This window comes from Poecilia mexicana, unplaced genomic scaffold (genome assembly GCF_051168715.1).
Source record: "Poecilia mexicana isolate PSO_F unplaced genomic scaffold, ASM5116871v1 scaffold_14, whole genome shotgun sequence".
NCBI lineage: Eukaryota > Metazoa > Chordata > Actinopteri > Cyprinodontiformes > Poeciliidae > Poecilia > Poecilia mexicana.
In genome coordinates this window covers 5,335,042-5,407,130 of record NW_028263383.1, presented here as the reverse complement: position 1 = coordinate 5,407,130, position 72,089 = coordinate 5,335,042, and the positions used below count along the sequence as shown (strand labels likewise).

General features: G+C 38.4%; 2 protein-coding genes and 1 non-coding gene across 3 annotated transcripts; all 3 read right to left on the bottom strand.

Moving 5' to 3' along the window:
- Window positions 1-27,815: 27,815 nt before the first annotated feature.
- trnav-uac (transfer RNA valine (anticodon UAC)) lies at window positions 27,816-27,888 on the bottom strand. Its single transcript has one exon. It is a non-coding gene; the product is annotated as a tRNA-Val (tRNA).
- A 4,260-nt stretch (window positions 27,889-32,148) lies between these two features.
- On the bottom strand, window positions 32,149-48,211 carry ltn1 (listerin E3 ubiquitin protein ligase 1). Its single transcript, XM_014970386.2, has 32 exons — window positions 48,043-48,211; window positions 47,646-47,852; window positions 47,372-47,470; window positions 46,759-46,989; window positions 46,071-46,123; window positions 45,771-45,951; window positions 45,465-45,638; window positions 43,963-44,153; window positions 43,716-43,863; window positions 43,366-43,623; window positions 42,965-43,276; window positions 42,550-42,759; window positions 42,415-42,456; window positions 42,138-42,327; window positions 41,807-42,046; window positions 41,515-41,668; window positions 41,271-41,421; window positions 40,342-40,552; window positions 40,099-40,255; window positions 39,894-40,007; window positions 39,653-39,780; window positions 39,435-39,570; window positions 39,093-39,237; window positions 38,120-38,333; window positions 37,792-38,029; window positions 36,167-36,244; window positions 35,863-36,049; window positions 35,603-35,768; window positions 34,956-35,176; window positions 33,218-33,412; window positions 32,928-33,095; window positions 32,149-32,840 (listed from the first exon to the last, which is right to left on the bottom strand). The coding sequence occupies exons 1-32, from the start codon at window positions 48,082-48,084 to the stop codon at window positions 32,778-32,780; spliced, it is 5,304 nt and encodes a 1,767-aa protein (XP_014825872.2). The 5' UTR covers window positions 48,085-48,211; the 3' UTR covers window positions 32,149-32,777.
- A 695-nt stretch (window positions 48,212-48,906) lies between these two features.
- tmem135 (transmembrane protein 135) lies at window positions 48,907-58,187 on the bottom strand. The gene is made up of 15 exons (XM_014970387.2): window positions 57,922-58,187; window positions 56,161-56,288; window positions 55,351-55,443; window positions 55,180-55,213; window positions 55,030-55,095; window positions 54,228-54,274; window positions 53,814-53,855; window positions 53,559-53,720; window positions 53,398-53,467; window positions 53,125-53,292; window positions 52,935-52,998; window positions 52,772-52,848; window positions 51,927-52,025; window positions 51,753-51,820; window positions 48,907-51,425 (listed from the first exon to the last, which is right to left on the bottom strand). Exons 1-15 carry the CDS (start codon window positions 58,057-58,059, stop codon window positions 51,275-51,277), a joined length of 1,407 nt encoding a protein of 468 aa, XP_014825873.2. The 5' UTR covers window positions 58,060-58,187; the 3' UTR covers window positions 48,907-51,274.
- Between the last annotated feature and the right edge of the window lie 13,902 nt (window positions 58,188-72,089).

Genomic DNA, 72,089 nt, shown 5'->3' with positions numbered 1-72,089 from the left:
TGATTAGAATATAAGAAAAAAAATGTAAATAGTTGCAGGGTGCTTGTCAATAATATGACCTTTTAACTCAAAGTTGTAAGTGTGGGTTGTTATGCAAGCAAATCTGGGTAGAATATTTAATCAATCAATCATATTTTTAACTGGAGCCAGTGGATTATAGTTCTTCATGGCAGCAGAACATATTTACAGAAATTAATATTAATTTTCAAAAGAGATTTAGCAAACATTCATCAGCGACTTTTAAAAACACCAGTGATTAGGTACGCATGTTGTCATAGCTGAATTACATCAATTACCAATTACTTTCAAAGAAAACATTTAAAGCAGGGCTTTTCATACATGTTCGCCCTGTGGGTGCCTTAGCTTTTCAAGGGAGGCACGACATAGGGAAATAAATAAAAAAAAACTGTTAAAAATCTGCAAACATTTAGTGAACTTCACCAAGCCCATGCCAAAGACTAAATAGCTACGGTGAGTGAGGAGACAGAGTCTGGGCCAAGCAACATAAATAATAAAAAAAAAGAATAAAAACTGGGATTTTCAGGGAGTTCATCTGTAGATGCTCCACTGCCACAGGGTTGCCTACAAAGCCCTTTTCTTTTTATTCTTTTCTTTACAGGAGGGTAAATCAATTTTAATCGCAGCAGAGATTAGTTCATACTTTTAGCACTGTGAACGAACACATGGCGTTACTCAGCTAAAGCAGGTAAACCTTACAACATCAGTGAAACATCAAACTGTAGCAACAGAAAAAAAATTACAGAAAAAAAACAGCAATGCAGCAGGGATGGGGGTGCAAGTGTTTGCTTTCTGAGGAAATTGTTATAATTAGTAGAAAATAAAGCTTTTAAACAGTCTCTGTGTAATTGATCTATAAAATGTGTTTCAGTTTGTGAATTGAGTTTTTGAAATGGATCAACTATTCAAAAATATTCTAATATGTATTGAGTCGAGTCTGTATTAAACCACACATCTAGTTTGTTGTGTTTTTCACCAACACAACTGTGTGCACGTCTGGTTCTCCTGCATAAACTGGCATAGTTATTTTTGCCAGCTGTTGATGAGTGACTGTGAGTGTTTTTTACAAAGTGTCTGAATACTTCACTCATTATCTGTGTCTAGCATGTATGTCTCTCCTTATGAGGCCACAGCTTGATGCTAAATAGACAAAATCGTCAACTTGAGTTCTCCCATCCCACTTCCTAAGTTTTTCCACATCAGTGTTTTCACTGTTCCAAATACGTAGCTCACACTTAGAGGCGTTACGTTCACTTTTAGACTTGAAGATTTTATGTTTTACAGAATCTAAGGTTCTCACACACCACACCTATGACTAATAACTAATAATATGTTCCTCATACAGCTTAACAAAGATCAAATTACCTTTTTTCCTTTGACAACTACAATCATTTACATCTGGCTTAAGAACTCTTTTTGATTTAGAAAGGAAACAGGAAATGAGAAGATTATTTATGTCATGGAGTTGTATGATTAAATAAGTTCAACGTCTTCATGCCCCTTTTGAACCTAGTGTACGCGCTGCTAAATGTGCTAATGACATAAACAACTTACTGTTCCAGGAAAACTGTTTTTCTGCCATCATCATCAGTGGCCATGCTAGCTATCCATGGCACCCTCTGCCCTTGGAAAGAAACTGTAGTGTTGCAGAGAGCTATGGGAAGGTTGTGAACAGCGCTTACACGAGGATGATTGACACCTCCAAGACTCCTCCTCCTGATTCTGATTGGTTGTTTCTGACAAGCTGTGTAATTCTGCAGTTAGCACTGGGAGCACTGGAAGAAGGCAGATGAGCTAAATTTCACAGATTATCTGTCTCATACTATACAGTTATAAATATGTAAAAAGCATATTGTTTATATAAAAGTTCCATACCCCAACTTTAAGGAGTATTTTTGTATCCAAGGGCTGTCAACATTAGCAGGTTAAAAAAATGTAATGTTTTAATTATATGATAATTCAGATTAATAGCAGCATCCAAAACACCTTGAAGCCCCTCTCCCACAGAGGGTCACCTAGTTCAAAGCAGCACCGTACACAGGCACAGTCTGTACTGCAGTCATCAATGCAGAGTTGCAAACACGAATGAAAAGATGAACAAGGAGTGCATCATTGAATGTGAAGGGTCTTTGCAAAAGCAAACATCCAAAAACCATGTGACTTCTCAGGCTTAGGGGTCAGACCTACAGTAAGCATAGTAATTAATTAGCCATGATTAATCAGAGTGCAAGAGTGTGATTAATATTATTACGACTTTTTAATCGATTGACAGCGCTAATAACAACCCTAACCCTACGTCTATTTTTTTTTTTAAAGGTTTTGTTGGCTCTAGTGGCCTATATTTGAAAGTAGTTTGACAGGAAACAGGGTAATCAGAGAGAGGGGAAGACATGCGGCAAATGTCACCAGGCCAGGAATCGAACCTGCGACCACCGCCACGAGGACTAAGGCCTCAATACACGGGTCGTGCTTTGCCCCTGCACCGCCTCAGCACCCCACTAAAGTCTATCTTATATAGATTTATAATCTTGAACTCATGAACACCTGCCAGTGGAATGGGGGATTTCAAAGGCTACAGTTTCAAAACACCAAGAACGTTTCATTTTATGCCTTTTGCTGTGCACTGCAAGTCAGGAAACTGAAAGGCGGCTGCTTACACATTTACGTTGCTTCAAGAAACAAAATAAGTGCAGCTATTAGAAAATAATTACAATCACCATGGAAACAGGTTGCTATAGCAATAAAACTAAGAAAGCTCCTAACCATGAATTAAAGCAACTAAAAGCTATAGTTAGTGAGCCTTCACACAGCATCTCAACTGCAAACTGGCTGCGTGAACAGAAAGCCAGACTGATTCATATCAGTTTGGTTTCCTTGTGTTACTCTGAAAATAGCAATAAGCACTTTTAAACTTTTTAACAAAATTTGGTGAGCGGTCCCAATAAAAACATTATTGTAACAGTAGCAACCAAAATAATATTTTTATCAACAGGTGCGCAGTCATTGTTGTTTTTTCTGTTTTAGATAACGGCAGTTTAGAGTATGTTATATATTTGTGTTGACACAAATTTGCATACACTTTCTTGTAACAAAAGGGTGCTGGGTTCATATCCAGTTTGCATGTTCTCTTGACGCATGTGGTGGCTTCTCTCTGGGTGCTTTGGCTTCCTCTCAGAGGCTGAAAATTTGCCTGTTATGTTAATTGACCTTTTTAATTTGTCCTTGGATGTGACTGTGTGTGTGTGCCGTTTGTTGTTCGTCCAATCCACCTCTGCGTTTCAAGGTGATGAACTGGCAACCTGTGCAGGGTGTTGCCAGCGTCTCGCTCAATGGCTGCCAGGGATAGGAACCAGTGCTGGACTGTTCATTTTAAGAGCCCAACTAGCAGAAACAGACTAATAGGCAGAAATGACAGTGAAATAAAATTTTGAATTTAGGTTAGACGATTACAATTTGGTTATTTACCCAAGTACACACAAAGGCACACACGAGTAAGTAGCATGAGGCCATTCAAAACATGTCAAGTTTCCTCTCATTGGTTGTTGATAATCCTCCTCCTTGCTTGTCACTCAGGACTTAGACTGATTCCTTCTTAGCCCATAAGCCAAATGTAGTCATTGCAAGAATGTATCAAACAGTGATGTTATCTCAGAGCAACCCCGTCTTCACATTATCTGATTTCCCTTCTGTCTCTTTTCTATTCTCTACCTTTGTGGGTTTTTTGCTGCAACCAATATGCTCCTGATTCTGCTGAAACTTTTCATGCATTCTACCCTCAGCCTTTCATCTGCTGCTCTATTGCTGGGAAACCTTCCCAAAATAATTAAGTGTGAGAAGAACCTGACTTTGCATATAGATCATACGCACATCTGACAAGAAAAATGTCCACATCTCTCCCTTATGAAGGCCTACCGTAATGTGATGGATGACTTGCATTTAACTTCCCCAAACTTCAGAGACGTTTCTCTGATATGATTTGATTAATGGCAAGGCAGAGATGTCCACTACATGAGAGAAACTATCAATGAGGGAAATACCCCTCAGAAGATCTCTGATAAAGTACTTAAGTGCTGGTTCTGTCTGTCAGCTTCTCACACAGATTACTAAGAGCTTTTACCTGTGATCCTCCACATTGAACACATTTCTTGGAGGAAATCAAAAGATGTCTTTGAGTAAAAGATGAATATATCTTTAGAGATAAGCAGCATACCATGAGCTGTAAATAAACATGAACTGGTTTGATACCTATGCATTTATACCACTCTGGTAAAGGGTACTAGAAATAAAGAAAATAAAAAAAAATAAGAAAAATGGCACTACTATAGGGAAAGCCCTGAGGGAATCAGGAGACTCTTCCCTTAAACAAGCATGCATCACCTGTCAGTACTAAACTGCAGGCGGAATATTAAAATCCTCAATTATGAAAATTAGGTGTTATTTAAGCCCGCATGTTGTGGAGCAAAGGGCTTAATTAATCAGTCTCTGATGGTCCAATGTCTTCTTTGCATCGGGGGAGATCATATCCCCAGGGATTTGTGACCTCGGAGCAAATCTTCTAATATGAAGCAGATGTTGAACATAATCAGAGCTGCATCTTAATTTTAATGAACCCTGCAGGGTCATAATAAGTGCTATTCAACACCACGCATCACCATAAAGTCTCTGAAACCAAAGCTGCTTCAAGCGGTGCGACATTATGGACTGAAGTCAAGGGAAATAAGAACATTAGAAGAATGTTAGGGGATATTTTCTATTAACCCATGCTGTTTCATGTTTTTTAGTTCATACCAATTTCTGTAGGTTACTCGAACATTTACCAGGAACGATAAAATCTGTGTTTTGTTGCTGTAAATCTGAAAGATGTTCTGTGTGTAAATGTATTCAATCCCCTTTTAATCGGATGCACCAGAATAAAAGCCAGTGGAACAGACTGCATTCAGAAGTCACTCAATTCAGTATTTCCAGTGTTACAGGTATTTTTACCTTAACCCTTCAGTTGAGGAAATACAAGATGCACATTAAATTAATCTATTTCTGTAAAATTAAATGCTTAACAGGAACATCATCTCTACATTCACTAGTTTTACCTCACATTTTTTAAATCAGTAATTCAACTTACTTTTAGTCCAATTACGGTAAGTGCAGGAACAACACTTGCACAGTGACTTCAAAATAAAGGGAACAGAACAGCACTTTCCCCTTTAATCGGAGCAGAGTGTTCTGAGTCTTGGCTGCTGATGGAAGGTAGACGCACGGGTAAAACTCTGAATCATTAAAGGTACACACCGCTCCGCTCTGCACACTTAGTGTCTAGCAGAAGGTGCGGTTTGACATCGGGTTTGCTGTGTTAGTGCAGTTGTGATCTTATATTTGGCAAAGCTGCTGCGTCAACATTTCCCCTGTTTGCAGATGATGGGGGATCCCTCATTGAGTTGCCAACAGTGTTTAGCAGACACCGTACCCAAAAGCACATTAAAGGCATAAATACTCTTAAAAACACTGAATATATTTGCATATTTTTTCACCACAGCAGACAAGTGTTAGTGGTCAGAAAGTAACGTATGCATATTTATCTATTTAGAAGCTTGACTTATGTAGGAATATGCCTTTTGGTTTAGCTTCTAAAAATCTTCAAATATCGAATTTTACCCTGAAAGCTGTCAAAATTAAAAACCTAATGGTCAAAAGCTCACTGGTTGATTATATCATCTGCTGTTAAATTTATGTTGCTTTCTTTTGCTGTATTATTATACCTTATTTATTCAACACAAGTTATTTACTTGTATATTTAATCTGTATTACTTGTTTGTATGACAAACATTCTTTCCCCATCTTAGGATGTAAACATAAATAGCTGCTACAACAACAGAAAATAGACTAGACAAAGTATTTAGAAAATATAAGGCAAGGCGATACAGATTAATGGTTAGTCTACATGTCTCCTTATCATATGCTGTTTATATTGTTATATAACATTTAGCAAAAATATTCAGAGGTAAATATATCTTCTGTAGCAAAGGAACATGGGCTATTTTCTCATTTAGAAGCTAAAGTTCTGTTGTATATCCTGCTACTGGAAAATATAGCATGTCTCCCGTTAAACTGTGGATTTCTGCAGATCCTCAAGAGTTACAATGGGCCACATCACTGCATCACTGATGAAAGCTTTTCTTGTCCAGTCTGTCCATTAAAGCAGACAGTCGTGTCTTTACAGGTTCACAGTTGTGCCATAATCCTTCCTTTTGCAGATGATGGATGTTGTGCTAGGAGACATGTTCAAAGCTTGGGCTATTGTTTCATAACCCAACGCTGCTTTAAAATTCACAACTTTCGTAGTCTGATGTCTATCTTAGACTTAATTCTCTGTGTTAATCTTCTCCAACAAATCCCCTAGGCCTTCCAACTCAGTTGGCTTTTTACTGAGATGATAATTATGCAAAGACTTAATTCACCTATTCGTTGACTTTGGAAAGCAATTAATTGCCCTGGGCATTGCATTGACATTTGTGGTTGTAAAAACATGTTTTAAGGTGTATGAGTACTTTTGCTGGACACTGTCTGTCCATCCATCTGTACATAAACACACACACACACACACACACACAGGCATTAACTCACACATACATACATCGTGAGTCTGTACTCCTCTGGATATTTTCCCTTACCTTCAGTAAGATGTGACTATCCTTGAATTACCCTTAACACTGTTGCATGTTGGTTGCTTAGCACTACCGACACGTAGACTTTGAAAGACATGTCTGTCAAACTTGTCCTTGTAAAAGTCATCTGTTGGTCTGCCATCACCAAACAAATGGCTGCCTTACCTCCATTCTATCACCTCATTTCCTAACTCTACACAGATCCCTATCTCCTTGGGAACAAAATCCACCTTAGCATGTCATGTTTTTTAATATCCCCTAGTGCCCTCTATAAATATTTATTAAAGATGTGCCTTCACTGTGGGACAGAGCAGGGCCTTCTGCTAAACTCTAAGCAAACATCTAATGTTTAACTTCTGTTGCACATTTCCGATGCTGTAAGCAAAGCAGACATGCTCCAGCATCATGTGAGGACATTTGTAGCCCCACAGCTACAAGCCTCCTCATGGCTGTGAGCAATTTAGCATTTCAAAACTCCACAGCTGGGGAAAATGTGAAGCAAACTTAGACTTAGCATTAGGAGATACAATTACAGCCGAAATCAGGGATTTACATACACAGTATAAACAACTGCAGCTTTTTTTCCTCCTCAGTGAATCAGGGAACACTATTCTTATTTTATATCAGTCTATTTTTCAAAAGTCAGAAAACAGACTTTAAATAAGCAGAATAAGCAGAAATATATTTTTACATGTTTACTTTCCACAAATTCAGAAGTTTACACACATTACATTTAACAAGCTTTTAAACAATTAGGGAAGCCTACATAAATATGTAATTGCTTTGTAATTTCACAACATTTGAGTAAACTGGAGACACCTTAGAACTTGTTTTAACAATAAATGTAACATATCACGTTAAACATCATGTTAAACATATATATACATATGCAGATATGTGTATGTTTGCATATTTCTATGTATTTTTCTGTCATTTAGCAAATGAGAAAAATTTAGGAGAAGAAAAAGATGCCTTCTTATGCAGTGTACATAAATATATGATTTCAGTTGTATATATTTTTATTCATATGGAAATCAATGTCATCAATACAAAATGTTTGCACTTCAAAATGCATTCAGCAGTTATGCATTATCAACAAATTTTAGATGCAAAAATTAGAAGGTCATGACCTCATGCTAGACGGTTCTCTTTATATTTGGCTATCTGTGTAGTCACTGTAATTGTCCAAATTGGTTTCTAGAGTGCGACATCTGCTAAAAGAAACTTCTAATGTGGGTTTGTTTTTTTCGCTAAAGGGGCTCCATAAAGTTCATCTTCTTTTTCCACCCTGTGAGGTCTCTTTTTTCCATCACTCTCCTTTTTCTATTACACACAACTACCACTGACATCAGCCCTGAGGTCCCTCCACATTTACGAGCTGCTGTCGCACCATCTTTCCTGCTTCACTCCACCTCCAAGGCCTTGCCTGGCCCAGATCTAAGCAGCTGCCAATGGGGTAAGCCTTCCTTTTGTGTTTGTGCGCATGTAGATTGCCTGTGTCCATTATGCAGTTATCAGCTATGGTGTTCAGTTCTGCCCTGATTGGTTTGCACAGGCTTCTGCAGACTTTAATTTCCTCCTCAGAGAACGTGAGTTGAAACAGAAAAGCAGCGGCACCGATACTAACACCAAGGTTTCTATTTTTATTTTTTTTGTGAAAAGTTCAGACATGCAATTAGAATGTCAAAGTATCTGATGATTCTCGTGAAATCATCATATCATTATATTTGATCACTCAGACAGCAGGGGAGGTTCAAAACCTCCCTCAAACTTTACTCAAAAATTAAAATGTGCATTAGTTAGGATGCATGGAGATAAGGAAGGCACAGCTTTAGATTTCATGCCAAGCAGACCTGCAGCACATCCTGTCTCTGCCACAGCTTGAGCTCATCTTACAGCGGGAATGTGATGTTTGAGTTTTGAACTGCCATATGGTAAAATAAGCATGAAATTTGGCAATTGCCTTCTTCCGCAAAGCTGGCATTGCAAAAGAGAAAATGGCTAAAATTCGACAGAAAGAGCTTGATTTACTGTGTAATTTCGTAATTACCTAATCAACACATCATTCTGTCTGATTTGCAAAAAAAAAAAACACATCATATTTAGAAGAGAGAATCAACTCAGTTTGTATATTAAATCCAATTTACACAAATAGTCAGTGAGAGGGAAATAAAAATATTTCATTTAGTCCTTTTTTTTCTTTTACTATCAGTAGACAAGCTAGAGAAAATGAGACTCTAAATACAGTTTCTTAGAAAAGTATTCATACGCTCTGAAGGTTTCCACTTTTCATCACATTAGAAGCAACTTCACTGAGGAGACTTTTTCAACGAATTAGAACATAGCTGAAAAGTTAATATATTTAGTAACTCAGTTCCAAAATGTTCAACACATTCTGTTGAATATTACACACAGACTGATGTTTTCGACAGTTTACCCCAAACCATGGGGATACAGCGACATGCCAAAGAAAGTTAATAAAGTATTTGGTCTACCTGGAAAACACTATGTGCCATGTGTGGAAAAACAGCTCTGCATATCATCGTGGAAAGGCCGTTCCCCCATAAAACATGTGGCAGACTTATGCTCAGGGGATGTTTGTCTTCAGCCAGGGCAGGAAAGCTAGTCGAAGTTGATAGAAAGATGGATGAACGCCGGGTAATCACATACAGCTGATGATCTAATGGATTGGTTTAGATCAAAGTGTATTTTTAAATGAATGGTTTAGTCAAAGTATTGACCAAATTTAACCTGATAATCTCAAGCAAGACTTAAAATTGACGTCCATGTCCAGGTGCACCTCAATAAACAAGAATATTATTGAAAAGTTCATTTATTTCAGTAACTCAGTTCAAGTGAAACACATTAGATTACTACACACTGATGTTTTCAAGCCTTTATTTCTGTTAATTACGAAGATTTTCAAAACATCATATTTAGAAGAGAGCATCAACTCAGTTTGTATATTAAATCCAATTTAATATACAAGCCTTTATTTCAAGCCTTTATTTCTGTTAATTACGAGGATTTTCCACTTACAGTTAACATGAACACAAAATCTAAGATATTTCTAATACAGAAATATGACCTTGACCTGGTTGAAGGTCAAGTTCAAGACGTATTTTTAATCTGACAAGCAAGGCTTATTTGAGATCATATCCCAATTTATTAAGTTGCACCTCTTATGCAAGTAAATAAGAGAGAAAATGCTTAGTTTCACCTGAAAACTTAACAGTTGTGTACCGTAAAACAAGGTGCAATTGTTTTTTCTTGCTCTTAAGTTTAGAATCTGCTGATATGTCCAAAAGTAATTTGTTCAAAGAACATAGTCATGACTTTAAAGAAGCAGGTTTTTTTCCTGAATGCATGATAAAAATTAAAAACAAGCAACATTTCTCACTAACAAGTGAAGATTTTATTAATACAAAAACTCATGTTTGTCTGAAAGAACAGTAGTTAATATCCATTTCAGGCGGCATCTTGAAAACAATATTATTAAAGGCATTGCTAAATATATGAAACATGAGCCATAAGGGTAAAAATTATGTATTTTGTTGTAAGTGATGCTGCAGTTAGAGCATCAACTATTTAGGATCAAATTCACTGCTTCTTTCCCAAAAACATTCATGACCTGATACCATGTACGTGTGCAGCAGCTGGAAATGTTCATAGCTGCCCTCTAAATCAAAAGGTGTTCCAAAGTACCTTCCTCCAGGCGCAAAATAAAAGAAAAGTCGAGGGGTAATTTTATTGTCCAGAACAAACTCCTTTCAATCTTTCAGCGAGATGAATACTAATGACAAGACCGCAGGCAAGCCTTAGATGTGTTTTATTACCCTCCCGATGCCTGCAAAAATAGTTTGAGCGGAGAAAAATGATCACCAGATTTTCTTTCGGTCGGAGGGACATGCAAATTGGAGAGGTCAGAGGAGAATTTAAAGAATGTGGTCAAAGTATTCTGCAAGTGAAGGAAACTGTGCAAAATTCATACTTGTGTAAACCTCTAAAGACATTTGTTTAAATCAGGATTTAAATTTAACAAGAGCCTCCTTTAACATGTTTAATATAAAATATATCATTTTTAAGGTTATACTCTAATCATTTTTTACTTCTCATCAGTCCATTTTAAATGCTGCACTGTTTGACCTTCTAGGCAATTTGAAAGATGGTGTTAAAATGCACATTTAATGGCTGATTTTACAGCACAATGTGCATTTGACATTAGAAACAAGAAAAGTGCATATTAATGAGCTTATTTCTCATTTCCCCCATGTTTCGACTGTATACTCCAGTAAATGATGGCAGGAAATCAGTCATTTAGATTTTCATTTTTAAAATCAGCTATTCAAGAGTGGATGTTTACGGTCTGCTAGTGGTGGTCAGAGGTCAAGGGGAAACAATCCTTCCAATATATTGTAATATTAATTTCCATGTCACAGATGGTAAAATACCTATAATGAATCAACCTCTTGTTTGGAGGATATTAATCAAGCAAAGATTTTTTTTTCTAGATGTAGGAATTCAAACAGCACTTGGAGCAGCATCCATCCTGTCTCGTGGCACCAAAACAGCAGGATGACTTGACAATAAAATCACTGAGGTTCCTTGGTCACTAGACTGCGTTCGTTCTCTATGCCAGTAACCAACTCTGAGTGCTGGTCGATGGATGGTAGTTTCCACCACCTTCATGACTGATTCCAGTTCTAAGTTTGCTATTCATCCGAGCTTCAGCATACAGATCTCACTGGAGACCTGAGAAATGCAGCTGAATTCAGAAGTGTTTGTTTTGGAGACGGTGTGAAACAAAAGCCCAGCAGTGTTTTACTTCGAGATGTGCATGCTGCATGTCTTTTCGCAGCTGTGAAAAATCCATCCTGTTATCCAGGGCAGGCAAAACCAGAGGTATGGTTAGCTAATGGTTCTGCTGCCCAGGCTATTTATCCAACATTACATTCTGTGCACTTTCACTTAACTCTGTTAGGAATTTTACAATTTGGTCAGGCAGCTACTGGTTCATAACAAGTTGTCTGCTACTTTTCTTATATTTTAGTATTTAAAGCAAACTTTGTTACTGTAGAACTTCTGAGGTGTCAATACACTTTCATATTGATTTGAACAACTTTATTGTTTAATTGGTTTAATGCGTTCAGCTATCTGCTGGTTTCATAAGGACACCAGCATTAGTAAATACTACTAATGCTGGTGTCCAGCATTAGTAGTATTATGGTACTTATTCCATAAATATATGGAATCAAATATTTATGGTATTTGATTCCATAAATCAAATACTTGATTTATGGAATCAAGTATTTGATTCCATAAAATACTTATAAAATCAAATGTTTTATGAACATCTTGTTTGTACAAAACTGGAACTAAGAATAAAACAAAAGCTCAGATCATTTTTAAAAAAATGTTTCCTATATTTTAATTGTAGAACAGACAATCTGCTTACATCCATATTTTACCACATTTTTCAAAGGTCAAAAAAAATTCTTAGAGGTTTACTTTAAATCAAAACATACCAGCTCTGCAGCTCATTAGTACCCACCAAGGCAATCCACCAGCAGCAGAATATTTCTTTTTTTTTTACAGTTTGTAGTACTGTTTTACAATATATATATTTAAGCCACCGAGAGAGTGAAATCTCATAAATTATTCAGTGTCAGACGGATTATACCAACATGCCAAAACTAAAAAAAAAAAAAAAAAAATCATGGGTAAGTGCACTCCTTATTTAATGAATAGAAAAAATACTTTTGACATTTTTTCTGTCTTTTCTTTTTACTTTAGATTTGAATGTCCTTAACCAAAACAATTAAATTGGAATTTAGAATTAACACTCAACAGGAGTTAAATCAAACTGTGCTAAAGTGTCACTGAGTAGCATTGTCTTTTTGAGCACTGACCTTTAAAATCCTCCAGTGACCACAAGTGACCTTTCAGGAACAAAGAAAGCCAGAAAGTAGCTGCAAATGACACACTTACTCTTTCCTTCCAGTGATTAGAGAGCTCTCAGGCTTAGCATGCAACATTGTTAAATGAAATAAAAGGTCTGATGGGCTTTCAATATTACCAGTGTTGATGAATATATTTTACTTTTATGCAATCAAGTAAAATTGAAGTTAGTTTTTTGGTGTTTGGTTTACCTTTTACCTTTATCTGTAAAACCGGTAACACTTCCTTTAAATGCTGACTAAACCTTTCACATTAGGAGGGATGTGATGAGCATTTGCACCGGTTCGTTTATGATCCAAGTTAGATTACACTTTTATTACCTTTCTTCATAGCTTCCTCTGCCTTGATAATGTTTAACTGGACAGGTAGAAAATGACATGTGTCCATAAACACAATACATACTGTGAGATAACAAAGGATATCTCTAGTCTATCTATATTTTTACATTTTGTTTTTACTTTTAGGTAAAAATATGAATGGGACTCCCCTCTATATTTAAGGGTAGGATTTTTAAAGTGTGCTTCTATATAACTCAAATTAGTTTGACCCAAAAGCTGAAAATAATGGCTGGTCTGAAAAAAGCCAAGACCAGAGGAGATTCTACCTTACTAAAATTTGGTTGGTACTGACTCTATTCATGAAACTTCATCACTTCTACATTGGATGGGTTTTTATAAAGAAGCCAGGAACTATCTACATGGAGAAAGGAGGTGAGCAGGTAATCTTTTTGTGATTTTTCTTTTTGTAGGGCTGTGTAGAAGTATTTGGTACAAAACAAGTTTCTTCCGTTTTTATTCTCTCTTTGTGACACTAAAATGTTTTGGATCAGTGAAAACAAAAAAATTAAATAAAGATGACTTGAATGAATAGAGTAAATACAAAATCCAATTTTTAAATAATAATAATGTGATTTATTAAGACACAAAGCTACAGTTTCAACAGAACACTAAAGTTCTGGTGCTTTGGATTTTCCCTAATCCACCTAGGATTACAATAACACATACAAGAAACACTAACTTTATACAGCCCTGTATGTAAGATAAAGTAAATCTTGTCATTGTGGTTAAACAGTTCAATCTGGTCTCATCTGTCCATGAAATGTTTGTCCTTTCAGTCAGGACTTACTACTACTACTTACTACATAAAGGAGGCTAAAATTAAGCTTCCGCAATGGTGTTCCCAATGCATAGACCTCAACTGCATTAAAAAAAACGTGGCTGCAAACAAAAAGTGTACAAGGATCTTGTACAATTCATAAAACATGTATGTGTACAACGAAAAATTTAGTATAAATTAAAGGTGGAGCACCCTTGTTTTTAAAATGTATTGGGTTTTTATCCACAAAGTGAGTGGTCAGAAAAAAGAAAGTAAAACCTGTAATTAATCATTTTATGTCCATAAGAAATGTATTGCCTTAGTAAAAGCAAACTGTCCAAAGTACCACAGGTGGGACAGTTTGGAAAGAAATACTTTTTAAATAACTCAAACAGAACTGAAATATTTGCACTCTCACTGCAGAGTTTTTGGTTCATATTCAGGTGTACAGAAGCATTTCAAACAAGCAGTAAAAGAATGTTGTTGAGTGTCTGGATGTTGTGGATGTTTTTAAGTGTGAAATATGTGTGCGCGTGCATGCGTGTGTGTGTGTGTGTGAGAAAGAGAGAGACAGATAGAGAGAGATCCGTCAGCGGGCAGGATTCATGCATTCATTCATGCGTGCGGAGTCTGTCTGTGCATGTTTACACACAATTTTGATTATGTTAGTCCTTGCGTCTTCTGCATGGAAATCAACAATAACATTATGACCCATGGGAGCCTATTAAGCAGAGGCCTCTCCATTGTGGTTGTGTGTGTGTTTAAAAATAGGAGCCATGTGTTTGAGTGATGGGTGAACTTCTCCGGTTTACTCAGAGGGACTCAATTAAAACGAGACCGATTTTCCACCCTTACTTCCCTCACCTGCAGCATAATTACTCAGGTGCAGACCTGAAAGATGGTCCACTTACAAGGCTCTTGTTGTGAAGACTTACTTCCAATTATTCAACCAAAATGTGATGACTTAAATTCCTCAAGCTCCTGTAACATAAATCATTTATAGCAATAAGAAGACTTTTTTTTTCAGAGCTTGATGTGAAGTTGAGTTCAGCTGAAAATAGTGCAAAGATTTCATAACCAGTGGTTAGGAGGAGAGAGGATAAGTGTTCAGGAAATTCATTTCAGTCCATAAATGCACTCTGGACTGACAGACTTTGGAGAGTATGTGTTAAAAAAAACATCAACCTGAAAACTCCATCTTAATGATTGTACATTTTACTGTAAATAATTTAGTTTATTTCAGTGATTCAGTTCAAAAAGTACAACTCACATAATGTAAAGAGTATAATGTTCCAGTCGTTTACGTTTCTTAATTTTGATGATTGTGGCTTGAAGCTAAATAAGCTAGGAGAGTTATCAAGACAGTCCTCCATAAGAAAATGTAAACCACCAAATATCATTGCAGACAGATATGGATGTTCACAGACTGGTGTATCCAAGCATTTTAATGGAAAGTTGAGTAGAAGGAAAATATTCTGGCAGAAAATCGTGCACAAGCAACAGGAATAAGCACAGCTTTGAGCAGTAGACTGTAAAGCAAAGCCCAATCAAGAGTTTGGGGAGGTTCCGACTATGACTGTCTGTGTTAATGGGCTACAAGGATCCTGGTGACAGTGCATTAGAGAACAAGAGATATCAGAAGTGTCCTTTCAAGGCCAGGCAGAAAACGAGCTGGTCTGTTGCTCAAGTGTCTAAAATTATCTTTTTAAATTAAATTAACTGCATTCCAAGGTCCCCGACACTGCATAAGACTAAATTTATTTAAGGTCCAATGCGAAGTGCCAACACTCAGTGGTGATATAAAGAGTCATGCTGATGTCAGTGCCTCTGCTGAAAAACTTCATAGAGCTTTATGGATCTCATTTTCCATTTGGATGAGGTACCTGACCACATAACCAAAGCACCAATATCTGTTTTAATTATCATACTGTCATTGTCTCTGATCTGAACTAAACCCTGTGCAGAATTTATCAAGCACTGCCAAAAGGAGGAGAAGAGACAACAGGAATCTCACCAAGTGTTGAGTCCCTTTACTGTGCATCTGTTTGAGTGATGGGTGAACTTCTCCGGTTAACTCAGAGGGACTCAATTAAAACAAGACCGTTTTAATTGAGACTTTTCAATAGATTGACGTCTCAGAATTTAAAATGCATTTTCACTGATCCTATGTAATCTGATTTTCTTAGAAATGTAAAATTCAGGTTGTAAGCTGTAATCATCAAAATAACAGAAATAAAGTTGAAATGCACCACTTTTTTGTGAAATGTATAAGAGTTTATTTTTTCTTAATGAATTAACGGAACAAATAAATCCACTTTTCTATATTCTAATCTACTGAGATGCACCTGCACTGCATATCAAACAAGTATCCCTCACATTAAAGCAAATCTTTACATGTTTAATCCATCTTTTTAACTTACATTACTGCCAACCTTGTTATATTTAAAGACATTTTTAAAGTTGCAAGAAATACCCGGATGTCACAAAGTCCAGAAGACAGAGCGTCCTGTTTACCTTATAGGGTTGTACGTGTTTCAGTGTCTGTGCTGTGATCCTTAAATGGAGTGCAGTGTGCTATCACAGCGGGACAGCTGCAGAGGCATGTCGCTGGAGTGTACCACCAAAAAGACTTCATGCTAATTGGACTGTCAGCATGTTCATTACAAGACCAGAGAAAGCCGGACAGAGGGACCGAGATGGGTAAAAATCCGCCCCGTGATGTTTTGGTGGAGCATAGAACTGTGCTCAAAAACACAGAACATAACAGGGATGACAGGCTTTCTTATCTTCAACATTGCACAGAGAAACAGCACGAGATTACTGGCAGCCAAATAGAGGAGGATAAATCTGAATGACTTCAAATCGATTCCTCAAGTTGCCATTTGTGTGCGTGCTTGCGTGCGTGTGTGTGCGCATGTGCTTTGAATATCTCAGACTCAATTTTTCTCTTCTTCTCTTGGCAATGTGAAGCCAAACATAATGCCAAACATAATGCATACAAGTGTTTGTGCATTAGCATGAGCAAATACAATGTGTCAATCAAATGTCAGCAGATTTTCTCACAAGAATGCAGACATGCACGGATCCCTTTGTGCAACAAAAGTAAGGTTGATGTTATCTGCTGCCAGTCTGAGCTATGTATTACAGGAAGTAATGACCCAAATGTAATCTCATACACAATGTGTCTCTTTCTCTAATTTTGAAAGAAGAAAAAAAACTTTCCGGCCTTTGAATAGATTTGTTATAAAGTGTTTGAATTGGTGAAACACAATAAAATTAAAGAAATGCTTCAGTTAAATTAATCTGTTTGTAAACATAAAATGTAACATGACTAAAAACAGCAATAACTATGCTATAGATAGAGATTCAAAGGTTAGCCTCATGAAAGGACAATAATGGAATTTTAGCAAAACCTTAAAATTAATGTTCACAGATGTTTTAAAGTCACATCATTTATATAATCTCTTTAAAATATAGAGTCCTTATGAACATCATAAGTAATGAATGATATAATTTTGTTCATGTTGCAAACTAATGAACTAGAACTGAGGACGTAGTGGGTGAAATGTCAGTTTGTTTCAATTCGAGGTTAATTGTTTGAGTCTTACCTTTCGGGTGTGTCTCCTCAGCAGGGTGGAGCAGCAAAGGGAGTTCCAGGTGCTGCCAAAAAGCTCCTGGGGCATATCATTTTCAATTAAGAGGGGTAATGCTTTGAGGAGTTATATTAAGTTAAATTTATTCTTTGATTGACCTCAGATTTGTGTGGTTCTAATGATTTGCATAAATATTTATTGGCACCATTTATTGTTTTGTGTTAGGTTTGTGAATAGTATTTGTTTCTTGTTTTGTTTTTTTTGCAAACTCCTTTACCTGGTATGAGTTTTGGAATTGCTCAAAGTATAAAAGCCAGCTTCTTTGTCTCACTAAGAAAATGGTTGTCAGTTCAAACATGGCCTGCAGCTTCAAATAAATCCATCTCGACCGCATTCTGTTGCCTCGCCTCCTTTCTAAACGCAGAGCCTCCGCCGGTCAAAGTGACAATGAATATTCAGTTAAAAATGAATTTTTCTAGCCTTTGGTTTGTAGAATTTGAGATTACTGGTTGTGTATTTCCCGCAAGCTATTATTGATCAGCAGGAGCTTCGCACACCCCGCCAATGGAAAGGTAACAATGTTCTCCACTGACTTACTGAAAGTGGAATCTGTTTTGGGGCACAGGGCCTCCTTACTCGTGAAGCTCATGCTGAAGGACACGAGACAGTTAATTTGGAGATAGAAGCTTACAGCAACCAGAGGGAATCCACTTTCCAGCTCCCACACTTGAGACTCAAATGGCATTACTAACACTGTAATCTAATCACAGGCCAGTGTGGTAATGGTGTCCTCAGCTCAAGCGTCAGGAAACTCCTGGGCATACAAGCAATTAATTAAGTTAATTGCCTGGTTCACTTAATTGATTACCTTGTTATTTTTGCTAGCCTTGATAAGGCTCTCTTCCACTGTGAGATAATGTAGACATAATGTGAGCATTAGCCTATAGGCATCGCTGGCTTCAGGTAGCGTATCTTTTCTGCTCCTCTCCTGATTCCTGACTCATTTAGTGAAATACCAAAGTGTGCTGGGTATGCAGTACAAGGTAATTGATGCCAAATTACCTTTTCATTGTCATAATGCATAATTAGTTTTATTTAGAAGCCATTAACCCAATGCGTCTGGTTCAAAGGAAAATTGATAAAAATGTATGAAGGTCCCGTCACCAAGCAACGCCAAAGTCACAAAGATAAAGGTTGGGTAAAGAACAACATGGCATACTGCTGAGGTACATCGTGCTACTGGTCAGCAAAATAACAACAAGGAATGTGGGCAGACCTACAATGTTGGACAGAAGTTTACATACCATTATCATCAGCATAAATATAATTGATTTTTGGTTTCTTAAATTCATACAGGCAGTCAGAAATGTATGTGTCACAATTACAAATTTATTTAACGAAATAGAAACCGCATGCCTTTTGTTGTCATAAATCTGGCTTAAATCTGGCTGGCTATTTGAGCTCTCTTCTCATCAGCAAATGGTGCAGCTCACTTAACCTGCTTGGTGTTCTAACCTTTAAATATGAATTGAATTATCTGACCACTATGACAAGTAGTAGTTAGGTGAATTGTTGCTCCAGAGTTATGGAACGAGTACCAAATTCTTGTTTTAACATATCCTTGAAGTTGGGTCTTTTATTTTTTATTTTTCATTATCGTCTAAAGCACGAATAGTCAGAATCTAAGAGAAACAAAAGTCCCAAATTATCATGACGTCACTGCCATATGAAGAGTGATTATAAACTTTTATCTGGCACCGCAGATCAGTAAAGTCAGACCCATTTCACAGTGGAATGAATCAGCATCAGATTTGCCCTCAGACAGCTGCCATTGTAACATGACTGTAAGGTAGGGCAGCCAGGTTTTCTCTCTGCTCCCGTTGCCCTCTCTCCCTTCGCCTCCTCTTTCTTTGTTCCCTCTCTGAAACGACCCAATCACGCCCTTCTCCACACTTGCTCACTCTTCTGCGTTCTTTTCTCCATCTCACACCGTTCCTCCTTCCTCTCCTTCTGCCATATTTCTCAGTGCTTATGAAGGATGACTATTCCTCCTCGCCTCAGTGTGTTACCTCCCTGGCCTCAATCTTTCCTGACTACTATGACCTTGTTAGAACTTGATAATAAATGATAACGAATGAATATAAACGTCTGCAAGAGGAGCTGTATGTGTTCTTTTACTACCTTCGGTTTTACCCTTGAAGACAGCTTTACCCTTGAAGATGAATGCGCATAGGCACTTCATCACCAGTAAAAGATTATTAAGAACTGAGCTGCTGGAGGTAAAATATCCGTCATTCTGTTCGGTTTTTACTAAACAGGAGATTCTTTCTGAAAATTCCTGAGCAGAAAACTTCTTCCTAAAGTTCCAATAAGGCTTGCTGAAAAATAAGCATCACCCACTTCGCAGGCACACCTTGATTTTTTTTTTTTTTTACACATCTTATAAAAGCCAATTACCATTCTCCATCATGCTCCATGGCACCATTAAATGAGCTCATTAAAAACCTTTAGGATTACAAATCAAAGTAATTGCCAATTAGGATTTACCTAATTGTTAAAATCTTCCAGGATCTGATGCTTTCTCGCTACGTTTGTGGCGCTGTGTGGAGCCATAGTTCTCCGTATACTTGTTTATCGGTGGCACCATTGTGATGATTGATGTGCACAAGCGGAACCAGCCGGGACCGCATTTTGATTTACTCCACACAGTAAATACTACCGCTGAGGCAGAAAGGAAAAGGGAGTGCAGTAACTGAAAGAGCTAAACTCGTGTCTTTATCTCTAAATTGTGCAGGCATGGTATTTCCTCTCAGTTTCTTACTTGAGCCTTGTGACTTTCTATAAAAGCGATAAAAAAAATCATATTTATGGGTTGAGAGAATAATTAGACTGCTTTACAGTGACTCGTTAAATCTGGATGGGCTTGGCAATGTAAAATGCAAAAACAGCTACCTGCCTTGCCAATATGGCAGTGCTTAAAAGTTTATTTACCATGTTCACCATCTTATTTTTCCAGGAGTAAGGAGGCTGGCTTCAGATCCTAATTTTTCTTTGTGAACTAAACTAAATCCATGAGAATAAAATGATTTTCCCTTACCCAACAAGTCTGTGCAATTTTCTTGCATATATCAAAATTATGTTCCCCTTCTATCATGTACCGATCAAGTTGTGCCAGCAGTATTTCTGAAAGCACTGGATTTTATTTAGGGGTATCAGAGTTGAGGGAGGTTTGATAGACCACGCTTTTTTTCAAATATTATTTTTGCCAAACAGCTTTTAAAAAAAAGTGTCATTTTCCCATTTCTCTTCAATTCCTCTCTTACACAGTCCTACGTATGTCAGAAAAAGATTTTTAAAAAATTACTTGACTCAACCTTGTGAAGCAGTTCACCGTCTCACTGGTCTTAGTAGATGACATACAATAATTATTCAAGCCCTTACCTCTATTTATTATTCTGTATTCATATCAATGCTTGTTCAAAGCACGGTTTGATCTCACCGTCAACCTCCATTATAGAAATGTTGACCCTTGCCCCCCCCTCCACCCCCATGTAATCTGGTTTTGAGCCTTTAGATGTGCAGTTGAAGTCATGTAGGCTGCTCCAAAGTCAATGCTTAAATCAAGAGGTTGGCTTGCTCTTTCCACAAATCCCCCTCTTTGAAGACATAAGAAAGAATCAGAAAGCTCTTCTTAATGTTTTCCTTAAATCCATTGGGAGGCTCTAATTATCTGAACAAAAGCTTATAAGCCAGTGCAAGCTGTCAATTAAGCGTAGCTGTGGCTCAGCTGACCAACGCAGCTCCCATATGATCTGGAAAAGTTTGGGTTTTATTCCAGACTTTGATTATAAGGAATTTTAGTACACCTTGTGTATTGTACATCAGAAACCTTGTTACTTTGCTGCATATGTCTAAGTGCCCCAGGGGTTAGCTATGTAAACAAAGGCCTCAGTGAAACACTGACCATTTAAATAGCCCTGTAAATCAAATTTGGCCACGGGGAGTCAGGAGCCAATTTTCTTAGCATCTATCACAATTTATGGAGCTTTGGAACAATATATGGACATGCCGATGGGTTTCTCTAAATTAACTGAAAGGAGCATGATGGAGAACTGCCCTCAGTGGAACATTGTGGGTTAATTTCTTCCTTCCCACTGAGTTGTAAAGGATGGATTTATCAAGAACCGACAGCAAAGGTTTCCCAGTGCGAACTGCCTGTCTGCCTCACGTGGACGAGTTATCTCATACAGCCTGAAATATTCATTAAGTTTTTCTCATGCATTTGTCCGTGTTGCATCTGAAATTGTCTTTTCCTACTTAGATCTCCTTCACACTTCCTTTCATACTGTTGTTTCTGCCTCCAAGTTTCGAAGTCGTGCCCAATAGAGCTATGTGCAGAAGGTTTTCTGGTAGGCAAAAAAATAAATAAATAAAATAAAAACACAGGCAGTTTTATTTGTTGGCAGGCTTGTGCTTATAGTGCTTGAATGTGAACTGTGGGCACTGCCTTTGAATGCTTGAGAATCCTCTTGTGAAGGAGAGTCGGTTACTTTTGGCTGCAAATGGGCCTTTGAAATACTTAGCCACTTTGCAGGCATTTTGACTGATAAAACATATTTATAAAAGTAGACTTTTTAAATCAGTTTTAAAAATCAAACAAACAGAATATTCAGAAAAGCCTAGTGTGAGTACTTCTAAATCATTTGGTCTTTTTTGTGATTCCCTCACATGCTGTGTTAAGATGAGTTTATTATAAATGTATTTACGTCACCTTTTCACATTGTGTTAAGCTACTATAAACTTTGACGTATTTTATTGGGATTTTATGTCCTAGAAGAAATGGAGCTTAGCGCAAGTTCAAGCTGGAAAACTTCTGCCTCACCTGCTCCACCCAATCGCTGCGTCATGCTCTCCGCCTCCAACCTCAGCGCTGGACCTGGACCCGGCGTGTTCAATCTTCAATCAAGCTCCGCATTTAAGGATTCACACCCACGCCGGTAGCCGCTCTCCAGCTGTGCTCAACCCACCTCCACCCCCTTCTCCACCAGCATCATTCGGCTCTCCAGGACGTCATCCTTTTCTGACCTCCACCACCAGTGTCGGGCCTCGGGGGGAGAGCGTCCCTAATCAGCGTTGGGGATGTTCACCCGAGTTCACAGCATCACCGCTCAAATCTTCTGCCGGGGCCCGAGCGCCAAAGAACTGTTACTCATTTCTAAAGAACTGTTATTCATTTTGTCATTAAATTCTTTAATTATCTTTTCTGCGTCTGAGTTTATCCAGATTGAACTCTAAGTACAAGATTATGAGTTAAAAGGAAAATAATATCTGGTTTCCAAACCATTATTAGGTGATCTGGTTAGATGAGCTAAACTATTTGTCCTGATTGGGACCTGCTGTGTGTGCTGGAAAACTAACATTGCACTTCACCTGAAGACATTCTGCACATGGTGAAACAAGGTAGTGATGGGATGATGCGTAACTTCAGCACCGACAGGAAATTGGTCAGAGTTGATTAGAAGACAGATAGCAGACTGCTCATGTTAATGACATTTTGGATTACACATTAAACTGCCTGGCCACATAGACTTTTTTTTTTAACCATCATATTCAGTCTATTTTATAAATACCTGAGAAATACTAAAGCAAATTACCAACACATATATAATTCTGCCCTTTACCCATCCCGTACTTTAACTACTGCGTTGAAAACAGAGTTTAACATTTTAAACTCTTTAAGAGGTACAAAGACATAAATGTGAAAAACAAAATTAAACGATATGAACATTTTTGCAATGCACTGTAAAACAGCGAACAACTCCAAGCTGCGTGGCTGATTTCTTTTCTTTTCTTTTCAGTTCAGTTGCTTTCTGAAAACCGTTCATTGTTGTTCTGAATGCCAGCCAGTCTTTGGAAAACAGCACACTCAGTCACCTGATCTTTGGTGTCCTCCACTGCAGCTGCAACATGGCAGCAGTAACAGAAAACTATAAAAGGCTTGTACGTGATGACAGACTAATACCAGCTGATTTAAACTGTGGCAGACCCACCAGACTTATCGCTTCATAATGGCTGAGACAAATGCAGGTGTAGGAGCCAATAGCCTGAGGTCAATAATCTTTGTTTATTGCCTTCATTACGGGAAAACTGCAAATGTTAATAAAATCGATCCCTTTGCATGAGTAAAATAGCCCAGAATGCAAAGCTCTCTGCTTTGTTTTAGGATTGAATTATCTTGATAGATTTGCAGGACAACAATCAAATTCAGATATTGATTATGCGCTGTGCGGGATTTCAAACATTATTTTATTTTTTTTATTTTTTGCTGCATGATGGAGAACATGAGAGGGAGGCACAGAGTAGGAGACCAGCTGCAAAGAGGGAAGCGGAATGACTGTGTGGGATTCAATTCAACGGAACTAATATTAGCAGTTATACTGTTGGGCAAATGTGCTTGTATGGCTCAAAACACACACACGCACACATGCACACACACAGCAATTCGAATCTTCTTTCAAGAGATGAGTGGCAGCATGAAATGTTGAGGAGAGGCGTGACCAGGATGCGACTACCCTCCTGCCCTTGCTTTGAATGCTAAAAGGTTCACAAATGGGTTTGGAGGAGTTAAATGAGAACTAACCTGGTCTGGATAATTATCAGGTAACTAAGTTTGCACAAACTGGGCTGTGCAGCCACAGAGGCCAGTGGTCAGAGTGGCTACAGCCAGGATGAGTGCTAATTAGCCTGGTGTACTGCAGCAGGGTCGTGTGAGTGGTTTAAAATCAAATAAGGGGGAGAACATCTGTAACACTTTCACAGCTACAGTGCCTTCTAAGTGTATCTTTTTGGATTTTATTTAATAGACCAGCACAATTTCCAGTGCACAGTTGTGAAGTGGATGAAAAAGATACAAACTTTTTAAAGTTTTTTAGGAATAAAAATCAGAAAAATGCAGCATGCTTTTGTATTAGCATCCTCTGAATCAATATTTTTGTAGGAACATCACACATCCACTGCCTATATCTGCCTATCTTTGCAAGGTTGTGGGTGCTTATCTGCAGTGTTTATTTGGCCAAGAAACAGGGGGGCACCCATACCTAAGAACACATCTAATATCAAGACAGGCATGAGAGACGGTCAGAGCACCTCGAGAAAACCCACATATGAATGGAAACAAAAACGTGCAAATTCTGCAACCTAATATTGCTTAAAGTCTTAGAATGACTGCTGGATTCCATTGCAGCATCAGTCATTGGGTAAAAGGCTGGAAACCATCTGAAGAATAAGACCAAACATACACACAACCTTCAGGGGAATTTGATCACAAATTAACCTCGCATGCATGATTTAGATTCATGGAGGAACTGGAAGTGTCGACAGAAGATCCACATATGAACGTGGGAAATATGGAAACTCCTGTACCAGCCAGGCTTCGGAGAGGTAAACTTCTAACTGTGTGAGGCAACAGCACCAACTACTGTTCAGCCAGCTCTCCAATGAACTTCAGACACAAAGAAAACAACATTTAATTTCTAGCATGTCAAAGCAGCAGGATTTTCAAGGAACTTTTTCTGTTAAATTCTTTTGATGAAATTCCTTTTTAATCCACATCTTTATGTACTTACTAAAAAAGTAAAAGTCACAAAAAACAAGCAAACAAAAAAATAAATAAATAATGAATTTGTAATCTTTGAGGGTTCCACTCCCAAAGCACAAAAACAATGCCTTTCCTGGCCATTGTTGCAGGCAAGTCGTTCTCCTGCAGGCTTCAAGACTTTGTGTGGTAACACTGCCACCTTCTGGTGAGAATTGATTAAGCCTATGCAAAGAATTGGCTTTACACGGGACTGTACTGCATGTAGTTCATAACATTTGCACCAATGCTTAATCAAGCAGATAATGAGCAATAAAACTTGAGGCTATTGGTGTGAGTGTTTCTGTCAAAACTCATGAGACAGAGGGAGCCTTCAGTATAAATATTTATGCCTACCAAACAGATCAATGGCAATTAAAAAGGTCAAGGGCAGATGATGATGAATGTCCGTTGTATGTATTGATAAAATTTGACCACAATAATGAATTACAAATGACACACTTACACACAAGCTCCAGACAGCAGAGAAAATCAAAGGGATTAATTCATTGATCATGCTTAATCTGTCATAATTAATTCCATAGGAACAACGGTGATGAGAGCAAGTCTCCATTAAGCAGATAAATTATTCAGCAGGAGGACGTGGTGGACCCAAGACAAATGAGCTTGTGGGACCGGTGCAGCAGCCACGGACTAAAGCTAATTACAACCCTTTCTTGGAAACAAGCAGTTTTTTTGTTGTTGTTTTTTTTCGATATGCTTATTTGGAAACGCTTAGGTTGGAAGTGGGAAAAGCTTCACCTTGATTTCAGCTAATTTGACTTCATGTCTGTCATGAACAGTCTCAAGCTGTTCATGTCATACATGTTAAATTTACTGAACACATCTCTTTTTGTGAAAGTTTATCAATTAGGGATTTCACATTTATTTTATTTTTTTGGTTCGGATATACTCGTTTTTAACAAATAAAAACCAAAAGCTGTGAGTAAATGTGATTTGCAGCTTTTGGAGTCACATTTCTGAATCTGGACTGTTTTCTATAACGCAAAGAAGATGCATTGGATTTTGGTTGTAAACATTGCTTAGATGTTTTTTTATTAAGCCTGCAATAAATTAGAACACCAGTAAAAACTTATTTTTATATTTCAGTTCAAAAAGCTAAACCGTATATATATTATCTGCCTAGCTTGTGATATATTTCAGGCATTTATTTCTATGAACGAAAACCAACAAAAAATATTTTTAACACTGAAAGGCATGTTCATGTACCGTATTTATGGATTCAACACTTTCTCTGATCGCCTTTTGCATAAAGTATTGCATCACTCTGACATGGAGGCAGACAGTGCAGACTTCCTGTTGCTTTAGCAGCCTTCAGCAAACCTGATCTATCGTCTTCCTCTTGAAAAACATCCCTTAGATCAGGGGTGTCAAACTCAATTTCACCGAGGGCCACTTCTGCATATTGGCCACCCTCAATGGCCACATTGACGGTACAAATCAGGAGTGCATCCCTGCTAAAACACACCCCAGACAAAAGGTTGACTTTCCTCATTCAGTTCTGTAGAGGCTTATAATGAGTCAGTGGTCCAGGTGTGTTACAGAAGGAAAGCATCTAAAGCTGCAGAATGGTAGCTCTGGAAAACTAGACTTGGGCGCCCCTAGCATAAATGTATAAAAATGCAATGTTAAAAATAAATTAAACACCACCTCATATTGTTAAATAACTGATTTTATGTATTGAAGTTTTAAATATTACATTTGAGTTTCCATGGATGTAAAATTACTGCTCAGTTTAAAAATTACAATATTTAAATCAGTGTTTAAAGGTAAGCAAACAAATAATAAAAACAAGTCACATGGGCAGACATTGTAGACTTTACGCAAAGATTTACTCTCTGAGGCAACTGAAATCAATTTAAAAAATCCTTTCTGAATATCATCTCATGGACTCTGAGCTAAATGCGTCTTTCTGACCGGGAGCTGACAGCGTGTTGAAGAGTTATGGACCGGACGCTTTGGAGCGTCTGGTTAGGAAGCGCATTACAAACCTTTGGTTGAAATGGCGCGTTAAATTCAAGTCTCCATTACAGACCAGAGAAAACTAAAGAGAATGCAACGTTGTGCTAATCCATTTGAGGAGCCAGCAGTTTATCTTGAGGAAATAAATGACGATGCAAAAGTTAATTAGACTGTAACATGCGCAGTCCACTGCTCAACCACTGCGGATGGCAAAGACTTAGAAACCGCTGGGAGTAACTCATCCAGCGGATTTAACAAATGGAGCCTTCTTGGTGCACGTTACTCAGGAAAGCGGCGCTCTGGAGGAGCTGCAGACGTAACATCTGTCCGTTACGGAGAAGCGAAACCACGCAAAAAAATAAATAAATAAATGAGATGTAGTTTGTAGTCAATTCGTGAGCAAGACCTATTTTAAATCAATCATCGGCCTATAAAATGCTGGGGGCCCACATGTGGCCCACGTGCCTTGAGCATTACGCCATAGAACTGCCAATTGGCAATTGCAGTAAAGTAGCTTCGATTTCAAAGAAGCATACATTGAAGTCGATTGGCAAAATGAACCATCACAAAAGAGGAGGCTCTTGTTGTCTCACTGCACCCCAAGAGATGCATAACCTACAAAAACCATCTCTGCCTGGTTTTGAACCAGAGACCTTTTGCATGTAAAGCAAACATGATAACCACTACACTACAGGAACTGAACTTCTCTGCTCTGTTTCAGTTTGAGGTTCCAAAGTTGATGATGTGAGATGCAATGCATGAAAATTTCAACTGAGGCTTGCACTCAGATGCCTGGATTCAGAGTACAGACCATGACACCACAGAACCCTTGTTGACCTTTAGTAAACACCTGCAATGAATAGAAGATACTAAATCTGTTTCTATCTGGTTTTGAACCAGAGACCTTTTGCGTGTAAAGCAAATGTGATAACCACTACACTACAGAAACTCATGCTCTTTACAGTGTTCCCGGTAGATGATCCAAATTTTGTTAGAGACTAATGTCAACAATTGGCATGGAAAAATGTCAAATACTTATACCACAGATCCTCTCAGAGAGCACAGTAACTTGGTGAACAAACTGTCAGACAAACAATTGTGCCTAATTTCACATTACAGTCCATAAACTAAGCCTGGGGTCAAAAAATTGTATTGAAGATGTCATTAGCAGAGACAAATGGTTCTACAGAGACTTGGCTAAATGGCTATAAAATAAAATCAATACTTACAAATAAAAAAATGGTTCAAAAATAAAATTAACACATTAAAATAAAATAAAAAATATCTCTGAAATACAATCAACACTTGAAAATTAAAAATGGTTCAAAAGTAATATCAACACTTCAAAATACAAAATCTCTGGAAAATAAGATATCATGTATGTTGTTTTGAAAAACATTAGAATATAAGCACTTTTATCAAATCTTCATTGTGGTAAGATCATGTAAGTTCTTCTTAAATCCATGGAAACTCAACAGTTTGTAAGGTAGGTGAGTTAGCTCAGCAGGTTAGAGCACCGTGCTGGTAATGCTGAGGTCGTCGGTTCAAACCTGTACTGGTCACTTCATGTTTAAGGTCTTTCAGACAATCAACATTTCAAAATAAATAAGGGTTCAGAAATAAAATCAACACTCTACAATTAAAAAAATGGTTCAAAAACAAAATCAACATTTCAAAATTAAAAATGGTTCAAAAACAAAATCAACACTCCAAAATTAAAAATGGTTCAAAAATAAAGTCAACACTTTAAAATAAAAAATGGTTCAAAAATAAAATCAACACTTCAAAAATAAAATCAATACTTACAAATAAAGATAGTTCAAAAATAAAATCAACATTTTACAATTAAAAAATGTAAATTGTATTTTTGAACAATTAAAAAATGGTTCAAAAATGAAATCAACAGTTCAAAATATATAATGGTAACCAGTGTTGTGTTCAAGACCACCTAACCCAAGACCAAGACCAGAGTGTATCGAGACCGAGACAAGACCAAGACTTTTGGGGTCCGAGACCAAGTCAAGACCAAGACCGAGGGGAGTCGAGACCGAGTCAAGACCAAGACCAGCGGCATGCGCTACATGACACAATAAAATGTAAAATATGATCGAAATTGCTTCTCAAAATAATCTGAAAGATCCATATTACCATAAAACACCTAGATATTAAATACTTAATACATTTTACCAATATTAAATATTCCATTTATGTGCTAAAAAGTGTGATGGTCTCGTGCCATCCCTAAAAACATAACGCCCTGGGCATTTGCCCATATTGCTCATATAAGAAACCACCACCACTGTCTGCACCATTAAACATAGCAATTGAGGCAATGCCCTGACGGTAAATAACGCTCAACCATGAACACTGACCAAGGAGCAACAAGCAAGAAGTAACCAAACAGAAGGCGCTCATCGTGACTGTTTTCACTCTCTATCCCAGTACATGAAGCCAGGTAGTCTGACACCATGGCAGACATTACAGCTGCCACTTTGAACAAAAACAATCAAAGAGCAATGTGCATGCTCTGCGTGCTCTTTCATTTTTGTGTTTTAGTTATTTGTTAATTTAAATATTAACGTACATAATAAAATAAAATAATGATGCAGTGTACACAGAGCATTACAAGAACAAAGAACGGGTGTTCTGTCAGGTCAGATTGTCATACGCTTAACACGAACTCACGGTGTTCTGTCAGATCAGCATACGTTGTCAGATAGTCGTACGCTTAGCTCAGATATGCATACGCTGTCATTACCATATGATTTTATTTAATCAGCAACATAGAATCATGACGTAGATCATCATACACTTGGTTATTAACAGTTGTATGGCATCCAGCTACAGCCAGACCTGCTTTAAATACACTTTGAAACCACGACAACGCATGTATATCCATCTAGTTATCACATTATGTCATATTATAAACAATTTAATTACTTATTTTCATCATAACTTGTTGCATATACTGACAACTACACTAACGGTCGGACTTCTTAATGCGCATGCGCTGGCATGGTACTGACTGCATGTATGCTATTCTGACAGCGTATGGCTATGTGATAGAACACCGGCTGTATCTGTCAGACACGTCATTACCATATGATTTTATTTAATCAACAACATAGAATCATGACATAGATCGTCATACACTTTGTTATTAACAGTTGTATGGCATCCTGACTTAGCGGTTAAGTGAGTTTTACACGGGCGTGTGTTGCAGCTGACTCCACCAGCAGCCAGACGCTGCTTTAAATACACTTTGAAACCATGACAACACATGTATATCTATATAGTTATCATTGAAAACAATTTAATGACTTATGTTCATGATAACTTGCTACGTATGGTGAACTGACAACTCCTCTGACGGTCGGATTTCTTAATGCATGTATGCTAACCTGACAGCGTATGGCTATCTGATAGAACAACGGCTCTCAGTGACACTCCAGTCCTATCTAATAAGTAAAGAGCCGTGGAGAAGAATCGACTGTTTCTGAATGTCACCTCACTATATTGCAGACTTTTGGACATAGCGTTGTCCCATATATGCGACAAGTCAGTCTACACCTCCGCACAATAATTCAGCACAGTGAGTGATAACATTTTTCATCACAATGCTTATGTGTCTCTGTACAGCTAGCTTTGATAACATCACGTTAACGGAGCTTACCTTCTTTGAGCTACTTTTCTAAGTGACGAAAAAAGTTAGACATTGTCCCCACCGTCTGTGAAAGCGAAGCGCTGCTGAGTTAGCTGTGGCCATCGGATTTCTTACTATTTCTGCAGCGCTATTATATTACTGACGATTAGACAAACATTTTCTGCCGCTGAGAGGAAACCACTGCGCATGTCCTGGAGCGCCACGCGCGAGTGAAAGGTGGGGAGGGGAGGGGGGAGTAACAGAAACACATAGTTGCTTGGATTTTAATCGGTGCGTTTTGCATCCACTGAAAACAAAAATGTTAACAAATAAAGTGGACAGAATGCTGTACGTTTAGTGATATTTTCACAGTTGCGGTCTTGACTGGTCTTGAAATAAAATGCCGAGTCCTCAGAGCCCGAGACCGAGACAAGACCGAGACCAAATGCCGTCGAGTCCGAGACGAGACCATCAAAAAATGGTCTTAAGACCAAGACCAACTTCGAGTACCACAACACTGATGGTAACTGTTTCTGTCTTTTCAGTCCATAAACTAAGCCTGGGATCAAAAAATGAATTGAAGATGTCATTGGCAGAGACAAATGGTTCTACTGAGTCTTGGCTAAATGGCTAAAAAATAAAATCAATACTTACAAATAAAAAATGGTTAGGAAGCGCATTACAAACCTTTGGTTGAAATGGCGCGTTAAATTCAAGTCTCCATTACAGACCAGAGAAAACTAAAGAGAATGCAACGTTGTGTTAATCCATTTGAGGAGCCGGCAGTTTATCTTGAGGAAATAAATGACGATGCAAAAGTTAATTAGACTGTAACATGCGCAGTCCGCTGCTCAACCACTGCAGACGGCGAAGACTTAGAAACCGCTGGGAGTAACTCATCCAGCGGCTTTAACAAATGGGTGCACGTTACCCAGGAGAGCGGCGCTCTGGAGGAGCTGCAGACGTAACATCTGTCCATTTCGGAGAAGCGAAACCACGCAAAAAAAAAAAAAAAAAAAAAAAATTGTTAAAAGCACACACCGCTTTTCAATAAGCAGCTTGAGGGGACTCTGCTGCTCTCTAGTGGCGAGAAGCCGTAATGTTGGCTGGTAACAATCGGAATGCATTGTGGGAGATGTAGTTTGTAGTCAATTCGTGCTCAAAACCTAAAAAAGTCAATCATCGGCCTATAAAATGCTGGGGCGGGCCACATAAAATGACATGGCGGGCCACATGTGGCCCGCGAGCCTTGAGTTTGACACATGTGCCTTAGATTCTCAATGGGGGGTTTGGGTTGCAGGCCAATCCAGCCCAGTCAAATCATGATTAAATCAGGCAGTGTGGGCAGGTAAAAAGTCCTGCTGGAAAATGAAAACAGTTTCTTTACTAAAGCTCTTCAGCAGAGGAAAGCATGAAATGTTCTAATATCTCTAAGGCTTCTGTTAAAAAAAAAAAAAAAGAAAAGCAATTGAGAGAAAAACAGTTTGATGTCAAAAATTGGTGGAGACGATCCAATACATTGAGACGTACGAGGTGTATTTGGGAAGAATCAGGACATTTTATCCAATATAATTCAGGATGTTTTATTCAAATTACTTTTCAACATGTACAGTTGGATGTAGGCACAGGGTAAGACACACAGGCCCCAACATTTGTGTGCATTTGGATATTTTATCCTGTTTCCTGCTTCTGACAGATAAAATGCCCCTCATCAGATAGTCGCTTTGCACTCCTAAATATTAGGAAATTTTTCATCAAAAACTGACTTGGATCTACCGTTGCTTCAACCAGCTTTTCACACTTCGAGCTTTTTTCATATTTCAAAACTCATTTTACTTCCTGTGATAATCAAATCAGTTTAATAACAATGTTTTCTGCATGCATGTGGGGGACTCAAAGAACAAACCGCTGCATAACGGGAAAGATAAAAACAATCACATGAGGGCACTGGTCTTTCACATAAGCAATACAGGAAAAGCATTGCTATATACAGACATGTCCGAGTACGGACATAGGGGAGGTTCAAATGTGAATAGCTCTAGAGTTTCCACAATTTCTCCAGATTGTTTTTAATTACTCGAGTAATCCAAGAAATTATACAGCATTTTGGAAAAATTTTGTGATAACATTCTGTATGCAAGCGTCCAGTCGTCCAGACAGAGTCGTCTTCTTTCATCCAAAGCAGACACAGAGGACTAAAAGAAGGTTTCTCTGCAGAGCGGGCAGGTGGACTTGTTGCTGGAAGTGAACCACTTGTACTGTGGAAGAAGAGAAAAAGGCAATATCAATGCAGGCTGTCACTGGTTGCTTAGAGCACATTAATACTTCAATATCACATGTCTCACCAGACAAGCAGAATGGAACTTCTTCTTGCAGGTACGACAAGCTTTCTTTGGCAGGGAGTAGTTGGAGCCGTGAATAACAGAGAAACAGATCATGCAGTCCTCGATGCCCTCGAAGCGCTTATCGACGTTGTTCTTCCACAGAGCCAGGCCCTCCATTATGCTGCCGTTCTGACCGTACAAACAATGTTGTTGTTTTTTACCCTACTAATCCCAGCAAATAAAAATACTCGGCACTTTAAAAACACCTGAGTCTTAAGTGCCTTAAAAGAGTGCATTGATTGTTTTTCTACCTGATGTGTGAGGTAGGTGCTGAGCTGCAGCATCCAGTTCCTCCACTGCTGCACGGCGACGCCCACACGTCTCCCACTCTCCACAGTGATGGAGCCCAGAGGGTAGTTCTGCGGCAGCTGAATCACCAACTCGATGTAGATATCATCCACAGAGTACGTGGCAATCACCTCTCGCGCTGCTGAGCGGGCTTTAACCTGAGGAGACGTGATTAAAAAATATATTTATATATAGTCTTAATACCATAGGGGGGTCCTCCAGTCAGATAATCAAGCAGCGGATATACAATTAAACACCCAGATCACACTTAATGGACTGACACAAATGAGAGTTCATTAAATTTAACAGAACAGTATAATGTTGCACCTTCATTAAAGTGCAATGATGCATCACAAAATGTAGTTAATGATTCAACATCACACCTACTGGCAATCAAAAGATGGAAATATTTAACAAATTTCTTCTAAAAAAAACCCAAAACAAAACAAAACAAAAAAACAGTTTGGAGTGAAAAAGAACCAAGAAATGAAAGGTGATGGGAATCAGTTATTTTTATTTTGACTAGTGTATGGAAATATTGAAATCCTATCTTTTTTTATTCTGTGAATGCACCACCCTAAGGACCACCAAGACAAGCCAACATCACAAATCTGATGCGGATAATGTAATTTGGTGATGCAACTCAAACTTAGCCATAATGAAGCACTGGGAAGCTGGAAGCCTTTTGTACAGCATGTCAGCTGCTCATTTAAGTTGCAGAAGAGGACAAGAGTCAAAGACCGTCGGCGGATCACAAAAAGGCTGAAAAAGCCAGTAAATGATGCTAAAATCCTGTTAAACATGTCAACTCTATAATGGTTGTTTTCATGGATCACTCACATTCAGCATGAATAATTATTAAAGTTTATGGCAGGCTTTTCATAGAGAGACTAGGAAGTCTAGACGACAAGTCTGGATGAAAATATTTTCAATGCTGTTCATGTTTTTTTGCCCTTAGCAAACTGTATTGTCTAAAATCTGTATCAGCAGATTCTAACTTATAAAATTAAGAGATCAGAAATTGGCTATAAAATTCTGATAGGTGCACAGTGTAAATTGTTTTCTCTTTTCTTTAACCCTTTGGGATCTGTGTTCCCACTGGTGTAATTACACCATGTAACGTTTTCAAAGGTCCGTAGCAAAAACACTTTTAAAAAGTGTAGATTTTAAACTACACCTAATTTTGGTTTGATGTTCATACATCATGTAAAGATAGTGATCTGATAGTAAGTTAACGTTTATCCAAAGTGTTTAAGCTTAACGGGTCGATATTCAGCCTTTTGTTTGCTCCTCTACCTTGAAAAGTAAACTTCAAACTTATGATAAATATGTTTTTGACGCAGTATATGAAATGTTAAACCAAAACCAAACAAAAGGGCTTCTAAGCTTCCCAAAGACTTTCACATAAGAAAATGCAAAAGCCTGCACCAGAAACTACAAAGTATATTCTATATCAAGAGAACCTAGCTGACAAATCAAGAAATCTATTTGTGTTAAACATGTACATATAGAAACAGCTTAAATATACCGCTTTCCATTATGACATGAGTGATTAGCTTACATCTATTAAACTTGACATTTTAAAACGACTTAAGTCTAGAAAATTACTGTTTCACAGCAGGAGCAAATTAGGAGTTTAACAAATGCTTTCTGAAGGCTGTCTTGTTCAGTGTGCAGAGTGCATTTAGCCTGCCAACTTACAGTCATGCTGTCAAACATCTGAGTGCTGTCGTGGACCGAGGAGATCTCCTGGGCCGACAGAACAGGACTGACGTATTTACTGGTGAACTTCTCCACGGCAGAGCTCACTCTCTTCTCCTGGCTGTTCCACCACAGACGCACCATGGCAGGCAGGTCCTGCACTGTGCTGTAGTACACACTGCAGGCCAGGTGGGGGAGCTCCCACTCGACACCAACATTCTCTGCAGTCAAGTCACAGCACAGAAAAAAATGAAGAACTCAGACAGACCCGTTTAAGCTTTTTTTATTATTATTTACAGACTCAACCGTTAACGTATATGATTGGGCTGAACACACCTGCATGCCACGTGTTAAAAATATTTAGACGTTAAAACTTTGAAAAATGTGAATTTGTCCTTCCACTTGACTATCCTATACTTTGTATTGCTCTATCACATAAAATCCCAATAAATACACTGAAACTTGTAACTTGGTGTGAAAAGTGGTGCAAACACATTTACACAGCATCAGATCTTATTTTATTTGATTTACACATAGTTACACTTAGCAGGATTTTCTGAATGTATAGATGCAGTTTGTTAAAATGTGCAACCATTCAAAGGATAGGAATAGCTTTGCAAAATACTAAAAGTTTCAAAGTGACTTACTGTCAACTGTGAGAAGCAGACTCTCTGTGAAGAAAGTTTTACTCTCCTTTGTCTCCGTCCCCTGGCCCGGGCAAGTCGGGTTCTCAGGCATCAGTTTGAAGAGATGGAGCAGCAGCTTGTTAAGAGAGCAGCTTCTCTTCAGATACTGAGCATAATGGGCACGCAGCTACATTAAAAAAAAAAGTGTGACAGTACATCAAAATCAGCTTCTTTAGTCTTTATAAACCCACATTTCCAGTAGAAATTAGACAGAGACTCACATGGGAGGGGGAGGATTTGAAAAAAGTAAGGAGTAGTTTCCATGCAAGAAGGTAAGCCAGTATGCAGGAGTATTCCACGCTGAGAGGCTGGACCACTGCGAACTCTCCCACCTGAAGCGCTGCCAGGATGCTGTCACACAACTCTTCACAGGTCGACAGAATGGCCATGAGTGCAGCTGGAGGAGATCTGAGATCAAACACACCACAACTTGAACAAATATATACGCTTGTTTCATTTTATTCATTTCTTTCTTTTCAATTATGCATTGTGATGAGGCAACAGAATTTCTCCACTTTCACTTACAGACATGGCTCATCTCTGTCGTCATCAGACTTATTGTTATCGCCTTCGCCATCACATTCAGGCAGCTGTGGCATCACCCTTCATCGACAAAAAGAAGTTTTTCTTTAACATTGTGTGCAAAACATCAGCTAACCTGACAGACAGAACAGATCTACAGTGTTGAGCAAATTCAACATCAGTGTTGTGGTCAAGACCACCTAACCCAAGACCAAGACAAGACCAAGACCAGAGTGTATCGAGACAAACAAAGAGCAATGTGCATGCTCTGTGTGATCTTTCATTCTTGTTTTATTTATTTGTTAATTAAAAAAATATCAATATACATAATTAAATAAAATAATGACAGCTACTGCAGTGTACGCAGAGCATTACAAGAACACAGAATGGTGTTCTGCCAGGTCAGCATACGCTGTCATATCGTCATATGCTTAGCCAGGCCTCATGGCTATATCTGTCAGACACGTCATTACCTTATGATTTTATTTAATCAGCAACATAAAATCATAACATATGGTCATACACTTTGTTATTAACAGTTATATGGCATCCTGACTTAACAGTTAAGTAGGATAATGAGTTTTACACGACCGTGTGTTGTAGTTGACTGCAGCTGCAGCCAGACCCTGCTTTAAATACACTTTGAAACCACGACAACGCATGTATATCTATCATTGAAAACTATTTAATGACTTATTTTTGTCATAACTTGTTGTATATGGTGAACTGACAACTTCTCTGATGGTCGGACTTCTTAATGCGCAGGTATGGTACTCACTGCATGTACGCTATTCTGACAGCGTATGGTAATCTGATAGAACAACGGCTCTCACTGACACTCCAGTCTTATCTTCTAAGTAAAGAGCTGTTCAGAAAAATCGGATTGTTCCTAAGTGTCACGCCACTATATTGCAGACATTTGGACACAGTGTTGTCCCATATATGCGACAAATCAGTCAACACCTCCGCACAATGATTCAGCGCAGTGAGTGACAACTTTTTTTCATCACAAATAATGTGTCTCTGTACAGCTAGCTTTGCTAACATCACGTCAACAGAGCTTACCTTTCTTTGAGCTTCTTTTCTAAGTGACGAAAAAAGTTAGACTAGACCCCACCGTCTGTGAAAGTGAAGCGCTGCTGAGTTAGCTGTGGCCATCGGATTTCTTATGATTTATGCAGCGCTATTCTATTACTGACGATTAGACAGACATCTTCTGCCGCTGAGAGGAAACCACTGCGCATGTCTCAGAGCGCCGAATGCAAGTGAAAGATGGGGAGAGGGAAGTAACAGAAACACGTAATTGCTTGGATTTTAATCGGTGTGTTTTGCATCCAGTGAAAACAAAGATGTTAACAAATAAACTGGACAGTATGCTGTACGCTTAGTGATATATTCACATTTGGGGTCTTGACCGGTCTTGAAATAAAATGCCGAGTCCTCAGAGCCTGAGACCGAGACAAGACCGAGACCAAATGCGGTCGAGTCCGAGACCATCAATAAATGGTCTCGAGACCAAGACCGATCTCGAGAACTATAACACTGCTCAACACTATAGATCAGACTTACTTCAAGTGTTTTTCTGACAGAATCAAGCAATTCTCACAACAAGAAAGAAAAACGCTTACTTCTCCAGCATGTGGTGAACAGTTATCTGCAAAGGCCTGGCTTTGAACAGCAGCAGGGGACACAAAGTGTTCAGCAGGGTCTGCAGAGGCTCTGGCAGGTTGGTCTTTTGGTCTGCTATAAATCGTGGCGTCAAGGAGTTTTGGTTTAGTTGCTGGACTGGAATGTAAGTCAGAGCCAAACCAAGCGACTGGAGAACAGCCATGGGGAACACAGGGTCATCCGGTTCAGGAAAAGCCTCTGATTGAACCAGAAATAATAAGTGAATAAAGATGTTAAAATTAGGACAATTAGTACAATTACTTGCCAACATAAAGGTAACACACGTACCAGTGATTCTCACTGGCAGGGGCAACAGGAGGTTGTAGATTCCCTCTATGAAGAAATCTTTCCATTCGCCAGCCAGCTCTGATGGCAGCTTCTCCAGGACGTCGGAGGACGGCGACGCGAAGAACTGGTTCAGCGTCACGATCAATGCAGAGTTCTCGCACACAAATAGCTGTGCCCAAGGGTTCCACAGACAGCTCACATTCTCACTGGCAGTCTGGGTTTGGATAAAGTTAAAAACTGAGTTATGTTAGAGAAAACAGCAGCTCTGCTCAGAGAACCTGATGACAGAAGAAGTACTATTCATGAGCTCCACAAATCTGGTCTACAAGAGCGGCAAGATCAAGCATTTGTTAAAGGGAAGACACAAACCATTCATGGAGAAGAAGGTAGTTTAGTCAGATTACAGTCAAATTTAACTCTTTACTAAAGTATGTAAGGCAACTAACAGCCTACAGTAATACATGGTGGTGGCAGCATCAGGCTGTGGGCTTGCTTTTATTCACTAAGGACGAGAAAGTTGGTCATAACTGATGGGAAACTGGAAGGAGTTTAAAACTGAGCAATACTGGGAAGAATCTGTTTGTAGAGCAGAGTCGCATCTTCCAGCACGACAGAAACTTCAAACACAGCCAGAGCTCAAATGAAATCATCTGTGGCAAACTTTGAAAATTACTGTTCCACAAACGCTCTTTGTCTGATCTCACTAAGATTTAAATGTTTAACAAAGAACAACAAATCAAATTTTCAGTCTATAGATGTAAATACATCAAGAAAGTTGGGTTTACAAAGTATAAATTCAGGGGCGGCCAAGGAAAATCCACACAAGCTTTTTTCAGTTCCTGTGTTTTTCTGCTTCACATTTTTGCACTGCTTTGTATCGGCCTACTAGTGAAGTAAAATAAATAGAAATGTGTGGTTGTGATGTGACAGAATGTGGAGTGAATAGTTTTGTGAGGCAGAATCTTTGTCTCACCTCCAACCAGGCCAACATGGAGCAGAGCAGAAAGTCCCACTGGTTTCCCCCAAGAACGGCTGGACAGTGAGTCACCAGCCAACACAAGAATCGAATCATCTCCACATTAAGGTTCAGCTGCTCAGATGTCGTTTCGGACAAGTCACTGAAATACACAGATGTGGCTAATTTAACAGCAGGAGAGGAACTGATCTGTAACAACGTCAGTCGACACATCAGCGTTTTCTATGGTCCTGAACGCATAAAGTGTCTAATCTACAGATTAACTTTGTTTTTTAAAGACATGCTGCAAATCTTGCACATCACAGCAGTATCTGCTAGTGTAAAAGTTGTTTCAGTTACCAGCTAAAGAGAAACCAGTCCTCCCTGCTGTTCCTCCATTCCATCAGAGTGGCAAGGACAGCCTGAATGACCTCCTCTTCAACCGGCGTGTTGGCGTTCAGGCAGCACAGCAGCACTGCCAGACTGCCATAAACATCTGCAACACACAGCCAACAATTACTACTTGCATATATACATCTATCAGATATAGATTCCTGTATAGTGCTATGGTGTCTCACGTTCATCCTCTTGCCAGTTGATTATTCCAGCAGTAGCCAAAGCAATCAGAGTTTCTCTGTCTTCTTTAGCCATAAGTGGGCAGAGCACCTGCAGCGTGCTCAGTTTGCTCAGATTCACTGGGAAAAGACTGATTAGATAAACATATTTAGTATAAAACAAAACAAGAGCTACAATTTCACAGCTAAGAATGTTCAGAAAAAAAAAAACTGAAAATCAAATACTTTCTTATAAATTACTGACCTGTCTGCACTATCATAAAGTCTTTTTAGAGCTCCACTGCAAGTGGCTGCCAAGTCGTTGGTGTGAATGTAGTTTTCTAGAGTCAGAGACCACAGACCTCCATCTGTCACGGACCTTATGGTCAGAAAAGGAGAAGAATTTAATCAGAGGATAATATTCAAAATTACTTCTAGAAAAATTAAAGAAAGCCTGAGGTGAATCTGACCTTGAGTAGAGGGTCTCTAGCAGAGATTTCATTGGGACTTTGCTGTGGAGTCCATCTGATAGTCCCCATTCAGCCAGCAGGTTGTGATAAGCAGATGCTACTGGGGGCCGGAAATCGAGCTCCTTACACCACTGCAGCGCGTACAACACTTCTGAAACTGTTGAATAGGAACAAACTTATGAAAGCATCAAAAACTGGTAGAAGAAAACGATTTTGTTCTTAACAGAGAGTCCTGTTTTCTACCTGTGCCTGTAAGGTTTGGGAGGAATGAAGAACACGGCGCCTCCTTTTGGCCAGAAGCTAGAACTGCAGCAGTCTGGGCCACAATTCCCAAGACGGCACAGACACAGAGGTGAGCAGGCAGCCTGTTTGAGTCTCTGAACTTCCACATGTCCTTAGAGGGTTTTTCACAAACTCCTCTGTGACGGTTGGACAGCAAAGGAGATTTGACCCACTGAAGACAACAAGTGAAAAAAAAAAAAATGGAGGTACCACATGAATGCTAAATGTTTTCTTTGTGCAGTGCCTTGCAAAGTATTCCTACCCCTCAAATGTTTGTTATTTTGTCACTCGAGGAGGACAAACGTCAATTCATTTTATGGGAATATTATCCAAGACCAGCACAAATTAGTAAATACATTTGAAATGGATGAAACAGTTTCCAATATTTTTACTAAATTCTAAATATGGTGAAATGCTTATGTATCAAAACCCTTTTAATGCTACTGGCCTAAAATAAATCTAGTGCAACCAATAATCTTTAGAGGTAACCTGACCTATAACACCTTGGTGTAATTTAATCTCGGTGTGAATGCAGCTGTTCTTTGAACTGATCAGTCTGTTTAACGTTACTCAACAACAGATTAAGTAACGTACCAGATAGGTCAGGGGCAGAAAGTTTGTAAGAAGATTAAGGCTTCAGTTAGGCTATAAAACGAAAACATTTGATAGAAAACTGCTCAATCCATCATCTCAAAATGGAAAGAGTAAATCACAAAGATTCCTAAATCTGCCACATAAAATTTCAACAAAATACAATGAAAAGTAAAATTTCTTGGTGTAATGTAGCAGTATGTGAAAAAGTTCATGAGTAGGATTATTTTTGCAAGGCCTCTGTAATCACTATGCAGATGTTCTTGAATTTTTCCATAGTCAGGTGTGGACTTGCTGACCTGAGGGGACAGGGCGTGTCTGATTCTGGTCCACTCCGTCTGGCTCGGTGTCAGAAGAGCAAAGAATTGGCTGAGGACGGAGGATGCTTGGTCGCCAACGGAGACGATTGTTTCCACTAAGCTTTGGACAGCTCCGACTAAAACCTGCAAGCTAAAACAAAACAAATAATAATAATAATAATAATAATTCAAGATAACGCAAAAGACCAATTGAAAAAAATAAGATGCACGTACAAATATTTACCTTTTAATATCGAGACTGATGGTCAGAAGCTGCTTCATGACCCAGACGGCTGCACTGTGCAGGAAGCCGCCTTGGCGGACCTCGCATTCACAGTGTTGCACCAGTGTCCTGACTCCAGCTATGCACACTTTCTTCAGCTTATCCAACAGTGATTCTGAAAAGTAATGGCAACATGAATTTGCTTTTTCTTTCTCTCGCAGCTTAATTAGACATTTTTGTGCAACGTGTGTGTGTGTGTGTGTGTGTGTGTGTGTGTGTGTGTGTGTGTGTGTGTGTGTGTGTGTGGACCCACCAGACAGCTGAGTGTGTCTTTGATCTTGCGCAGTCAGCTGGAAGACGGTCAGCAGGAGCTCCTCAGCAGAGAGGAGCAGCAGGCAATCCTGCACGGAGCAGAAGAAAGAGGAAGCCACGTCGCAGATGAAGGAGATGAGCGGCTCCATGTTGCCCGCGTCCGACAGACTCTTGGTCTCGGACAGAGTAGTGTGGAGCTTCTCCAACATTTTCTCCATGTACACCTCCCCAATTAAAGACTCTAAACACATCAGAATGTAAGACGGATCATCTGTTTTGTCAAGCACAGAGAAACTCTTTGTAGTATTTCTGCACAGTTTCTCTGGAGTTACCATTGTTGTTGTTCTGAGAGAGAACGAGGCTGATAAGCGTCCAGCTGCTGTTGCTTGTGGGGGTTTTGGGAGCAGACGAGTTGTGCTCCATCCTGCAGAGCTCTTCAGTCAGACCCAGGAGCTGCTCGCCCAGAACCGAACCTTTCAGCCAGTTCCTGCAGCTTGCCCGAGTCTTGGGATCTTTACATGCCTTTAAAAGTTAGAAAACAGAGTCAAGGAGTCTCTTCTAAACATAAACCACAAACTGGTTTAAGTCTCATGAAAACTGAATATTTACTCTCTGAATAATTTGCAGGATAATTCTCCACTCCAAACCCATCTAGAAAGAAGAGAAACGGACCATTAAAAACAAGGGGGGAAAAAAAAAAGGTAAAACTGCAGTTGGATATCAAACAAATGAGGATGAGGTTACCGTGGTGATGTGATTAAGAATATGTGTGGTCTCCTCCTGGCTGCAGCAGGACAGTGAGCTGAAAACCATCTCCACCAGGTGCTCGGTATCGCTGCGGCCCACCTCCGCCAGCCACATGACCACACGCCTCAGCAGAAACTGAACTGATGGATTTTTCTCCTCCGTCCATTTATCATCTCCAGGTTTAATTTCGTCAAATTCAAGTAAGGTCTGAAACAAGTAAAAATGTAAGATAAAATCTATCCTAGTGTGAAGATAAAAATGCCACTTTAGGAGTTTTGGTTTGAACGCTTTTACAGACAAACAGTTGCACAGTATATAGCATTCGAAAAGTCATCGCACTATAAATTAATTTGCTTAACCAGATTTTGCAGCAGAGAAATCGCTGTCAAATGAAAATAGATCGTTGACTTACACTGAAAATCCTGGGCGTGTGGAAAGACTGCAGGAGAAGGGACAGAAAAACAAGATGTTTCTCTGAGTTTTTCTCATTCACATGCACGAGGCACAGCTGAGCCAGCTGGCACACGGCGTCTTCAAAATGCTGAGTCTGTAGGGACCCAAACGCCTTCTCCTGCACAGGCTCTGACACAGCCTGCGCAAACTTTTCAAGTCCCTCTCCCTGAATGACTGATTTCTCATCCTCCTCTGTCTTCGTGAGACACATCCTGACAGATTTCTTCTTCTGGGTTTGTTTTTTCCTTATTCTCTCAGGATTGCGCATGACCTGGAGAGATTCGAGAGGGAAAACAACCAGCTCTTATTTCAGATATGTTTTGCTTGATACATTTCACTGAAGCACAAAAGCAAACTCACCTGCAGCAAAGTGGCTACGCCTTCCAAAGCCTGAAGATCAACGTCCTCGTCGTCGACAAAACGCACACACAGGAGACAGAGTTCCTCCCAGAAGTCAGCTAAAAGTCTCTTGAAGACGTCCTTGTTGTCATTTTCCTCGCCTTCACCGTGTAATCCCGCCCTCTTCTCCCAGGAAATGAGCATTTCGGTGATCAGCAGGAAAAGAGGCCCATTCTGAAGGGAAGAATTTCTAATAGCCTTTTCTATCAAAGGTAGGAGCTGCAGAAATAGAGCAAAACACTGTTAAGAAACATCTGAGAGTCAGAAGATGAAAATAGTTGGGAAAATTTGGCATGACAGCCTGATCACACCTGCTGGGAAATGAGCATGCTCCTCATTTTCTCCTGAGGCTGCTCGTCCCCGGCGTTCTGCATTATGCTGTACCGCAAGCACTCAACGAAAGACGTCATTATGACCGCGCTCTCCGACGGGCTCATCACCGCACGCTCGCTGGACAGGCTGACCAACACAAAACACGCAGAAATACAGGAATTATGTTTGGAAAATGCACGTCGGATAACATTTCACATATAGAAACACAAACGTTACAAAAGTTACCCTTGCAGGAATGCGGTGTAAAAAGTGGTGTAGAAGTCCAAGTCAGGATTGGTGATTTGCTGCGGCAGTTTACTGAGGAGAGGCATGAGATTCGGATGCAGCCCTTTAGCCATGCCTCTACCTCCTTCTTTCAACAGAGCCCAGAGTTTAGGAAGAAAGCCCTTCTTGGCATTTACATGTGTCCAACAATCCTGAAACATTTAACAGAAGATTAAGAAATCACACTTAAGAAACTAAAGATTTTAAAGAAAATGAGATGCTAAATATATCCGTGATTGAGTTGCGTTGAGAACCGCTTCAAGAAGAACTATTTGTTTTCTGTATTTATCAGGTTCTCACCTTATTGAGGAGGAATTCTGACTCGCTTTTTTCTAATTGTTTTTTTTTTTTTTCCACATGACTCTTCAAGATTTCAGTCTTGATTTTGTTTTTTTCCCCCCAACCTCCTCTGTTAAAGACCAGATGTCTTCAGGACTGTTTAATGACCCAGTTTGGGTCAAACTTTAGCTATCTCGAAATTCCCACTAGAATGTTTTGCAAGAAGATTTCATAGTGGTCTCAATAGCCTCTTTGACCACAGTGTTGTTATACAGTCACAAACACAAGACCCTCTTTATGCTCCTTCTGGCTGTTCATAAATCAGCATATTAAGCCAAAAATGTCCTGCATAGGAAGAATCTATCAAACATCTCCAAGTCTTTTGGGGGGGAAAAAAACATTTAACATGTTTTTGTGCCTCAAAATTTCTTTTACTCATTATCCTGGGATTTTTAACAGCCAATACTAGTTTAGTCCGGCCCCTATGGTTTCACTATTCAAACCATCTCTGCACAATTTAGTGCGATTTGTTAAATATTTAATGGCGAGACAAACCTGAAGAATTTAGCGAAAGGAGATAATGTCTGCATCAGGGCCATGTCTGGGATTTTTCAGGCTGCATATGAGCTGTCAAAAGCTCTACTTGTCTACACTGAAGTCCAGTAGTTCCTTCAACTGCAGCTTTTTATTTGCCATTTTATTTGTAGACTAAAGAGACATTCTCCTGGCTTCCAAACAAGTCAGAAGCTAGTCAGTTTTTTCTAGTAGTATTGTCCTGAAATGTAGCATGTAACACAACAACTCAGTCCTGTAAACTTTGAGATGTAGTTTTTGGGTTTATTGCACAGCCTAATGGCAAGTACTAAAAAGTTTACCAATGCTCAAGTGATTTTCTCTCAGAAATATTCCTGCTTTGTTTCCTGGTATCAAAACAGGGAATAATATCTTTTCACCTGATCTACCAATAAACATCTAGAATTCTCTTTGATTTACCTACTGATTTCACTATTAAAACCAATTTTAGACAACATATGAACATGCAGGACAGATTCACTGTCCTGCATGTTTTAGATGTTACTCTGCTCCAACAGAACTGACTCTGCTGGTCAGGACTATGGCAGCAGAGGAACCCCTACAACATGCAGGACAGTGGGCTCTGAGGAAGCAGGGTCGTTCAAACTCACAGGAATAGTGGACACAACATGAAGAACTGCCTCCCACACGTGAGGAAGCACAACAGGGTCTGTGTCATCGATACTGAGGAGAACAGCAGGGCAGAGTCGTGCTGCTTCGCTCTGAACCAGATCAGGTGTGAATTCACACAGAGCACACAGCATCTCAAAAAAGGCTCCTCTGACCTGTGGAGCAACACACGGGGTTACTGCAACTGTAATGACTGACAGGGAGTTGCGGTAGTAACAAGGGCTAACAAAGCACATGTTCTTGTTCGAATCTTCTCGCTTTGAATGTAAACGTCATTTAATGCACACCTGTGGCGTCTTGTGCTTGCTGTATTTCCAGAACTTTCCAGAGTTAGCCAGTAGACCTAATCTTTGCTGCAGTGCTGCCCTGTCATCCTGAAGCAGTAAGGAAAGTAGCCTCTTCACCCCCAACAGCGAGCTGGTCAGCATGCGAACATATTTGGTTTCTCTTTCCTCTTCTGACACACTTCTGTTGAACAAGAGTACAAGTGCCTCAGTAAATCTTTTTCCTCAAAAATATATCATTACTGCACACACACAGAAAAGGAACAGACAGAAGCTAAGATTAAGTAAAGGTTTTTAACATACTGTGAATCACTGAGAGTGTCTGCGGTTTCCTTTAATAGAACATCTTGAAGCACCTGCAACACAGTAATAAATTATATGTCTTACATACGTAGGACCTTTAGAAATTTCTTGTCACATCACAACCACAAACTTCAACGTTTTTATTTGGATTTTATGAGGGACCAATGGAAAGCAATGCATTTTCGGAAACAGGGAAAACAATGATGATATTGTTTTCAACATTTTTTACAAATAAATATATGGACAGGGTGACATGCATTTGTATTCAGCTCATTTTCCTGTCATAGCTTTCTAATAAAACTCCATGAAAGCAACTGCCTTCCGTAATGATTAATTAGTAAACTGTGACCACCGGTGTGAAATTTAATCAGTGTAAATGCTGAAGGATGCAGGCAAATACAGGAAAATCATGGAAATGTTGACCATTTCAACTGGTTAGGGGTAAATCTGAGTCATGTGTTAGAATGGTGTAGTCAAAGTTCAGCTCTAAATAAAATTCTGTGACAAGACAGAACATATCTTCAAACTCTGTTATGCACATAAAACCAAAACAAAATATACTGATGTTTGCAGTTGCAAAAATTACATGAAAACCTTTAAGAGTAGGGATATTTCTGCAATGTACCACTTCTGCGTATTTTAGCACAAGAATCCACATTTCTGCAGAAAAGCCAACATTTCCACTCACAGTAAGGATCTCGTCCTTGCAGAAGCTGAGAGCTTCAGGTTGTTTAGCAGGTGAGAACGCAGCCTGAAAGGCCTGGCAGGCGGCAGAGGCTGCGGGCGTGTAAGTGTCACACTGCGATAGAATCCAGTGGCCCATCAAACTCTTCAGAAACGGGGCCAGGCTGCGACGCACTTTTAGCACCAGCTGTTCAAAAGCTTGCTGAGTGGCCTCCCTGATACGGCGGTCATGGTCCTAACACATGAAATGAGAAACAAAGAAACACTTTAATGCATGATTGGAAAATTAGTTGAAAAATTAATTATTTCAACTATTAAAAACATTAGAGATCAAGACCAATATCTATTTTATTAAGGATTAAAATGACAATAAAATGTGCTGCTGTTACACTATTAGTTACATTTATGCATCACATCATGTCTCGCATGCATCACAGTACACACTGTTAATTGCTGTGCGTGTAAATCAAAAATAGTTATTTTGTTTTAAAGCTTACTGAGTAGGAAGACAAATGGCCAATTTTCATCACTGGCAGATTGGTTTATCAAATTATATTATGTAAAGTGACTATGCTGAGTGGATAACTGTATGAATGTCAAGTGAATTAACAACTTACCACTGATATCTTGCAGTAAATTCTTGGCCAGTATGGCAGAACTCCCTTCACCTCTTCTGCATCCCGTTCCTGACACATGGCCCCAAAGTCCTGCACTGCCTGAGAAGAACAAGCTTATTAAACACACTCTCAACGATACGAGCTCGAAGGTGATGTTTTTATTCCTAATTTTTACAAAGAAAACATATTTCGCTTCAAGTTCACAAGAGCATCAAATATACATTATGTCTGATTCTGCAGATCAACATTCCGAACAGATCCAGATCAAGCTCACTTTCAGTCTGGTGACAACATCCCTCTTTGAGAGTTTCCTTAGCACTAGGCGGAAATCAGCATCCACCAGGTTGTCTATTTCCTCCGCTCCGTGGACAGCTGGGACATAACTCAGCTCAGAGGTGACCGTGGTGTCGAAGCCCACGAAGCCCGGGATGGCACCCCCTTCCCGGGCCAGAACCTCCGCAGCTCGGCCGCTGCTGGACGGCTGATTACAGGAAACAATACATGATTTCACACAACAATGGAGGTAATAAAAATACGCCTGATGGTCAGTTTATGGTCGTCAAACAGTTTAAACATGCGTCGTTTTAGCTGAAACCACGAAGTTTGTATTAGCTCGTGTTAGCTCACTTTGTACCATCAACGCTGTTTCACAGATATTGGTGGTTGCTTACCCGAACATTTCCTTTTGTTCGTTGTTTGTTCTTTCCCCCCATGATGATCTTCCTACATCTGAACTCTATAACTTATACAAATGTGTTCTTACTAGCTATCACATAGGACCTCAACTCGGAAGTGACCAATACCATCTCAGTCCTACGTCACTATAGACCTTAACATATTTAAAGCAACAAGTTGAGAAAATAGTTCCTCTCCTCGCTTTCTGTATGAAACAAACTATGGTCAAATAATTAATGATAACCAGGCATGCTGTAAATACTGAATTCCGCACCGAAATAATTAACTTAATGGAATTTTGTTGAGTTGTTTTATTTCTTAAAATTTTAAATTCCGATTTTCCCGAACGCAGCAAACGAAACAAAACCACGTGACTATGATTTCCTTTCTTTTTTTTTCAAAATAAAGCAACATCCGGAAAGGAAATTGAGAGAAAGAGCTCAAAGATGACAAGTCAAAGATTTGCAAAAGAGCCCTAAGATGAAGTTTCTATCAAGCTAACAATTAGAAGTAATGATAAAACTGGTACCAGTTTCATAGATAGCAAGTGTTCTGACCTAAATAATTATTCAAATTATAATTTTCACATGTACTCAACTTATTTTCTGGGTTACTTCTGAGTCAATAAAATTTTTAATACAACTAAATTATAACCAAAGAGCAATTTTCAAAACTATACTGAACTGTACTTATTACATCACACTGCAGTCCAATTTCTGTATAATTGAAATCTACTGAATATTTTAACCTAACAATTAATGGAAACCACACACTGATGTGAAAACAAAATGATGTAAACACTGCGTTTATAATCTACACAAACATAATCAGTACAAAAAAACAAACAAACGAGTCCTGAATTTGGATTAAGAATCATTTTAATATAAACCCTCTTTAGATGAATAAATTCCTAAAACATACAATGTAACTATCAACAGTATATTTACTTAAAATGTCACACTTCATAAAATCTCACATTTAATGTGTGTGTATATGTATACTTCCTAAGCACTTGTCATATTTATGGATTTCAGTACAGAGGTCAGGTGCACCTCAAGCGGAGCTGCATTCAAGTGATTGCATAATTTAACGTAAACAAACTGGCATTTCAAATAACTTCCATAAATATGTGTGCAAGATTTCACAAACTACATTGTCTATATAACCCTCCATTGAAAGAAAATTTTTAAAAAGCACAAAAGTTTCTAAGTTTTATGATGACAATCTCTTTTAAAGTGAGCTTGTTTTTCACTCTTCGAGGAACAAAATCATTTAAACATCTGTGTCGCTGTTCAAAAAGAAAAGAAAACTGTATTGTGCTCTGTGATATTTTTCAATTTCCCCAAATTCTTGTTTGTGGCATTCAGTTGTTCGGTGAAGGTAGTTTGAACAAAAATCTACATTAAAAATTTAATTCAGCATTGGATTTGTGCAAAAATGATTATGCCAGTAACAAATAACATTTTGAAAATGCCTTTCATCACAATTTGAAATATGAATTATATCTAAGTCTAATCAAATATTGATCCTTTAACTATGAAAAAACTGCACAATTGTAGGCAGGTGATCAGCAAAATTCAGACACTCCTTACAATATACTTAAAACCCACCTCCTACCATTTCTATGCTGCAAAAGAATGGTAGAATAATCTCATTTGACTGCAGGGTGACTAAGTATTTCAATAAATAGAGCACACCGGTATACAGACAGACTTCCACAGGCACAGTTCTAAACATAGTATTAATTACCAGTTAAATTTTGTTGAGAAAAAGAAACAGATTCCACTCAGTAAGTACAACAATCACGGGCAGCGTTACTATTCCTTTCTTGGTTAGAATTAATGTCATTGTATGCGTTTCTAGGCATATCTCAGGCATATGTAAATGTGATCCAGTTAACAGGAAATGAACATTGACTGAAAAAAAAAACATTATATCATACTCTGAGGGAAACTAGGAGCTCTAGATGAAGTATCTCAAACGTTCTGGCGACACTAAACCGGATTCAAAAATATTTTTTTCTTATAAACTGCTGAAAAAACATTCATTTCCTATGGCTGGCGAACATGTGATTATTTAATAAATATGTCTGCGAACTTTTTAAAACTAATTATGATGAAATTATCTGATTCGTTATTTTTTGGCTGGAATGAAAGAAATTATATTAACTGATCACACATCACCTTCCATTACTCATTCTTGTCTAAAAACAGAAAATATCTGGCCCAGGAAGATAAAACATACTAACTGGTGATGCACCGTTTGGTCTTTGACCTTTTTGTGGCTCAGATTAGATTTTCATGAAAATAAATTAAAAAAAAAAAAAAAACTTTCAGCTTAACATACGTATGTACTCACACCAGTACCTAACGAAGAAGTTACTTTCTCCACATTTTATTCACAGTCTTTGCTTTCCATCCCTTATCTGAACAAAACCAATGAAACAATGTCGTCACAAAGAACAGAATGGTGACTTAAAACTGAAAGACATGACTGAAAATTGAATGAGTGTGTTTTTTTATGCAGTAAACTAAAACTGCTAACATCATAAGTCCTCCTGAATAAAGAGCTGAACGTTGGACGCCATAGTGAAACTGAGATTATTTACCTCACTCTAGTTTACATTTTAGCATAAATTGTATTTACTGAAAAAAAAACTATAGCTTTAGTCATGTCCTTGTTGAGTAGGCTGGAATTTCTCCTTTATTTTAACTTTAAATTTCATGAACCAGAGAAGAATATTAGATTTTCTGAAACGGTTAAAATGTATTAAGAGGACATCATATATTTTCCTTTCATATGCAGTCTTTTTGCCAGAGTGAATTTATAACAATTTATTAACTGAAGACTGATTGTCATTAGGTTTGAAGGTTATCTAATGTGAGCCTGGACTTCTACTCAGAAAGGAAAAGGGCTTCTTTGTGAGATTTCTGCTCTGCTCAGTGTAGTTACACTAGAATTTTTTAAAACTAAATGATATGTTTTGAAAGTAATTATGGATCTTATTTATTTTTCCCAGCTACCTGCAAGTGTTCAATCACTGTCAGTATGCTTACTTGTGCTGCTTCACAAATGAAAGTCACAATGTCCTGCTTTGACCCAATCTTCAGGTTTTGAATCGCTACAATATTTCTTCTTCTCAGGTATGTCACCTTTACAAAGCCTTAAGTAACTCTAACGGTCCACTTTCTCTTGTCTTTTGTCTTATCTCAAGACTTTTGCCTCAAGTCACCCAAGCTTAGCGTCCCCTCCAGGTGGAAGCACAGTCCGGCTGATTACGGTGGTGTAGCGAGGGTCCGACATGGGCACAAACCCTTTAAAATTCCTGGATGCCTCTGTCCCAAACACGTCGAGCAGCTCTCGATTCATCAGAGCAAATCTAGAAACAGAGACATGGAATAGTCCTTAATCACCATAAGAACAGAATAAAGTCCAATGGTTGAGTAATTTAGTAACTAACTAATTCACCAGTACTACAATTTTATGCCCCTCACTGTTAATATTTGAAATAGTTAGCTTAAGATAATTTGATTGCTGTTTAACAAATTCGTCATCGTGATAAAAGTTCATAGTTTATTTGTTGTTTGTTTTTTTTGTTCCAGAGTTCTATGTACTTATTAATCTATTTTTTTAGGGACAAACATAATGTATTTGTTGTGTAATAAGCAAAAGCAACCCTTCAGGTTTTTAGAGCATATGGTCATACCTGCCCTTTGTTAAACGCAGCAGGAACTTCCAGTATGAAGGTCTGAGGTTCTGCACTTCCATTACTGCCTGTGGAAATGTCATGAGCCAGACATATCCTTAGTCAGCAGAAAAAAACTGCACATGAAGCATGTTCATGTCATTACCTTGGTGTTTTTGTTACAAAACTACTTACAGCATGGAAACAGATAGCAGTGGAGATGGCATAAATAATCGTATCTGCGTGTGGAAAGTAAGGGAACCGGCCTGCTTCAATGCCTTTGAAGTACATGGTCTAAAAAAAAAGAGATAACATGTGATAAAACAAGCCTAATTCAGAAAAACTTGGATTAGTCAACACTGCATATGAACTGCAATTACTAAAACATGTCAGCTTGACACAATTTTTAAATAACGGTCAGGAAAAGAAATTTGAAACCTGTGCTGCTACTAATGTGATTTTTCAGCTGGTTTAACCATCAACCATTTTGTTATTACATAACTCAATCATTATATGTTAGCATAGCAGGTGATCTTAGTTCCACAGCTTTAGTTTTATATCGTCTAATTGAAAGACTTGAGCAAGTTTGTGTTCATGAATGCTGTTTTATTTTACTAAGTCATATTATAGATTGTAAAACAACAACATTTATTGACTTATATCACCATAGACCTGCTGATTCAACATCAGAGACAAGCTGATTTTTTTCCTTTTTTTACAGGAAGTTGACGTACTTGATTTACAAGATAGCAACTGGTTGGAAACTTATAACTGGTTTGGGTAGAAACACATTTTTAGTTAAAATCCAGTTGTAAACAGATGAAACAGAAACAAATCAGTTAAACATAGTCAATTGCCCAAATCCTGCAAGATAATCAACTCTCAAAAAATAGGGACATGAAATCAAACTTTGTGCTTGTAAATTTGTGTTTATTCACTGTAAACTGTTTCTGCATCCTTGAGATTCGATCACCATAACCAGATACATTTATTTCTATGACGTAAAGTGTGAGTCTGCTTTAAGATGCGGTGTGATTTACCTCCACCAACTTAGAGAAGAGGTACATGGTTATGCTTGTGCTTTTGTAGAAGAACATCGAGACACCAGCCAGGAAGCCTGAAAGGACACAAAAGAGAGGGAAAAGGGACAGGTGTGAACAGAACAAAATCCCACCTAAGATTGCTCTGCAGGGTTTTTCTTACCAGCTATCAGTGCATGAAGTTCATCATCAATGTTACGCAGCCAGCGCAACAAGCAGCTCGTTCCCTAAAAAGATGAGGCACAACACTCTGATGAGTCCATGAGAATGGAAAGAGAATATGAAAGCACAGAAACATGTAATATGCATAAAAGTTAAAGAAATAGAAGAGCATAGAGTACACACTCACACACCTTATAAATACTGACAAAAGAGCCTAGAAAGGCCCCCAGCTGGAAGTTCTCTTTGTTGTAGAAGACAGAAGGCAGCCGAGATGGTTTGGAGAACATCTGCCTGAATGCTGAGGGCACTTTGAGACAACACTGGATAAGATAGCCAATACTGAACATCCTGACGAAACCCTGAGGGGTCAATGATGGAACATCAGCATTAGTGGTATCGAATTTGCATATATATTCAAAGCACGTTACATCCATTGTTTAAGGAAAACGGGTAAAAAGCCTTACTTTAACACAGTAGGAAATGCAGTTATCCTGGTAATGTTTACAACATCTGTGTCTTGGACCATGTTTGCATCTGGATCATGAAAAATACAAACAAGTTAGTACTTGCTGTTAACTACTACTGAGGTATTTGTTTTTCTTACGTAGATGCTTTTGATTCTCACATTGATTCCAGCAGCTTCCTGGTGTAGGCGATCAGAGTTTTCCTCTTGTGGTCGGCTTTTTCTGCCGAGACCTGCGAGTGTTCGGTCTCTATGGCAGCTGGCGTGCCAACAGAGTCTGCCATGTTAGAGTGAGTTGGAATCTCTTCTTTCCCAATAATGAATCTGTAACAGAACACAAACTCAAAACTTATCAGACTCATCAAAACAGTTCTGGCATTTGAACCTGAAGTATAAACAAAATGAGAGCTAACTTACTTTAGTGCAGAAAATGCGAAGCCCTTAAGGCCGTCGTTGCATCTGCAAAATAAAACCAAGTTAATCTCAAACTATTAAAGTGATTTGTTTTTCCTCTCTCTTTTTTTTTTACACAGAGTTTTTTTAAAAGTATTCAGAGAGCTTGATCCATTTCAAACTGTGTTTGTGTGTGCATGTGTGTGTGTTAGTAGTTTCATACTACCGAAAACCTACATTTATTTTATTGGGATTTTACACGACAGACCAACACAAAGTAGAGCAGTAGAAGGAAATGATACCAGGTTTTTGTTTTCTTTTTCAAATTCAATTCTGAAAAGTGTGGCATGCAATTGTCTTCTGCCCCTCTGAACAAATACTTTATGCTTAACAATAGTTTAAATGTTATTCACAATATGTTGAATGCAACACTCTTACCTGAAGAGAAACATGAAGATTGATGCAGTTATGCAGAACAAGAGCACCTGATTGGGAGCAGCATGAAAAATAAAATCAGGACTATAAGAGGAAATATTTCTCTGTCATGTGAACACGTCAACACCATGATGCTATCAGTCTAGATAAACAGTTGAAAGTGGTAAGACAATACTTCCTGAGTACAAGTAATATCTTCACACAGACCAAAACTAAGATTGCACAATTTATCACAGCTATATTGTCACTGCAGTATCAGTGACAATATACAATGGACTCCAAATGTTACGACCGTACATTTTACACTAATGTAATATCCAGTTCATAGGTGTCCAGCTCCAGTCCTGCCAGTTTTAGCTCCAACACAGCAGGTTCAAATAGTCCAACAACTTCCTAAGCATGTCAAAGTTCTGCAGAGATCTGCTAATGAACCATCATTTGATTCAGGTGTGTTGAAGCACGAAAAGAGTTATAACACACAGTTCCTTGAGGACTGACTTTGTGCACCACGGATGAAGCCAGTTAGAGCCTCATGGCAGCAGATCCTGACAGAGGGAAACAAATGACGCTGCTAAAGGTCACCGAGTGTAGGAAGCACAGATGACAATGAGAGGAAAGAGTGTAGGCATATTTCAAGTGACATGTCTTGATTTTTACCATAGCATAACATTGCAAGATTTCCTAATATTTTGAAAACAGAATCTGTTTTCATATTTGACTTCAAAATAGGAATTCATGCATGGTGTTTTGCTTGCTATGCTGTATTTCCTGCAATATATTTAATCATCAAGAGGCTTTATCTCACCTCTCCGTGTCTAATGGGCTTGACGATGCCTCGTGTCACTGCCATGCGGAACAAAGTCTCACTGGCCTGGCAAAAAAACAAATTAAAAATCAAATAACAAATATAAATGCACATATGAGACAGATAATTTGCAATTGAACAGAATCTTACAAGATTTGCCATGTATATTGTCAGCAGACCTCTCCTGGAAAGAAAAGACAGAAATATAATAAAGAAATATAAATTAATATAATTAAAACCATCCAGAAAATATACAACATTTTATTATTCTCAATGGCAAAAATATGCAATAAAAATGTTAGAAAAGGACAAAAATCTCACCTGCTCTTCCGCTCCAGAAGGATGGCGATGTAGGAGGCTGGCAAAGCTGCCCCAAACCCTGAGGACCATGGGTAAAACCCTCCAAGCAATTTCCTAAAGTGAGATCAAAACACTTTCACTTTGAAAAATGCCAATACAGTCCAGGAAATTCACAAAATTACCTCTTTTCATTGGGGTCTGATATCCCACTTAGTTTAAACCTAGATATATTTTTCACAAAGCCTTTGGGTGGAATTCTAAAGGAAACACTTCAGATCACTTTTACTCACATCTCCTCTGAATTTGGGAGTTTAATGCAAAGTTGGATTAATATATGTGTGGAATATGATGAGGTCTAAGGTTGAACTTCTCAGGACACAAAATGTCTCTTTTTTTAGTAACTCAGGATCAAACTGTACACTTATTCTTTCTGACAGTACACTGTAATTTATGGACCTCACAAGTACCGTTTGTGTGTTGTAGGTACCATCAAAAGGAGAATTTCCTAATACAATTTTTGTCTGATTTTCTGAAAACATTAAGTGACTTTTAGACTGTATTTGTTGAGAACAAGCAAGGTTGTAATTATAATAAAAAAATGTAGGCATGCTTGGATAGTAATCAAAGAAAACACTATTCTGAGATCTGACTTCAGATTAAAACTGTCAACAGGTATTTTATAATTTATTAAATTCTGCAGACATGTAGACATGAAAAATTTGTTTAAAAAAACCTCAAAGCTGGCTTGAAAAACTAATTCACCTCACAGCAGCACTTCTAAAATGTCACTTCCAGATTGCAGGACATTTGCCATCTGCTGGAACTACTAACCTGAGAATGCAGAAGAAAACAATGAAGAGACTTCCATTGGTAGTAAGGAAAGAGGTAGACCACAGGATCTCAGGGAGGAGCCTCTTTAAATAATAATCCTTCTTCTTTCTCCGTAGAATTGCTGCTATCTGCAATACACAGTCAGACAGTAGTCACCGTGGTCGCACTGCTCAATTTGAGATAAGTCATGCTTAAGTAATTAACAAATACTGAGCAGCAAAAAAACATTTTACTTGACATTTATGCTCTGTGGTTTACTGGTTCAGCACTGCTATCAAAAATCAAAAGAAGATGCGATGTGACTTCTGATATATATCACAGTGCTGAATTCAATACTAACTTCACTGTCGATGGGCATCTGAAATAAAATCAAGGCAATTTTATTTATAGCAGCTTAAGCTAACGCTGTCTATTTTCAATGTGAAGACGCAATGCAACCCTGCAAAGAATTCAACAAAACATTTGCCGCCTCCTTTAAAATGTTGCTATTGCTAAATTCTGCAATTATTTGCCCACCATATTTTTTTTTTCTGTTGGTGTTGAAGGTAAGACGTGAATACCTTAGAAGTGCAGCCAAATTTCATTACAAAGCACTATTAAAAGAACAGAACATCTGTGCATGAACTTGCAGAAAAACAGCCTGATTTAAGGAGATCAGACTCCATTTATTAATAACACATGTTTCAGTTTATATCAATACACTTAATCTAAAGAGCAGAATGACAACGTTTAACTTTAATACTCTAGATATTATTTTAGCAACAGAAATAATAATTGTTCCTCCTTGATTTAAATATATTATTTATGCTCGACATATATTTTTTGTGCAAATAAAAATCTCCAATCATGGCATTCTTAATCAAAGTTATCATATTGTGAGAAGTTCATACGGGCCTGTTCCAACTGGGAAGGCCTGTTATTCTTGTAGTTAGTTTATGTATTTGCTACCCTACACAGTCGTACTTTGCTCAGTCAAGGCAAACATGGTCGTATTTTTATTGGTGCTTAAATAATGAAAGTGACCTTGTGTGTGTTTTTACACACATGTGTATGTGCAGCTTTGAGTTAAACCTTAGTTTAAATTGGCTCAGAATAAAACATTTATCACAAGTTAGCATTGAAATACCTAAAATGTATATTTTTCTCAGGGTCCAGACTAAAAGACACACAGTTCTACAATGAAGACTTTAAAGGGAAAATCTGTAACAGAGCTTTTTGGTTATAAAGTGTTCTGTGGTTCAGTCTCTGATTCTATGAATACTGTATGTTCAAACTGGGCCGGAGGGGGATATGACATTGTAGTTACAGGCACTGAAATATAAATGCATCACAACCCTATTTTTACCAGCCAGCGTACAATGGCATCTGAGTCATGCCATGGTTGTAAATATTATTAGATAATGTCAATGAAAAAGAGAGTTTAACGATAGAGTACTGAAATCCTTTGAATATTTTTCTAGCATCAGCAAATACGTTTTAGAGTTTGCAAGATAAGACAAAGCTTACTCTGAACTAACACAAAACTCTTGACGCAGAAAACTTGCTGTAACTTTCCCCCTGCTTATGACGTTTTGTATGGAACAACTGACGGGTTTCATTAGGCTAGCTTCTCTGTTTGTCCTCATACAGGACTCGAACTTGCACCTCAGTTGTAGCATTAGCTAACCCGTAGTGTCTTTCTCACAGCAACTATGCTCACTCGGTTAGCTAGACAACTTTACTTAGCTACCAGTCTATGGACAGAGACGCAAAGCAACTTACCAGGTAAAGAGGGGCGTAAATTTTGAAGGACACCTCCAGAGCCCCCTTAGTTATGTCTGCGGCAGACTGCACACACGACGGGTGCCAGGTATGACCGACCTCGTAGCAGCTGTGTGGTATCTTACTTAAAGCAGCCATGTCTGTGAGGCTGAACACACTCTGTTGCGAGGGCGGCAGCACAAACACGGTGTGGGGGACACGCGCACCATGGGCCCAACGCTTTCCGTGCACGTGCTGCGTTCATGTTGCCCCGGAAATTAGAGCTTATCGTCAAGTACGAGTTTCAGAGTACTTGATACGGGTTTCAAATTTAAATCAAGATAAGTGATTTTTGATTTAAATTTGTCAGTAGTCAAAATATGTACTGATTAAAGAAATGTTAGTTTTAAGGTCAAATTAGGGGATTTTTTTTTTATTATAGACTAAGGAAAAAATACACTTTATTGAGTAAAATAAGGTGAGTTGAGCTTTCCAATATTTAAGAAAAATATAAAAGTAATCCACGCAAACAAATGGAAAACAAATAAATATGGCATAATATATACATAAAAAAATCGCTCTAGTTTTTAAAAAGTGAGTACATTGCACAAAAATAAGAATAACTTCTAAAACTAGCCTTTCGTTTTGACTTTTTACATAAAACACAGTCATTTTTGGCTCAGTTATTAGAAGCTAACATGGAAGGCCCAACACCCACATGTAAGACACAGACAGCTCTCTCCACTAAACTGACGCAGCGACAAGCAGGAATGTTAATTTAAAAAATCTGTGTTGTTGCTTAGCTTGACATTTTGAATGAAACAACCTCGAATTTCTCATTTTTAGTGGAAGTACTGTATTAACAGGAAATAAAATACTTCTTAACATTTTTGAATATGTTGCGAATGCTCTTCCACACAAACAAGAAATGCACTTCCTCAATTTGTGTGGAAATACAAGGATTTCTGTCAGGTGCTGGCTATGTATAACAGGTTGTGACGAAAAAAATCCTCTAATTTCTAGTCATATTAATCCAGTTATAGTTAAACACTGTTGATTTTTTTTTATTATAGTTTTTCTGTGTGTGAAATGTTGAAGCTGTTATGTACTGTGTTTAACATTAATCTCCTTGTCAAGCCTTGTCACAAAGTACTACACAATCTAAACTGTAGACTTTTACTAACTGCTTGTCATTGACTGTTTGGAGAACATATCGTTCCACTTCTTGTCCTATGACTATTTCCTCCTTTGACTAGGAAACTCCAAAATGTGTTAAAAGTCCTTCTTGCTGACCTCAACAGATTTTAACCTTGGAACTATTCAGATGGTTGATATGGATTAAAAAAAAAAGAAAAAAACTTTTGCCTAACTGTGGAGGAGTTCTGATTTCGAAATAATTATTGGGGGATTCCAATATGTCTTCTGATTTGAAATTTTTCTCTTGAGATATTTATAGTTATAATATGAAAACTATATCAAAATGTACACAATAATATGTCAGTTAATCTTATGCTCCATTAGCCTTGTTGACTTTTCTTCTTGCCTCTGCATTTATATTCAATTACTACTGATTGAGTATTGAGTAACAGTAAAAATTAAGAAAGAAACAAGGAGTTGTTCAGAAATTTTAGAGTCGAGTTCTGTCAAAATATAAAATATAATATATATAATATTTAATATGTGAGCTGAAGTAGATAGTTCTTATACTTATTATATATGTCCATATTAATTGCTCCTAATGGCTGGAGCTAAGCGGTTTATGTGAAAAACTTTTTAGGAACTTTTAAGTAGTTTTCAAGTTTGCAGTGGGTTGTAATCCAAAAAGAAGCCAATAGTTGTTTGCACCACAAATATGTTTGTAAAATTACTGAGGTTTAAATGGGCCTTCTACTATAAAAGGGGGATTTTATTGTTTTTCGTGGCAGAGGATAACTTGATCCAATTTTTGTCACAATTTCCATTGTTTAAAACAGCAATAAAAATCAGACCATGTGCAAGTTTATGCAAACAACAATTTTTTGTAGCTGGTCCTGATCACAAACAGACATCTGTATACTTATTATTATTATTATTATTATTATTATTATTATTATTATTATTATTATTATTATTATTAATGGTTTCCTATTCCTATTTCCTTTTCTATTTGTAAAAGTGGCCACAGGAAATGGACCACATTAAGTGAAAGAGAAAGTCATCAAATAACAATGAAAGATTCTTCAATACTATGTGGAACTCAAAAATTAAGGTGTACACTAAATAATGTTTTAGCTACATTGGTTTTATATTGTTGATGCTGCCATCGCTGTGTAAACCAATAAATTAAGTTATTAAATTTGTTTAAGTTAAAGAGAATATACTTGTAATTTTTAAAAAACATATTAGAACCTCTAAAATGATTTTAAGAAAGCAATATAAAGACAGACTGTGCTTCTGTGAGTGTGCACATTATTAGAAGTGTTTAAACACACTTCCAAATGTAATTTGGGGGAACTTCTTTATCATAAACTATTATATTTTCTTGTTTGATGACTTTATCTGTATTATTTTGTGGAATTCGTGGCATAATATGAAACATCCCCCAGGACATTCTGGTTTAACCCAGTGAAACAATGTGCTCCTTCAGTTTGTTTTGGACAAGAAGTGGCAACTCTACACCACTGAGAACAATAACACGACCAACGTGGTTTCCTGCCTTACTTACCCACTTTTCTTATGTGGTGACACACATGGCAGAGTGCAGAGCTAAATTAACAAAAACTTTTAGAGATAGTTTCACTGGAAAAACAAACAACTAGAAAACCTAAAAGAAAAATCTTGTATGACCAGAATATGAGTGCCATAAAACGTGCTTTCTCTGGTTACTCTGGTAATAATTGGGCAGTAGGTCAGTTTGACCTGAAACACTTTTAGTGTGCGGCATTTCCCCAATGGTCCAAACTGAACATGTGTGTGTGTGGATGGGTATGTTGACATTTAAAATTTAAAATTTAATTAGAATTAACCTCTAGTATTCAATGTTCAGTTCTGACATTTGTGAAGGTGCCTACAGACATTAATTACTACTTTAAACAGTCAGGTACTAATGTTTACACAAAAATGTTTGTAAATGTAAGGAAGATTAAACTTTCCTATCAGCATCTCTTAACACATACCTCACATACAGTAATAAACAGAGACTATTTTGTTCAAATGACAGAATATGTTGTGCAAAATCTGCTACTTATCTGCTGTTATTACGGAATGCATCAAAAACTCACAACAAAGAGTCAATGGAAAATTTCAACATTGCTCATCTTAAACATTTCAACATTGCTCATCTTAATGAAAGTTTATATATATATATATATATATATATATATATATATATATATATATATATATATATATATGTGTGTGTGTGTGTGTGCGTTGGTATATGTGGTTTAGCAGGACATTTCGTCAGAATACACGCAACACTAGCAGGACATTTTGAATTAACGGGACAGGGGCGGTGTCCTGCTAATTTTGACAAAAATCTAAAAGCGTAGAAAGGTTTCTATTGGTCCAATAACCCCAAAAATGCAAAAAAAACGAGATGTCCGTTTAATACACATAAACCAGATTTTGTGTATAATTTGTGTATCGCCACAGTGCCCCCGGTGGCAACTCTGTGTAATAGCAGGACCTTATGAATATTCACACAAGCTCTTGTTCTGATTGGTTGTCTGCCGGAAGGTCCCGCTAATTACTACAGTGTCTTTCTAATTCACGTCGCTGTTTACACACATGAATTGTGTGTAAATTGCCAACTCTTACACTGGGGATGAGTTGGAAATATGATTACTCTGTGCTATAAGACTGAATATTTTATAAAGGTTAGTTGGATGCCTAAACCCAACCTTTTGTCCAACCTTACATTGGACAAAAGGTGTATGTGGCACCTAAAAATATACAGAAATTAATATATATTTTTGATCAAATATTTTTTATTTAAAATATTATGAATAATACGTGTGTGGAATAAGTGTGTGGATTAAAATAAATATAAACCATAAGAGAGCCATTTTTTTCACCAAACTACTGCTAACAGTTTGTTGATTCTGGTCTGCTCTGCATCCTCAGAACCAGAACCAAGGATTTTGAAGCAGAACTTAGCTTCAGTGCACCATAAATCTTGAATAAACTTACAGAAAACTGCAACACAGCTGAATTCCTTTAAATCAAGGCAACACCCCCCCACCCCCACCCCCAAAAAAACAACAATTTACAGTTGTTTCTAAATCTTAATCATTGGTACATGTATCAATATAATTAATGTATATGATTTTAATTTTGATTTTACTTTGAATTTAATTTCTGTTTTTCTTTTTTTAAGATAAATGTATGTTATTTTTATCACTTTTTAGTCCTTTGATGTAAAGCACTTTGAACCGCCTTGCAGCTGAAATGTGCTATACAAATAAAATTGACTTGACAGCAGTTTTCAGATCTTGCCAAAGATTCTCCACTGAGTTTATGTCTAGACTTTGACTTTGCCATTCTAACACAGAAATATGTTTTTATTTATACCATTCCATTGTAGATCTGGCTTTATGTTTAGGGTAATTGTCCTGCTGGAAGGTGAACCTCTGCCCCAGCCTCAAGTCTTTTGCAGACTCCAGGTTCAGGAGTGTTCAGGTTTTCTTCCAAGATTTCCCTGTATTTGGCTCAATCCATCTTACAATCAACTCTAACAATCTTCCCTGTCCCTGAAGAAAAGAAGCACCCTAAGAGCATGATGCTGCCACCACCATTTTTGTCAGTGGGGAAGGTGTGTTCAGAGTTATGTGCAGTGTTTGTTCTCCACTACAAATAGTGCTCTGCATTTTTCCCAGAAAGTTAAATTTTGGTCTTGTCTTATCGTTTTTGCTGTATCCCAATATGGCTTCTGGCAAACTGCAAATGGGACTTCTTATAGTTTTCTTTATACAATGGCTTTTCTATTGCCACTCTTCCATAAAACCACATTTTTGCAGTGCATGACTAATAGTTATACTATACTGCATTTCAGAAATATCTCTGCATTTCATCCAGAGCCACCATGAACCTCTTGGCTGTATCTCTGATCAGTGCTCTTCTTGTTCAGCCTGTAAGTTTAGGTGGATGGCCTTTTCTTGGTAGGTTCACAGCTGTGTGATTTGCTCTTTCCATTTCCAGATGATTCGTGGAACAGTACTCTGTGAGATGGCCTAAGCCTGCTTTAAGCTTCTCCACAACTTTATCCCTGACCTGTCTGGTGTGTTCCGTGGACTTCATGATGCTGTTTGTTCCCCAATATTCTCTTAGCCAACTTTTGAGGCAGTCATAGAGGAGTTGAATTTTTTTACCATTTGCAGTCATCAGGCAACTTCTGAAGGCAATTGGCTGCATTCAGGGAAAGGGGGCTGAACACTTTTGCACACCGCACTTTTTAGCTTTTATTTGTAAAAACTGTTATGAATCATGTTTAGTTTTGTTTCTACTTCACAAGTATATACCACTTTGTGTTTGTCTTTCCCATAAAATTCTGTGAAAATATATTTCCAGTTGTGACAAAACTGGAAATTCAAGTTCAAGGGCTATGGATACTTTAGAAAGCCACTGTACAAATAGTAAGGCAAGTCCAATGACAGAACCACAACCGCCACAACCAAGTACCCAGTATAGTGTGAAGAAACATCTGAAGGGAATATAACCTTGAACACACCTCGTTAAAATGGGAAATGCCACACAAAGTGGTAGAAAACGAACAAGCTAAGATCCTGTGGGCCTTCCATATACAGGAAGACAAAATGGGAAAAGCAAACCAACTGAACATGGTGATCATTGAGCAGCAGAGCAAAGCAGTTGTTATGATGTAGCTATCCTGAATGAACAGAAGGTACAGAAAAAAACTAGAGAAATACCAAAGGCTAAAAAACCCCATCATCCTCCTAGAACTTGAGTGGTTGACTTATTTTGGGCTGTCTAGTCCACAATACTAAATTTTGCTCTAGATGGGGTCTGGTGTCCACATGTTAGGCCATTATTTTATGACTTGGTGGTGGTGGAAGATTATAACACATTACAGGTTAGACTCAAGATGTTCAGTGTTTCTTTTGTTGTGTAAGTTTACAAAAGTTAGCAACTGCATATATTTACCATGGTGCTAAACATGGTGATTTAAAATGAATAAGTATTTTTCTGAGAAAAATGTTGTCCACATATCATGTAAAACAATAATTCTTTGTTTTTGGAATCATTAGGTCCCAATCAGCCCATAGATGAATTAATAATGCACTCCATGTGAGAGTTTGGGTCTTAGGAGATTACAAAAAATGTGGAAGGTGAAAGCAACAGTAGTGCTTGTGGTCACTGAAACCCTTGGGGTAATGACCCCTAAACTGGAAGACTGGCTCAAACAAATACCTGGAGATAGATCAGACCTCTTGATACAGAGAAGCACACCTTTGGGAACTGCTAATATACTGTGAAGACCAAGGATCAATGAAGTATTTTTGAATTTGAAAGAAGGGATAACCAGTCATGGAGTAATACAGAATTAGAAATATAAAAATAAAAATCGTTTATTTAAAAAATATTTAAAGTGCCAAAAATATCATGATTATTTATGTTACTGTTAAGACAAAAATTTAAAGATTGATATTTTGTCGTTATCTCAATGTCTCTACTCTGCATACATGCAGATTGTCTAGGTAGTCTAAATTGTCTATTGGCAGGTACATCAGCCAATCTTTTTCTGCAGGTGTTGTGTCTGCCATTAGACAACAGTTTTTGTTTTTATGATATAAAGTGTTTTGAACTGCCCTGCTGCTGAAATGTGCTATACAAATAAACATGATTAATTGATTGAACAGAAATGATTAAAGGAAGTGACAACATTGCTGGTGGGAGATACCATCTAACTGTTGCCTCTTAATTAAAGAAAAATGTATGATAAACTATTTAACTTTGAAATATTGAATGAAAGTTACAAAATATTACTCAAAATTTTCTTGTTCCTGAAAAAAATCAGACCTTGTGTGCTTCAGAAACAAAATGGAATAATCCTTTTGTTGTACCCCTCCTCCTCTGTCAACGTGGTACAATCCGTCAAGTCCAGGTGCAAGCCATTAGTATTAATTGAACTTGTTTCATTTGTTTTGCGTGGAGAAAGAGGTAAGACTCATACAGAATCTCTTAAGACATTTAAGTACATATAGTTTTGTAATTTTGCTGAATGTTGTAGGTTACTTGATGCTTGGATACACCAAAGCATTTGATTTGCAGCATTTTAGCTAGTAATTACCAACCATGTTAGTCAGTGTACCAGAGTTTAAAGGGAAGGTGGCTCACTCCAGAATTAGATAAAACTGTGTTTGGTCATTTTCTGTATATCAGTGAGTGATATTATTTCACAGGCACAAATGATCCTAGGTAATAATCATTAGTATTAAGATAATGTTTTAATATTTGAAGATTTTGAGAATCTGTCAATAGAAAGTCAATTATGTAGTACTGTGTACTTCAGTACATTTTCACATACAATAACATCAAATCATATTGTGTACAGCAGGGGTGTCAAACTCAAGGTCTTAAGGGCTGGTGTCCAGCAACTTTTAGATGTGTTTCTGATGCCACATGGCTGGATAAAATGGGGTGGTCATCAACTTGATTGCACTGAGAAGCTAATTCAGTCATATACTTAAGGTGTTTTAGACCAGACAAACATCTAAAAGTTGCAGTACCCTGGCCCTCGAGGCCTGGAGTTTGACACCCCTGGTGTACAGTATCATGTTGTATTCTCTGATCTTTGCAGGAGATGTCAACAACAAGGTCTCAGAGAGCAAACATGATTCCAGTTATTGCTCCTTAGGTGAAGATAAAGAAGGATTTGATGTAAAATACCTCAATTCATTTAAAGGTGAGTTGTGACTATATTATGCACAGGATTCCAGAGTTTATTAAATGATCATTTTTTTTCTTTTGTTTTACTTTTTCACTTTTAAACTATTTTTATACTGCACATTATTAGCATAGATCATGATCGATGATCATTATAATCAGAACATCTTTCTTATTCCGAAGGAGACAAGCAACTGCTCAAAATACAATAGAAGCGTATGTATATAAAATTTTAAAAAAAAAATTCCCTTCTCACCCTCTCTTTCATCCTCTGAGCTTGGGTCCTCTACCAGAGGCCTGGGAGCTTGAGGGCTCTGCGCAGTATCTTGGCTGTGCCTAGAACTGCACATTTCTGGACTGAGATGTCTGATGTTGTTCCTGGGATCTGTTTTAGCCACTGCTCCAGTTTGGGGGTGACTGCCCCGAGGGCCCCGATGACCACTGGCACCACTGTGGTCTTCACCTTCCAGGTCTTTTCCAGTTCCTCTCTGAGGCCCTGGTATTTCTCCAGTTTCTCATGCTCCTTTTTCCTGATGTTGTAGTCACTTGGTATTGCTACATCCACCACAACGGCTTTCCTCTGTTCTTTATCCACCGCTACAATGTCCGGTTGGTTCGCCATTACCATCTTGTCTGTCTGGATCTGGAAGTCCCACAGGATCTTAGCTCGGTCATTCTCCACCACCTTTGGGGGTGTTCCACACTTCGATCTCGGGGCTTCCAGTCTGAACAGATGTTTCTGTACACTATGCCCGCCACTTGGTTATGTCGTTCCATGTATGCCTTCCCTGCCAGCATCTTGCACCCTGCTGTTATGTGCTGGACTGTCTCAGAGGCCTCCTTGCACAACCTACACCTTGGGTCTTGTCTGGTGTGGTAGATCTGAGCCTCTATTGCCCTGGTGTTTAGGGCCTGTTCCTGGGCAGCCAGGATGAGGGCCTCTGTGCTGTCCTTGAGTCCAGCTTTTTCCAGCCATTGGTAGGATTTCTTGATATCAGCCACTTCAGTTATTTGTCGGTGGTACATCCCATGTAGGGGCCTGTCCTCCCATGATGGTTCCTCCAGCACCTCGTCCTCTGTTCCCCATTGCCTGAGACATTCGCTGAGCACATCGTCCGTTGAGGCTTTTTCCCTGATGTATTTATGGATCTTGGATGTTTCATCCTGGACAGTGGTTCTCACACTCACTAGTCCTCTGCCTCCTTCCTTACGGCTTGTGTACAGTCTCAGGGTGCTGGATTTGGGGTGGAACCCTCCATGCATGGTTAGTAGCTTCCAAGTCTTAACATCTGTGGCCTTCATCTCTTCCATTGGCCAGCTAATTATTCCGGCAGGGTATCTGATTACTGGTAAGGCACATATATCCATATATATATCCATATATCCATGAAAACATGGATATATATATATATATATCCTTCTCATCGTCCGTGGGTGGTCTCTTTCATCCTCTGAGCTTGGGTCCTGTACCAGAGACCTGGGAGCTTGAGGGTTCTGCGCAGTATCTTGGCTGTGCCTAGAACTGGACATTTCTGGACTAAGCTGTCTGATGTTGTTCCTGGGATCTGTTTTAGCCACTGCTCCAGTTTGGGGGTGACTGCCCCGAGGGCCCCGATGACCACAGGCACCACTGTGGTCTTCACCTTCCAGCTCTTTTCCAGTTCCTCTCTGAGGCCCTGGTATTTCTCCAGTTTCTCATGCTCCTTTTTCCTGATGTTGTAGTCACTTGGTATTGCTACATCCACCACAACAACTTTCCTCTGTTCTTTATCCACCACCACAATGTCCGGTTGGTTCTCCATTACCATCTTGTCTATCTGGTTCTGGAAGTCCCGCAAGATCTTAGCTCGGTCATTCTCCACCACCTTTGGGGGTGTTCCCCACTTCGATCTTGGGGCTTCCAGTCCATATTCTGCACAGATGTTTCTGTACACTATGCTCGCCACTTGGTTATGTCGTTACATGTATGCTTTCCCTGCCAGCATCTTGCACCCTGCTGTTATGTCCTGGACTGTCTCAGGGGCCTCCTTGCACAACCTACACCTTGGGTCTTGTCTGGTGTGGTAGATCTGAGCCTCTATTGCTCTGGTGTTTAGGGCCTGTTCCTGGGCAGCCAGGATGAGGGCCTCTGTGCTGTCCTTGAGTCCAGCTTTTTCCAGCCATTGGTAGGATTTCCTGATATCAGCCACTTCAGTTATTTGTCGGTGGTACATCCCATGTAGGGGCTTGTCCTCCCATGATGGTACCTCTAGCACCTCGTCCTCTGTTCCCCATTGCCTGAGACATTCGCTGAGCACATCGTCTGTTGAGGCTTTGTCCTTGATGTATTTATGGATCTTGGATGTTTCATCCTGGACAGTGGCTCTCACACTTGCTAGTCCTCTGCCTCCTTCCTTACGGCTTGTGTACAGTCTCAGGGTGCTTGATTTGGGGTGGAACCCTCCATGCATGGTTAGTAGCTTCCAAGTCTTAATATCCGTGGCCTTTATCTCTTCCATTGGCCAGCTAATTATTCCAGCAGGGTATCTGATTACTGGTAAGGCATAGGTGTTTATTGCATGGATCTTGTTCTTGCCATTGAGCTGGCTTCTCAGGACTTGCCTTATTCATTGGAGGTATTTGACTGTGGCTCCTTTCCTTGTGACCTCATCGAGGTTGCCATTTGCTTGTGGTATTCCCAGGTACTTGTAACTGTCCTCAACAAATATATGGAGGACTGAGTTTTGAAATTACAAGTACAAAATAATGAGTTGCATTCAGTTGACAAAAAATGTTTAAGTAACCACAGAAAGACATCCAATTAGATCAATTAACTGATTTTGAAAAATGTTAATTTCAATTGCTACTATTTGATATATCTGCATTGTTTAAAGTTTATCCTACTTATTATGTGTACCTACAGGTTGGGGTGTGTTCAAAAAGCAGATTTCCTTATTGAGTACAGAGAAGTCATAAGTAGAAAGGAACAAGAAAACCGACTGAAAGTTTACCATGATACACTCGAGGTTCTTATGTTTGATTTCAACTTCAATGGACAAAAGCTTTGGTATGCGACTGTTTCAAGGTTGTTGTGTTTTTATTTTACATCTAAATACAGTGATGTAAACATTTTCAGCTTCATCAGTAAAAGTAGTTTTAGTTGGTAGAGGAATATCCTTCTGACATGCAAACACCAAATATGCAAAATCCTTTCCCTTGCATGGTATAATTATTCTTATTTTCATACTTAATATTTTAGTGTTGATGTTGCCAGAGAGGATGGATGATTGGGGAGGCTGGTAAATGATCAGATGAACCCAAACAGCAAAATGAAAGTTAAAAGAGTGGATGGAAGACCTCATCTGTTTATTTGCACTCAAATATATTGGTCCAAGGGAAGAAATCACTTATAATTATGGTGATTTTGACTGGCCATGGAGAAGAAAGGTGCTTATAAGTGTGAAAATACTATCAAAAATCATTCAAGTAGCACTGAAGACATATTTGAAGGATATGTCAAGTTGTAGTACAGGGTTTCATTATAGTTGAAAACAAGAAGTGGACAAGCACATACACTAGGTGGACTTCATTTTTCTATTGAGAAGTATGGACTCATTCAGTGTACATCCCTTCATTTCAGATTTCCAAAGATGAACTGTCAGGTTGGTGATGTGGACGCATGCGGATCCTGTTCAACCAACCCTCCAGAGGTAATTTTGGTCTCCAATGACCAACTTACTCTCTAAAATAAAGTAATTGAAATGATATTAAGTATTGTTCAAACACACATGTGTTGTGTAATATTAGATATGTTAGCTGCATAAAAAGGGAGGACTGCGTTTTGAAATTACAAGTATAGAAGAATGAAAATTACATTTAGAAGCGCACATACACACAGGTCCTGTGTAATACTCAAAATGTAAGGTGCAGGAATAAGGAGGACTGAGTTTTGAAATTACAAGTACAGAAGAATGAAAGTTACATTGAGAAGCACGCATACACACAGGTTCTGTGTAATACTCAAAATGTAAGGTGCAGGAATAGGGAGGACTGTTTTCTATATTGGGAACAAACATTTAGTGAGTGTTCTTTACATTTCAGATTTCCAAAGATGAACTGTGTCAGGCTGGTGACATGGATGCATGTGGATTCTGTTCAACCAACCCTCCTGAGGTAATTTTGGTCTCCAATGACCAACTTATTCTCTAAATTAAAGTAATTGAAATGATATTACGTAGAGTACAAACACATAGGTGTTGTGTAGTACTAGATTTGTTGGTTGCATAAAAAGGGAGGACTGAGTTTTCAAATTACAAGTATAGAAGAATGAAAATTACATTTAGAAGTGCACATTTTGGTCTCCAACGACCAACTTTTTCTCTAAAATAAAGTAATTGAAATGATATGAAGTACTGTTCAAACACACATGTGTTGTATAATCCTACATATGTTGGCTGCATAAAAGTGGAGGACTGACTTTTGAAATTACAAGTATAGAAGACTGAAAGTTACATTGAGAAGCGCACATACACACAGGTCCTGTGTAATACTCAAAATGTAAGGTGCAGGAATAAGGAGGACTGAGTTTTGAAATTACAAGTACAGAAGAATGAAAGTTACATTGAGAAGCACGCATACACACAGGTTCTGTGTAATACTCAAAATGTAAGGTGCAGGAATAAGGAGGACTGAGTTTTGAAATTACAAGTACAGAAGAATGAAAGTTACATTGAGAAGCACGCATACACACAGGTCCTGTGTAATACTCAAAATGTAAGGTGCAGGAATAGGGAGGACTGAGTTTTGAAATTACAAGTACAGCAGAATGAAAGTTACATTGAAAAGCATGCATACACACAGGTCCTGTGTAATACTCAAAATGTAAGGTGCAGGAATAGGGAGGACTGAGTTTTGAAATTACAAGTACAGCAGAATGAAAGTTACATTGAAAAGCATGCATACACACAGGTCCTGTGTAATACTCAAAATGTAATGTGCAGGAATAGGGAGGACTGAGTTTTGAAATTACAAGTACAGAAGAATGAAAGTTACATTGAGAAGCACGCATACACACAGGTCCTGTGTAATACTCAATATGTAAGCTGCAGGAATAGGGAGGACTGCTTTCTACATTGGGAACAAACTCACATTTAGTGAGTGTTCTTTACATTTCAGATTTCAACCAACCCTCCAGAGGTAATTTTGGTCTCCAACGACCAACTTATTTTCTAAGATAAAGTCTTTGAAATTATATTGAGTACCAGTGGTCCCCAACCTTTTTATCACCGCGGACCGGTCAAGACTTGGCAATTTTTCTGAGGCTCGGGTTCTTTTTTTACCCTTAATTTCCCCTTACAGCAATCTTAGAACGTTGCTCACGATAATTGTAACTGTTCATCCTGCCATCTGTGGCATGATCGCATCCAGTCGTTGGAACATTGGGACTGCTCTGATCTAAAATCAGGCATATTCTAGCAACTTGTAGGGTTTTTACTTGATTGGGAGCTAGAACTCAACCTGTTGAACTTGACAGGTAGCCAATCAGAAAGCGCGGTGACGTAGCTCATGGAGGGGAATCCCAAAGAGCTGAGCAGACATGCACAAATGAGTCCGGTGGACATCGAAGATATGTGGAAATGGCATGAATGTTTATAAAGCATTTCGTACAAAGAATATCCATAGAAATGATGAGGAGTGGAGTTGGAGCAAAATTGCTACCACAGTTGATAAACCCGGTAACTTTTCAGCTATCCATTAAATTAACGTGACATTATTTTGTACTAAAGCCTGCTCACATGGCAAGATTTGCTCCTGTTATGTGGCTGGACACACGAACCTGTTGTACTTTTATCAGCTCTGTGGTCACAGAAGTTTGGAAAATCGTCTGAATCCTAAAATCATGCCGTGTGAACCAGACTTAAGACTTACAAGCTCTATTTCTCTCGTCTCGATAACTGCCATAATGCTCTCAGACTCTGGTCGCTCTGGCAACGTTCACACATCCCTTCAAAATAAGATTTGAATATGCCACAAAAACGAACATTTATTTTCATGAAAATTTTAACTCACAACTATAAATTAATGGGAGTCCTGAGCTTGTTTCTCTGCAATGAGATGATCCCACCTGGGAAACGATGACACCCAATGCAGAGGGTGCTTGGTGTGTAATGGCAAAGCAGTTTGAAGCTTCATTGCCTCATTAGTAAGCCAGTGCATATTATGCAGAGTGGGCTTGGAACATGGGAGTCACCTACAGGTTCAGGATAAATCCACTCTCCTGTCTGTGGTCTTTCTCCGCTTTTCCAAAGAAACTTTCCAAAGACATC

Coding starts and splice junctions, on each gene's coding strand:
- ltn1 (XM_014970386.2), bottom strand. CDS start 48,084: ATGGGGGGAAAGAACAAACAACGAACAAAAGGAAATGTTCGG. Junction 43,277..43,365: donor GCGTAGCCACTTTGCTGCAG/GTGAGTTTGCTT, acceptor GAATCTCTCCAG/GTCATGCGCAATCCTGAGAG. Junction 39,781..39,893: donor CTTTATGATAGTGCAGACAG/GTCAGTAATTTA, acceptor TTATCTAATCAG/TCTTTTCCCAGTGAATCTGA.
- tmem135 (XM_014970387.2), bottom strand. CDS start 58,059: ATGGCTGCTTTAAGTAAGATACCACACAGCTGCTACGAGGTCGGTCAT. Junction 53,293..53,397: donor GCATTTCCTACTGTGTTAAA/GTAAGGCTTTTT, acceptor TTGACCCCTCAG/GGTTTCGTCAGGATGTTCAG. Junction 51,426..51,752: donor CTGCGTTTAACAAAGGGCAG/GTATGACCATAT, acceptor CTCTGTTTCTAG/ATTTGCTCTGATGAATCGAG.